The sequence below is a fragment of the Leptinotarsa decemlineata genome, unplaced genomic scaffold, assembly GCF_025532065.1.
Source record: "Leptinotarsa decemlineata unplaced genomic scaffold, Ldec_3_MD MMD2_P_RNA_scaffold_6, whole genome shotgun sequence".
Classification (NCBI taxonomy): domain Eukaryota; kingdom Metazoa; phylum Arthropoda; class Insecta; order Coleoptera; family Chrysomelidae; genus Leptinotarsa; species Leptinotarsa decemlineata.
In genome coordinates this window covers 6,223,889-6,295,977 of record NW_027412533.1, presented here as the reverse complement: position 1 = coordinate 6,295,977, position 72,089 = coordinate 6,223,889, and positions in this window count along the sequence as shown.

Below are 72,089 nucleotides of genomic sequence, written 5' to 3'. Positions count from 1 at the left end.
TTTTTATCCATTTCTGAAGACGGAGTCAGATTTTGGACTCCGAAACGTAAAGATTGTGGAAGGTAACAAAAACCCCAAAAGAAGGTCGATGAAAAACTGATTCTCCTCCACAAAAAATGACTTTCGTTGAACAGTTCATTGTGTTTCTTGAATATTTATTTTCAGCTCTTCTTTTGTTCTTTTGATTTTCAATTTAATTTCATCTTTGTTATTTTCGCATTCTTTTTTATCAAGGTTATCAAACTTTCGAGTAATTTTTCATTAGACAAATCGAATAACATATCCGACATATCCGGCCCTTGACCGTAACAATCAGATATAAGTTTTGGTTTATCTATTCACCAAGCAATGCTGATGAAATAATTTGCTATTACTTATGTGCTATGTGATGTACCTCAGTAATTTTCACTGATTGGATGCTCCTTTTCATAAATTACTACTCACATATATTTCCAATTCAATGAAGTTGATATTGCCAAAGTTATTCAGTTATTCGTTCACGAGACGATCGTTTTGCGTGTTCGCTGTTTAACGTGTTCGACATGGTCAATATAATATATCCTGCTTTAAAGTATCCGTGACATTTTCTTTTTCTTTCTGTCAAAGCTCTTGTGCTAGAAGGTAACGATGAAATAATATATATGCTTCAAAGGCCATTGAATAAAGAAATTTGATACATGAACGTTTTCCTATGCGAACATGCTACCTGCTGAGCTGAACTAGCATAACCTCCAAATAAAACATTTATTGTAATTAATGTAATGTCTAACAAGCTATGCAATATACTCGTGTTTTATTTCGCAAATTAGCTCATAAATCCAAATCCGGAAACATACAACGTTTAATTTCAGCTTATCCTTTGAAATGCGCAGATTCATGTTAACAATTGTTAACATAAATTCTTGTACCCGGCAAAGTCCATACCCACGTATATTATATTCGCATACGCATGGGCGAGATTCTCAATTATTTTGTCATGCAAATGCGTGTCAGATTTTTCAGAGCTGCTCATTTTTATTGAATTCTCTGCTTCATCTAGATAAATACATGATGTATGAGAGTCGTGTACACGAGGTACGCTCCTTGTTTTATGGAAATTTTTAATTTGAATAGAACGTACATGAAAATTTAATTTACAATTCAATTATCCGGTCAGAATGAAAATCAGGTCAACCTGGATGGAACTGAGTTTGAATCTATATAAAGAGGATGTGAAAATTTCACACGAAACGATTTGGAGGGGAAGATGAAAATGTGAAAACAATTATTAAAATTTGAGGTTATGTAATACCCTCTTGAGGAAGTTCTATCGAATATCGTTCTCTTTTTTTACTGCAGCTTTCACTTGTTGAAACCGGAGTGAATTGAGTCTTATGTCGATTCACTGATGACGTCTTTGTAAGGGGATGTGTCATCGCCTTCACTCACTTAGCCCCTGATAATTTCATCAAGAATTGATAAATTCTACTATATTTTCAAACTTTTAAAAAGCCTTCAATATTCTCAACCACTTGTTGCTACCAAATGAAATGAAAACAGGATATTATCATTGTAGAGATAAAATGAAATCTCAAAAATTTCTAATATCGTAAAAACCTTTTTTGAAAATGCATTTAATGAACATGTAATAAACTAATTACTACTTTCCACATCAGAAAACAAATTTTTAGGCATTCCAAAATTTTGAGTTTCAAACTTTTCCTTCTAAATTTGATACTTCATGGTCAAGATTGAAGTCAGTTCCCTCTGAGGACACATGGTTCGTGAATGTGAAATTGGTTTTCACATTCAACAAATTATTCCTTTAATTCAGAAAATTTTACGAAAACTGATACCGTTATCTTTTGGCCAAACACGATGGATACCCATTTGTTTACCAAAATCTCATTAGGATTAAAACATACAAATACGATTGTAATTACGGAACCTTACCGATTTGATACTGAGAATATTAACCAAAGCATCTATAAAAGTAATATGTCATTCACTGAAAAAATTCATAACTGCAGATATGGAGATACAACTATAAATACGGCAACATAATTAATCTTCGAGGAAAATTTTTCTTAAGTGAAGCAATTATGGAGTTTGTAAAAAAACTGAATCTAACGAAGACCTACCGAATAATCACCAAATGCAACGAAGAATCAAGCCAGGAGAAAGCTCATGTAAAACCTGATGTTCAACTGACCTCAAAATATCTTCAAAAAATCAAAATTCCGAAAAACCAAACACTCATAGAAATAGATGACCATCATCTTAAAACTTCAGAAGTTAATTTTTTATACCCTCGATTGTCCCAAATTACATTGGATGTATGACAGAAAACAGTTTTTGTACTTTGAACGAATCGTCATTAGCTTCAAACCATAACATACATGAAAAATTTTCATTAACAACAAATAATAGCCAAAGCAACTTAGAGACTTCCTCAAAATGTTTGACCACCATTGACAGTGTAAATGAAAATAAATTAGTGAGTATGTACCATATTAACATACAAGGTATAGCCAACAACGTTGAAAAAATCAATACTTTTTTTATTAGCTACGACGTTTAATGTTTTTACGAACATTGTCAGAATGAAGAGTGTCTCAAACTGATTAATATTCAGGGTTACAAACTGATTAGCAGTTTTTGCAGGGCCACCAAAATACATGGTGGCTTAGCCATTCACCTAAATAACAGTAATGATTTTTTTTATCGACCTTTTTTTGGGTAATTGTTACCTTCCACAATCTGAAAAAATATAAAAATTATAATGGAGAACTTTATAGAAGGGCAAACTTTTTAGTTTACCCCGATAAGTTACTGCGTAAAAATCAAAGTATTTTTCACAAAGAAAAATCTTCTATTTATCAGTAACTTGTCGTATATAACAATTTTGCCTATCAAAAAAATTATTAAGATATAATATTTATCTTTTACGTTTCGGAGGCCAAAATCTGCCTCCGTCTTCAGAAATGGATAAAAATTCGAATATATACGCAGTTATTCCTTTTTTTGAGAGCTTATTTCTTTACTTCTTCGACAGATGTCAAAGAAGTTTTGAAATATGAAATTATGTCAATGTTGTTGATTGACAACTGAAATATTCGATGTAATACAAGGTACTCTCCGATATCAGTTTGTTGCCATTTCGCCACTATCCAAAGTCTTCTTCAAGATGGGTAGCCAAGTACGGTCTATTTCTAAGGAGCTATTCGAGATACAGTTCTCTCCAGACATGAGAATATACGCTGATTCTTTTAGCTTACGTCTCTTAGAATGAGGCTCATTGGTAATCTTTCTTTTCCTATTCCATTCCACCCGATGTTCACCGTCTGATTTTAAAATGTGTTCTGATAATTTTGATCCTGACAATTGTCTATTTTTTATATAATCTCGATGTTCATTCTCACGCACTTTCAATGGTCTTGAGGTTTCACCAATGTAACTTTTACCACAAGAACAAGGTATTTTATAAATACAATTTTTTGTTTTTTCTTCAGTGTTGTTGGTTTTTGTATGTGTGAGTATAGATCTCAGTGTATTTTTTGTTTTGAAAGTAGTTCTAACATCATATCTATTTCTAATTCGTCTTATTTTTTCAGATAGTCTTGGAATGAAGGTATAACGTTAATTGTAACAGGTGTCGTTGGATGTTGAGTCGGTAATTGTTGAGTTGGATGTTGTTGAATTTGTGAAGCTGTTTGTATGTTCGTTTGGTTTGGTTTTTAATTGACTCTTTATTTTCTATTGGATTTATCGTTAAATTTATGAAGGATTTTATGATTTTTACGCAGTAACTTATCGGGGTAAACTAAAAAGTTTGCCCTTCTACACTTGTATAAAGTTCTCCATTATATTTTTTATATTTTTTCAGATTGTGGAAGGTAACAATTACCCAAAAAAAGGTCGATAAAAAACTGATTTTTTCCTCTACAAAAGATGACTTTCGTCGAATATAGTAATGACTCTCTTATTGACTTGAAAGAACTTAGTATTGAACAAGACTGTGAATTTACCGCAATCTACCTAACTTAGTTGAAAACGGCTGTCGTACTTGTTTATAGATCAAGTTTGGGCGATAATGTATTTTTTACGAATTTTGAAACTGTTCTACACCAGCTCACAAATAAATATGATGAAATAATAATTCTAGGAGACTTCAATATAAACTTCAAAGTTGAAACCGAAATCCTTTTAAACTTTACTTGATTTATCACATGATATAATCATTGATATAATCACAAACATTACTGATGAATTGCTTACCACGGGTGTCAATGAACCCTGTTTATCTGACCATAGAGGCCAGTTTGCCAAAATCAATCTTATGAATAAACCACATGAAAATTATCATGAATACAAAAGAGAAAAGTGTTAAGATACTTGAGAATGGTGTAAAAACTGAAACCTTGGTCGTATCAATATTAATACATTAAATAAGTGGAAATTAGACAAAGTATTTTATCTATATCATTTAATTTAAGATGAATTTTCACAAAATAAATAAGTCATCAATATCACAAAAGAGAAAGGTATCTTCTGAATAATTCAGTGTTCATATAAAAGTATTTGTTTCGAAAGATTTTTTTCTTTTGTGTAATTCAATGTTTATATGAAAGTAGATGTTTCAGGAGGGGCTTTCTTCCAGTTTGTTTCTGAAAGTTATTTTTTTGCATGATCTACACATCCATGAATATAGAGCTACTTATTTTCAAATTGATTACTGCCTTCCTTTCTTTGGAAGATTCCCACATTTGTTTGTATCAAGATGGAGTAGTAGAAACCAAAAACTTTCTTTCCCACAAAAGACATATATCAGCTAACAGTATAACTAGGCTCAAAAATTACTTATGTGATATTAATTGGCAAATATTTTTCAGCGACCAAACTGATCCAAATTTTTTAGCAAATTTCTTAGTCAACAATTATAACACTCTCACATCAAAACTTTTTCCTCTGAAAAAATGTAAACGAAAAGCGAACAAATCACTAGTTCAATGGTTTCCAGATGATCTGAGATTGTTAAGAAATAATATGCACAGCCTCGAACAATTAGCAGACAAAATCAAAACCCCAAATGGTTTCAAAGCGTACAAACAGGTCGAGAAAGAATATGGTAATGAACTGATATACGCTAAAAAAAATGGCGTATGATGAATACATTTCTTCGTCCAATAATAAAATCTTAAGCTTGCTGGAAAATAATAAATTTCGAGAAAAATAAATACGATTTAAAACCAACAATCGAACCATCATCTGATGAGATGAACAACTTTTTCAGTACAATTGCTGATAATATCATTAATTCTCTAATGTTGCAAAAGAGGAGCGTTTAAATTTTAAAAAATATCCCGCTCCGTGTAAGTCATTTTTCTTCCGACCCGTGCACGTTATAGAAGTTTTGGAAGCGATTAATTCACTAAACGACTCCAAATGTTCAGATAGCCATGAACTCAATATTCCAATACTAAAGGAAAACTCGTCTATGATTATTCAACCTCTTACTATACTGATCAGTTTAATCTTATGTACTGGTATCTTTCCAGATAACTTCAAGTTTTCTAAAGTAGTGCCCCTTTTTAAAAAAGGTGATGAAAAAGCCATTGATAACTACAGACCAATAAGTATAATTTCAATATTCAGTAAAGTGTTTTTTTTCTGATTGATTCGGCCGTTACTTGATGAAGATCCATAGTAATTTCAAAAACTACACCTCACGAAACATGTTGTGATATTTTCAAATAAAGTTTGTGGAGATCAAATCGTGAGGTGTAGGTTTTGAAATTTCAGTAAAGTGATTGAAATTATAATTAATTATATATTAAGATTCGGCTCTATGGATACTTTGAGAGTAATAAATTTTTCAGCAACTCACAATATGGTTTCAGAAAGTCGCGCTTAACAATAGATGCAGTGTTCGACGTCATGTCTGGCGTGATTGAGGAACTTGAGCAGGGCAATCACATTGCGTTGATGCTTTGTGACCTGTCGAAAGCGTTCGACTGCGTCTCACATGAAATTCTATTGGAAAAATTAAACTATTATGGAGTTAGAGGTATTCCGCTTCACTTAATAAGAACCTATCCCAACTAGCAATTTCGTATTTTATAATAGTTGCGGAAACGTTTCGGAGAAACAAATTATAAAACTGCATTTCTCCCAGAAATGTTTTCAATATGTTTATAAAACTGCTATAAATAGGAAATTGGCACCGTTTTATGAAACATTATAGTTATCATTAATATTTTGTAAGGCCTTTTACAAACACTACAAAACAGTTTCATAAACATTTTGGCAGTTACTATAAAATTTGTCTAACACTCTTAAAAAGTAGTTTTGTAAAGACTACCCTTACTGCACTTTTGCAACATATTCAAGAGATACTTATAAAATAATCAGAAGACAGTTTTATATGAGTTTTTTAGTAGTTCCAAGTAGGCGTTATGAAATATAATACAGCCGAAAACGATAGCAATAAAATAAAAAAGTGTTAAAAATATTTTCTTGAAGACGCGAAAAGTAATTTTGTATTGGATACTAGGAAAATATAATAGATATGTCACCAACTGAAAACTAACAAATAGAAAGGTTGAAGCCATTTTAAAATTTCACTTTTGCACTCATAAAACTGTTGAAGAAATTGTTTGTGTTTCGAAGATTGATATTTTTACTGCAAATTAAATTTTATTGACAATTATATAGCTTGTTATTAACAAAATTTAAGCGCGCCACTCATTTATAAATATTTTAGGTAAAATTATCAATTATACAAAAATTCACTCTGTGGACGTATTGATTTTCCAGTCGCAAATTCAACTCACTTTATTCTAAATAATATAATTTTATGATATTTATGTACTTTTCAGCTGTAAATATCACTATATATGCGGTATTTCATATTTTCAACTCATCTAATTTCAGTATCCCGGATCGCTATCATTTAAAATGGCGTCGTTCTATAAAATAAATTGGTATCAGTAGCAAGCATTTCAACGTATTTTAGCTACTATGTTACCCCTATGCTTGTATGAATATGACTCACATATAGATTGAATAAATATTATCTGTCGGGATGTTTTGATTAAAAAGTTTCTTTCATCGATTATAAAGGCTAAACGACGGGTTTTAACCATTATAATAACCTAATATAAATTCCTATTTTTCGCAAAAAAAATTGAAGCACTAGGTTAGGTGGGATAGTTTAAAGTCTTTTTTTAGTATCTCCAATATACAGGGCGACTCAAAACTTCCAGAAAGTTTTTTTATGGAACACCAAGTCGTTTCTTCTTCTATTTGAAGCACTTCGAACTGAATCTAAAACTATTATATACCCCCCAATAAATGTTGAAAATGGCCGCCATTGAGTAATTATTTATTTTTATTTATATATTCAGGATACAAACAGAAAAATCCACTACAGTATCCACACAATAGAATTATTATCAAGTTGAAAGTATAACTTATAATACACATATATATGCATATCATAGAGTCTAAAATTAAGGATGAATTAGAATTGAACTGTATTGAACAGTAACAATGAAAACTGATTATTAGTTATTGACAGAATGTATAAATGAATTATAATTTATAAAAATGGGTTTTCAATATTTTTTTGAGCGAAAGCTGCGATGTTTAAAAGTATGGAAGTATTTTGCTAGAGTGTTACCTCATATTACTGGAGTTTCCTCCCAACACCAAACCGTTCTAGATGTACTATCAAGATTTCCTACCGTATTTTTTTAATGGATGGATTTTCTGAAATAACGTAAAAAAACCAAACCAACCCTATCCCTTCTTCTACTAAACAAAAAATTATAAAAAAATATTTGTTACAAACAGAGTATTCGAACCCGCCACAAAAATTAATCATACGTCAATTAGTCAACATCCCAAAACCATAGGCCTTTTAACGAATACCTATGGATACGAACACTGTCACGAATTAATTATAGAAAGCGAGTAGCGAACCTATACAATCGAATTCGAACGCGAACGCATACGCTCAAATCACAAAAATATCGGAAACCAAGATACTCTCAAATGGATAAAATGCCGTGAATCACCTTGTATGGTTTAGCTGCTAAAAATGAACTCCCAACCAACCTTAACAACTCATTCCTACATGAAATATTTTTTTGAAACACAACTAAGCACCCCGTTATTTTGATGGTTTTTTTACACAGAATACTAAGAATACGGCCCTGTTAATATTTGTATGCCTTTCTGCTTCGCTGTGGCTCTGCTGTCGGTACACAACTATTGTGATTGTTTATAAGTTAGTTGGCAACATTTTTGCTAATAAACGACACTTTGATGACTCTTATAATATAAATTACTTATATTCATCATATAAATTACTTATATTCATCATACATTACCTTTTTTATGATAAATATCCGTTGTCTAATGCTAAATACTTACATGGTGAATATTAGACATAACCTATATGAACGCCGATGAAATATTGTTGATATTTAATTTATCGTGCGTTTAGAGGAAATGACGGGTGATTTTTTTTGATGTCAGAATATATCTTTTGATTAGCTTCAATAATTGACCAGATATTTGATAATTCAGGCCTATATTTTCAGTTGATAGTTTTGTCTGTTTGAAGCTGGATTTGACTCATTTTATCTACGTTTAACTCTCATGGCCGAAAATTGATGCTGATGAGCTAATACGAATCCATAAACTAAAACGAAGTCATTTGTTGACCTACCAAATCACTGAAGAACTATTAGAGCGGAAGCTGAAGAATAACGATACAGAATAAGAAGAAATTATCAATTATATGCAACCCAAAAAGCAAGCAGGGTTATTTTCATTCGAACAAGTTGTCACAGAAAGTATTGAAAAGCCACAGTTATGTATCTTATATGGGACACCGTGGTTTATGATACTTTACTGTACCTGAATCTGTCATCATTTAAAGGATTGTAACACGAAACTGCTTCACTCAGAACAAAATATTCAGGTTTTCTAAATAGATAACTAAAAACTGAAACTTGAAAGTGCAAACCCTTTTCATTTTACAGTCTTCCAAATTATGAATAATAAGGTCGAGTTACTAAACCCCATGCCTTGAAAATATTGAATTTACTTATGGGGTACCTATACTCAATAAAAATCAAATATTTAAAAGTTGCTGAAGAACTAATTTCCACCACGATATCGATGGTGTCCCACTTGAATAAATAAACAAAAATATTCTTACTAAACATAACTAAAATTTTGAAGAATATTTCAAAGCTCTGATTAGGAATCGATGTCAGCTGGTTGTTCTTAAATACTGCATTTTATTCTTGGTGGCAGCTAATATATATTAGCAAAAGCAATTTGATTTTATAACAGTTACATTAGTGTTTTTGAATTGTAGTAAACATACCATATTATAAAATAGTTGGGAAATTATTATTGAAGTGACAATATGATAATGAAAATAAAATAGTATCTGAAAGCATTCTAATAAAAGAATTCCATTAAAGCTACAGGAAACAGTTATAAAATAAGCTTGAAATAGTTTTATAACTATCATAAAAATCTCACAAAAAAGTGTTATAAAACTGCTACATAACAATTTACTTTTATAGAAAAATAAGTTTTATAAGTTAGTTGCAAAAACGTTTCTGTGATAAGTTCCTGACTATTTTATAATGGTTTTTTAATTTTATTTCATAAACGTTTCTGTGACAAATTTATGAAACACTTTTATTGCCTATAACTGTATTGTGTTCACCGATCATCTAATATAATCAATTAGCATTTTGGAAGTAATTATAAAATAATAATAAAATAAAACTGTTGCAACACCATGGAATTATAAAACAACTCTGCTGGTTGGGATCTCACTAATCGTCAACAAGCAGTGATGTTCAACGGTACCTCATCCTCTTATTTGTCATTTTTGTGAATAACTTTTGCAAACATATGATGCCGTTTAAAACGGTTCTCTTTGCGGACGACACCACTTTCATTCTGTCGGATAAAAATAATGATATGTTACAGTCTCATCTCGACGAGGTATCTAATAGTGCTAATCAGTGGTTTCTATCTAATAAGTTGAAACTAAATTGTCAGAAAAAACAATACATTCAGATTTCTGCTAAAAATCAAATTATCTCTAATTATGAAACTAATGAAGTAAAATTACTGGGAATTACATTAGATAATAGACTCAACTGGTCTGCACATATTTCTCAACTGAAGAAAAAACACTTGGGTTCTCTATTTGTTCTTCGCCAATTGAAGTACATCACTAGTGCAAATATATTAAAAACTTCATATTTTTAACTGTTTCACTCTCATATTAGTTATGTTGTACAACTTTAGGAAAATTCATGTCATTCCATTCAAATATTTAGGATGCAAAAGAAGGCATTGGGAGTGCTGGCTTATATTGGATACAGGGATCACTGTCAAGAATATTTCAAAAAACTCAAAATTATGCCATTGCCAACTTTATTTCTTTATCACATTTTGATTGAAATCCATAAGAATAAACCATCCTTGGCGAAACAATGTCATATCCACGAACATAACACACGAAACGCTCACCACATTAAAATAAATCGATTTCGTCTTTACTTATCGCAAAAAAATTCCATAGATTACTCTCTGTACAATATTTTGCCCCAAGATTTCAAAGAACAGTCTAAACACATACTAGAGAAAATTAAAAAATGATTTGTTGAGGCATTGTTTCTATTCTGTCGATGACTTCAGGACACATTTTTGTGGTAACATACAAGTCACTACTTCTTCTTGATTTTCGAAGTTTTTACATATGTGATTGTTGTGTAAATTTTAACTTGTAAATTTTGAATGTGAAGCCAAACATGACTTGCTAACAACATGTTGTATTATGTAACGTAGTCAAATAAATAAGAGACTCCTACGTTTGGCCAATATGAAAGTTTTGGCAAGATCTACCCGGAACCAAATAAAAAACCATAGAAATAGTTGAGTAGTTAGAAAGTATTCTGATTCATATTGTTAGTAAAGAAAGAAGAAATGAAGTAGGAGGAAGTGCAGTTAATATGAAGATGCTTGAGAAATGCGTTTTGCGGTTCTGTGAAATGACCCGTGAAAATCCATCAATAAAGTGTTACTTGAATGTCTTATGGGATTTCATGGCTTTTCATCAAGTATCGACCAACTCTATCACATTGATTTGATGTCACTATAACAAACATCAGAAAAACAAATCATTGTGAAAACGTGTGAGTGAGCAATATATTTCTGATAATTCTGTATAACTCAACACAATTAAAGTTTTACGGCTACCAGTCATCGTCTAGAATAATTATTCTAGTTCATCCTCCTCAATACGCAGAAGAAACCTCTACCCTGAATTTAATACATTTGCAGACTCGGCGTTAATGAGATTTCTCAAAGTTGACGCTAATATTCTCACGTATTTGGTTAAGTACTTTGTCAAGAACCAATTCATCAAGCGAAAATGGTTTTAATTTCACTTGGAGTCGCAAACGCAGGGCTCAGATCACAGAGGTGAAACGATTAAGTTTCTACTTAATTATTGTAAATTACTGAGGCATAACTGTCACATCTCAAACGTCATTCATTTGAAGATACTGTTATTTTCCAGAAGTATGTGCTGGAAACACATTCATTGTGATGTGATCTCAAGCATATAAGTATTCGTTAACAACTAACGGGTCTTCCATTAAGCGCTTTCTATCTTTAATTTTTTTGAAAAACAAAGAGTGTGATATATCATCAAAATTTATATTCATTCAAGGGACTCATCATTATTATGTGTGGAATATAACATCGTTCAAATGCCCGTCACAGCTTCTCTGGGTGTAGCGTAATCGAAACGTCTATGACTCTGGCACATAAATCAGGCTGAATTTGACTGATGGAATGAGTTATGTTGGCTTTGAAGGCCATTATGGTGTGTGGCTTATTCACATATACCTGCGACTTAAGAAAACCCTACAAGAAAAAGTCTAACTGGGTCAGATCGAAGGATCTTTTTGGCCACTCGTGCAGAATATCCAATGTGGCATGAGCTGTGTGGCACGTAGAACCGTTCCAAAATAAGTTTGTAATCATCGACTTATAGCGCTCGCCGTTGACAGTAATGGCCTGGCCAACGTAGTTCTCAAAGAAATATGGAGCCAAGACGCTACCAGCCCAAAATCCATACCAAACAGTGACTTTTTCGGGATGCACTCACTCACTCGGAATACAACATTCCGAGTTCTTTTGAGCGACGTGAAATAGGCTGTCTCGGATTCTCCTGCACACTGTCACAGACAGCGGCGATGTACTTACCGGTGTTGTTCGATCGTTTACTCAACCAGTGAACTCAAATTCATCCACCACATTGCGAATAGTTCTCTCTGTAGGACAATTATGGGCACCGTGAAATGGGCGAAGCGCACGGTGAGTTGCTTGAATAGAACACCCATTTTAATGAAACAATTTTATGATTTGCACGTGTTGTTGAATGCTATATCCTGCCATGGTGATTTGGCAAAACAGGCTCAATAAATGATAACCAATTTGAAAGTTGTAGCTTCAACAAGATGGCCGTTATCAATTGTCAAGTTTTGGAGATTCCTGTTGGAGAATCCTATATAATCAACTTGAAATTTCATGGGAAGTTAAGTATTACCACTATATTCTTGAAGAAATAGGTGACTGACAAGGAATGTTCACAATACTTACAATGAATTTCAATTCATCCTATGTAATTTTCAATCTTCATATTGTTTTTTTCTTTCAATTTTTGGATAATTGGTTTTCAATAGCAATGATATTGTTTTCTGGCCATTTTTAAGAATCTTCTACATATATTTTCTGTGAATATTTCAAGAAAACTCGGATATCAGGTATTTCAACGGACTCAAATAAAACTTTCCATCGCAAACACCCAATTCAAGCAGCTGGACACGAAAGGAGGAATGACAGTGGTTTGTGGTTTGTTCTGACCACCAAATCAATTCATAAAACCGCTCAAACTTGCAACAAACAGATTTCCACTCTGTGAATGTCATTGCTGCAGTGTTATATGTTCCAAAGGAGCAGTGTTACAGACTAGATTGCAATTCTGTAGGAATTCAAATTAACGAAATTCTCACAGTCACGTCTATGTTTTTCTTCAAGGGTGTTTCCCCTGAAGCTCCTGGGATTCGACGGTAGAAGCTGGAGCAATGATTGGAGGAAATATAAAAGAAAAAGTGAAGTTGATCCTATCGAAAGGAATGTCATCCTTAAAATTAGTGCATGATATAAATCATTGAAGAATCCAATTAGTCAGTAATATGTCATGTTCAATAGTAAAAATTAAATTTATACACTTACCTCTTTTAGATGCTTCACGTTTTCATAATCTACACAAAAGCCCGTACATAATGTTGTCCAAAAATTCAGTTCAGATTCATATTTTCATTCTCAACCCCTTGCTCACATAATCCTCAACAAATAAAATTAATTTCCACAGAGATAGTTGAAATATACTTGTTACAATTCCAATTCAATTCAGTTCAATTCATTCAAATCAATTCTGAAATACAACTATACATATAAAATAATTCATATTATAATATCATTCTGAATGAGTAAATAACACCTAGACATACAAATGCCTGTATTGTGCTTACTCATTCATTCATGAACAAAATTTGAAGTGTACAATAAATAATAATTTGATATTTAGTGATTAGTACACAATAGTAGGAAATAGTAGAATACATAAAAAACATTGAAAGAGGGGATAAACATAGGAAGAGAGAGACAGAGAGAGAAAACAGCTATATTGATTTCTTCTCCAAAAAATTATTATTATTACTGGATTTTCGATAAGATATTGTTTTACGACAGTTTTGAATTTATTCACATTATTGATACTCGTCAGGTTTAATCAGGACCAAAGAGAAAGCCGAATCTCTGCCTTTGACTTTTTCTGTGAATTGGTATTTGGATATTTGAGTTTTCTGAGAATCTTGTGGGTCTGGGTATATTAGTTCTAATCTGTTGATGTTTGAGAACATCCATAATGAATACTGGTAGCTGTTCAGACATCTTACATTTAATAACTTTGTTTCCTTGTAAAGTTTTTCCGTTGAGAAGCTCCAATATTTTTTCAATATTATTTTCAGTAGCGAGTTTTGTACCGATTGTAAGTGATGCAGCGTATTGTTCAAAATACCACCCCATACTGAAATACAATATAGAATTATTGATTCTGCTAGAGAGTTGTTATATACTGAGAGCATGTCTCGGAGGTTGTAAAATGTATGCAGGAGAAGTTTGTCTCATTATTTTAATGGCATGTGCAACTTGTTCATCCCATCTCAAATGGTGGTCAATAACTACACCCAAATATTTCATGGATGTTTGTTTTCTCAGAAGTGACGCAATTACAGAAAAACCAGTTTGCGCAACTACCTTTATGTAGATACAATTTGATATTGTTTGGCTGAGTAGTCAAATTCATTGAGAAAGTCATAAATTTGGTTTTTTGACATTCAAACTCAGTAAATCATCATTTAACCACATCAGTACTCTCTGCAGTTCTATTTCTGTAGTATGTAAAACATCATGCCATGTTTCCCCTTTTAATATTGTGTGATCATCATAGCAAACAATGTGCCCCTGAAAATGTCTGATCTGTGTGATACTGTTTATGCAAGCAAAGAGCAGAATTGCTCCCAAAACTGTTCCCTGAAACTCACTAACAGATATATTCAACTGCTTTCTGATTTCATAACCGACTCGTACTTTCTGTGTCCAATGTGATAAATAACTTTGCATCAACTGTAAAGCGTTTCGCCGTATGCCATATCCAAAGAGTTTTCTCAGTAGTATGTTATGTGACAGTGTCGAATGCTTTTGCAAGGTCAAAAAAAATCGCTGGGCATTTCGACGACGTTTCCAAGGCTTCCAAATATTGTTCAACAATATCTAGTATGGCATTTTCAGTACATTTGTTATTTATAAATCCAAATTGCTGTTTTGTTATCACGTGATGTTTATTGAAAACGTCCACCAATCTCTTTTTTACTACCGATTTATTTCGCAAAATTATCAATCACCAAAATTGGTCAATAATTACTAATGACATTATGTTTGCCAGTTTTCTACACAGGAGTTAGTCTTGAATATTTCCACTGATGTGGAATAGTTCCGTTTTTAAAGTATAGGTTCATTACATGAACAACTGGGTTCGAAATTTGATTATGGATGATTTTAATAAGTTCAGATGTTGTTTCGTCTGGTCCTGGTGTACAATTCCTATGTTAGTGGGCAATTTGTTGAATATATCAGCTTTTTCATTATTTGTATACAATCACCATTTTCGTTGATGATGGTTGTATTTTCTATATCGTTTTTGTGGGATGTGGTATTCAAAATATCATCAATGATTTTCCTTTTCCACGTCTCTTTGCAATTCCTTTACCATCTTGCATCTTGTTTTTGTAGTATTGATGTTTCATTTTTCTTATCAAGCTATTTAGTTCATTTATATATTATTTACATTTCATTTCGGCTTCAGGAGTGAAGCCGAAATGAAATGTAAATTCAAAAGCCTTCATTTCAGATAGTCCCTAGTTCTTATCGAGTTCATGAGACCTGCAAAAATCCATGGTTTCAATTCTACTATGTATTATAATAATTTCAGTTGCTTGGCATAATATGTATCGTTTCAATTTGACGATGAAGGTATCGTAAGATTTTTGCGTTTCATTATATGACTAGGTATAATTCCAGTGTTCGATTTGTAGTTGTGATTACAACTTATCAAAATTAATTTTCTAGTATTCCTTTATATTTTTTGATGTTCCATTTGTTTCAGTGGGTATGAGAATAGAGTTATGGTCTGTTATACCACTTTGTGTAAGTGATGGCTCAAAGTTTATTTTCTTACGAACGTTATTGTTTTTTAAGATAAAAATATGGTCAATGATTGTGCTTGACTCTCTAGATCAGGGGTCTCCAAACTACGGCCCGCGGGCCAAATCCGGCCCGCCAGTGTCATCAATCCGACCCGCGACAGCCAATGATTTACTGTCATCAATCTGGCCCGCGACAGCCAATGATTACCTAATTGTTGTTACTATTGCTGTGATAAGTTGAAGAAGAAAACAGAATGATAATTACTCGGTTTTATTTACTTGCAAGGTAAAACTTAACGACAGAAATGATGATTAATAACTAACAAATAATTGAAATGAATCACAGTAAAACAAAAACACTAATGAGATTTATGAAATTGTGATGTTCCACCGACAATACTTTGTAGTTGTGGATCAATTTTACTTGTACCAATTATCAAAAGAGATTTAAGATGCTCATCGGTTAATTGAGATCTGTAAACATTCTTTGTGTACTTCATCTTGGAAAACGTTTTCTCACACATGTTAGTAGTAACAAAAACAGAAAACAACCCACGAGCAAATTTATGCAAATTATCAAATTGTTCCAGAGGAAGACTCTTATAAAATTCCAACAAAAATGAATTTTGATATTTGTTCTCAAGCATATCACTGCACCGTAAATCAATAATTTCCATTTAGACTTCCGGAGCCAGGGTTTCAATGTGAGAATCAAAAGGATTTTGAAAAAACTTAATTTCATTCGCAAAGACATCAAAATCTGAAAAACGAGTATCGAAATTTATCTTCAAGCACTCAAAGTTTCGATTGCAAAATTGACGGGAAATTCAGTCTCAGTAGTGTGGCTGAATATTTCACATGTTTCAGAATGTGTGAAACGTACGTAATTGCGATTGAAATAGTATTATTTTCTGCCGTAAAGATTTGATATTGGTGTATAAATCAGGGAGAAGCTGATTTTCTCCTTGCAATCTCAAATTCAGTTCGTTCATATGATTTGTCAAATCGGCATAGAAGGCTAACTTCCACATCCATTCACTATTTTCTAAATCGGCAAAAGGGCGCTGCTTCTCATTTGAAAATATTTCGATCTCTGCTCGAAGTTCAAAAAAGCGCTTAAGGACTTTTCCGCAACTAAGCCTGCGTACGACAGTATGATATGGTAAATCATTTTCTCCAATCTTTTGAATAAACTCGCGGAATTGTCGGTGATTCAACCCAGTGGATTTGATGAAATTAACAACTGCTATGACTGGTTTTAGAACTTCAGACATATCCAAACATTTTCCGCACAAGGACTGTTGATGAATGATACAATGTAAGACTAATGGTTTTGAACCATCATCATTTTCTACAGCCTTAGACACAAGTGCAACCACTCCTTTATTTCTACCATACATATTTTTGCCTCCATCAGTTGTTATAGATTTCAAATTTCTCCATGGAAGGTTCTTTTTATTGATGGCATTTTCAACTCCCTTAAAAATATCTGCCCCAGTTGTCGTGCCGTGAATACTATCAATATCAAGGAGTTCTTCATACACTTCATAGCTTTTATCTACTCCGCGAATAAAAATCAACACCTGAGCAGTATCTGACACATCCGTTGACTCATCCAATGCTAGAGAAAACCACTCATGATGTCCACTTTTGTCAGACAGTTGAGAAGATATTTTTTCTGCGATATCTTGCACCCTCCGAGCCACGGTGTTTGTTTTCAAACTGACACTTTTAAATAAATTTACCTTTTCGGGGCATATTTCTTCGGCTACTGCAATCAAGCATTCTTTTATCATTTCTCCATCGTTGAATTGTTTGCTACGTTTTCCGATTTCAAGAGCCACACGAAAGCTGGCGCGAGTTGCAGACTCTTGTTCAGTATTCGCTTTGGTAAACAAAGATTGCTGCAATTTGAGTCCGCGTTTCGAAGCTTCAAATTTTTCCTTCCGCAAACTTCCTGTATACTTGAAGTAACTTTGAAGATGTTTCGATTCATAATGTCGTTAAATGTTATAGTCTTTGAGAACAGCTATGGTTTCATTACAAATTAAACATAGCGCCTTATTACTGGACTCAATCACAAAATACTGAAAGTTCCATTTTTCTTGGAACGTTCTGCATTCAATGTCGATTTTTCGCTTCTTTTCCATACTAACAAATCACACATAAAAACAATAAGTCAAATCAAAATACTTTTATTGACGGGTGGTACTTTATTTCACAATAGACAGTTTCGCTTCCTTCGCCTTTCCTACGCGGACCAACTCGCACGCCGATAGTCATCTTCATCTTAATCAGGTTGGAATCTTTTCCCTTACCCTTTCAACTGTCTCTCGTCAGGAGGACGAGTGGTTCATAACTTAGAGTGTTTTGGTGACGGCATAAAGGTCAATGACATCTATGCCGCTCTGGCCTTGTGTACCCCTTCCTGACTGGAGTATTGATGAACAAACTGTTCATTTTAACAGACGTCGTGGGGCCTTCACTCAACCGAGCGACGGGGCCTTCTGAATCGAGTGGGGTCGTCTATAGTGTAATCTACAGCTTCCCTAACTAATGGGTTATCATGGGTTTCCGCTGACTCGAAAACTCTCTGATTCCTCAACTGAATGGACTGCTGTATAGTTAACAGCTTCAAATCTCTGCGGATGGCTTCATTCCGCACGAACCATGGAGCATTCACCAGCATCCTGAGAAGTTTGTTTTGCAATCTCTCCAGAATGGAGAGGTTTGTCGGAGCGGTTTGTCCCCAAGCGCCTGAAGCATACATAATGACAGGCTTGAACATCGTGTTATATAGTAAAATCTTATTCCTAAGATTGAGCTTGGACTTTCGATTGATCAGAAGATAGAGTTTGGCTAACCTCATTTGTACTCTGTCCTTGATGTAGTCAACGTGATTTACCCAGGTGAGTCGGCGGTCTACCCAAAGACCTAGGTATTTGACTCGCGTTTGCCATTCGATCTCCCTGCCTGAAATCGTGACTCTTGTATCTGGAGGAACGTTGCGCCTCTCCAAATCTATCGCCTGAGTTTTTCCTGGGTTCACCCGAATCTTCCATTCCAGTTACCAGCGTTCGAAGTCGTCCAATGCGCGTTGCATGTAGACGACCGCCAACCCCCGTCCCATGGAAGAAGCGAGGAGAGCCGTATCATCGGCGTATAGGGAAACCTTCACGTGATTGAACCTCGGAAGGTCGCTCACCTATAGTCTGTACAATAGTGGAGACAGCACAGCTCCTTGAGGCACTCCAGCTTGGATTTACAGCTTGGATTTTCCTGACGGGTGACAGGGTTCCTTCAACTCGGACCTGAAATGATCTGCTCTTCAGGAAGGACCTAATCCACCGGATCAGGCCCCGAGGCAGGTCGAAATCGAGCATTTTGTGTAATAAGCCTTCGTGCCATACTCGGTCGAAGGCTTTTGAAATGTCCAGGAGGACGAGATGGACTGTCTCCCTGTTATTTAGCTCTGAGATGGAGTTTTCGACCAGTCTCAAGGCCTGCAGCTCGGTGGAGTGTACCCTCCTGAAACCGAATTGTTCATCAGGCAGAACATTTCGGTCTTCAACTTCTTCAGTTAGCCTTTGCAGTACAACACGTTCAGCCAGCTTAGCCGTTGAGCAAAGCAGACTAATTGGACGATGATTCTGGGGAAACAGCGGGTTCTGGCCCTGTTTCGGAATCATGACATGCACGGCATGCTTCCATCTTCGGGGGAAGTATCTGAGGGCGATTGAGCTGTTTATGATGTCCAATAAATATCTGATAAAGTTCTCCGGGAGCTGCTTCAACAACCTATTGTTGATTGAATCAATTCCCGGAGCCTTCTTAGGTTTGGAGGCTCTGATGTACCCCCTCAGTTCTTCCTCCGAAGCTGGACGGATTACATCGTCATCATTTTCCCTGAGGATACGCTGAACTCGTTGTTCCAGCCGGATATCACGGTCAATATCATCATCCGGATCAACGTTAAGTTGGAACTGATTTTCCATTGTATCTGCAAAGGCCAACGCCTTCTCGGCGGGGGAGTAGCAGATGACGCGCTGTCCATGAAGAGGGGAGGGAGCGGTTTTCCTCTTCTCGAGCCTGCGGGTGACTCGCTATAGCTCATCATCCCCAGGTTCGAGAGATTCCAAGCACTCACTCCACCTCTCGTTTCTATAGTCAATGATGGCCTGTTTAACTTGGTTGGCCATCCTGCTAGCAGCAGCCTTGTCCCCAGGATAGAGGGTCCGCTGATAAACTCGTCTGAGTCGATTCGTCTCCCGGTTAAGATTCTTTATCCTGGGAGGAAACTCATTATAGATTCGCAGAGGACACTCTGTCCTGGTTGTGGCTGCGCGGAATGCGTTGTTCACACAGTTCAAAATCTGCCACTGCCGCGTCGAGACCGTTGCGAGTTTGAAGTGCCTCGCGGTCTGTAGGTGTCTCCACTAGATGAGCCTTGAAGGCTTCCCAATCCGTGGATGATCTCATGCGATAGTCCTGGGGAGGGAGATCATCACCCAGCATCAGGATGACTGGATTATGATCTGAGTCTAATTCCGACAAAGTGTACACTTCGCAGGACATGGAGACGTTCCTGAGTAGTACGATATCAAGCACGTCAGGTCTGTTATCCCCACGGTAGAACGTAGGCTCACCTGGACCCATCACTTGATACTAATGCCTGTCAGCATGCGCATGGAGCGCTCGGCCGTTCGCATTGGTGATTCTGCTCTACAGATTGTGCAGCAATTGTGGGGGTATCTGTCGACAACAGCAGTTCATCCAGTGATTCTGGGAGTAGACGATTCCGCGGAGGGTTGTAAACTGAGATTAGTCTATGACGACCTCTTCTCAGTTGGAGTTCAACGCCCACGGCTTCCGTGCCGTGTAACTGATCCGAGTCAATGCCGAATTGTACGTGAGGAAGATTACGTTTGACAAAAATGCCAACTCCTCCTCCAGCACGTCCAACTCGTTCTCTATGATAGAAACGGTAGTTTGGGATACCAAAAGGCTCATTGTGCAGGTGGGTTTTCTGCACAAGTGCGACATCGATGTTCTGCGCTATTAGGAAGTTTTCAAAATCAAGTTTTTTGTTCGAGATGTTATTGGCAATCCAAAATACAACCTTAAGAGAGCTAGGCAATGTTAGTTGTCTAGCCAATAACAGGTTTCAGTTATCACGCTGCTGTTCACCGTAAACATTTTCTCAAGTACGGGGAACTGGATGAAAAGTTTCTTCATCTGGTCCAGAGCGGAGCAGATGTCATTAACCTTCGACGAGCTAGGACTATTTGATGCTGTAGTCGGCTTAGCGGAGGTGTTGCCGCTCTTTGCCGCTCCTGCATAACTCATCCCCGGCGCGTGCCAGATGCTCCGGCAGGACGCCTCCCAGGTGTGGATGCCTTTTGGGGGGCATTTGCGGCCACCTTGGTCCTCCTGCCAACCTTGGGGAACTCAGGACAACCTCAGTAGTTCGCAGTATGCACCCCCTTGCAGTTATTGCACTTAGGAGGTTCTGCCCTAGGTTTTTTGCATTCACCTGAAAGGTGTCTGCCGGCGCACTTGACACAGATGGGGATGGCCGAGCAGTTCCTCTGGCTATGTCCAAACCGCTGACATCGATGACACTGTCCGACCAGTGTCCTCTGGTGTTGGGGCTCGACCTTAATTTTTACATTAAGAAGTTCCCGTTCATCGTAAATATTCTTCTGATTTTGGCTCACTTGAACCAAAACCAAAGGAAGCGGACGGTTTCCACGCATTATTCTAGAGACTGATGTTGGTTGACTAACTCCCAGTTGCGCCGCTAGCCTTTTTATATGCAATTATTACTGCCATCTCGAGGTGATCGGAATACACTAGCTAGAACCAAAACTTTCTCGAACCAACGCGGTAATTCCAAATATTTAATTACGCCTAATGCCACCTAGCGGGTAGCTGAAAAAGATACTACATAGTACCACTACTCGCCAATAGGTGTCGTTAAGTGTCACAATACACAATAATAATTGAAATGCAAAAAAAGCATAAGTTTGCTTAGGTCACGCACTTTGCGACTATCCTAGTCTAGAAATATAGTTAAGGGCAGAAATTGGCCCTTGGAACAAACTGAAAAAATCATTATGGCCCGAAGGCTTCAAAGTTTGGAGCCCCTGCTCTAGATAGTCTAGATTCTCTTGTTGGTACGTTTATACATGAAGTAACTAAAAAAATATACAGATTCTTTCAATTTTATTAATTTTTAGTGATCTTTTATAGTTCCAATCATTGTTTCACTGCATTGAATTACGTGATCACTTGTTAATCCTGTTGTCCATTTTCCCTTTTTATATTAACCACATCTCACATCTTGAGGTCTTGAAGTTTCACGTGTATAATATATCATGTTCCACTGAAACATTTATAAATACACTTCACATATTCAATTTTTCAGCCGTTTTCACATGTTTTGTTCAAGTCTGAAGATATCTCAATGAATTTGTACTTTTTAAAGTTTGTTTGTTTGATTAATTTTCGAAAAGTAAACCGTTAAACGAAAGCTAAGTAAATAAATTTAATTTTTAATAAGTCTACCTTGATTACTACGCACTAAGATTCCGGAATGAACTTTTTGGTTTACCCTTCATCACACTTCAGTAGACTCTTTATTGATTTAGTTTCGTTAATTTTTCAAATTATGGTAGGTTAAAACCCAGAATAGCATAGCGAAATATTGAGTACTGCACAAAAAATATATTTCGAAAAATAGTATACATTGTTATTAGAGAGTGTGTTTGATTACAGCGTGCATCACCGCCCCGACTTTGTATGGATGATGTCATATTCGTAGTAATTGATAAAAACATTACAACACACTACAATTAGTGGAACAGTATGAAAATCAGCCGGCTAGATAGATAGAAAAGTCCCCAGTATTGAACAACTTGAATATTTACCTTGATAATTCACAATAACCATTTTTATCCTCGAAAAATAATGGCTTATTTACGAAGCGATTTTAAGTAATACAGCTTCAATACTGAACCAATTGAGTACCTTAAATACATAGTGCATTTATTATAGATCAATATGGCCCTTTACATCAGACAAATAGGTTCAAATAATGGTTTTCCGGCTTATCTAATTAATAGAATCTATAACAAACACAGAACTGAATTTCTTAATCGTAGTTTAATCTCTAGAAACAACTCCAATAAATAATGTTCTATTCCCTATTCAGGTGAAGTTTCACAAGATATTTCAAATATTCTCAGACGGTACCGTAATGACTCAGAATATTATAACACTAAAAGTTCGTTCTCCAATTACATTCTTAACTACAACCATAGTTTTGGAATCGATTCTGATTCAGATATTTTACACTTTTGTTAAAAAGACACTTTACCTAATTTAATTGAAATTTTTGAAACCAACTCTGCTATTGATAAACCTAATGTTATATCTCTTAATGAACAAATTCAGTTTGATTGCCGAAAGTTTTCCAGTTCTCTTAATTACCATGAACCCTAATGTTTTCCTTTCATTAGTATGGTTGTACACTTGTTTGGTGGTCAGTTCCAGTTGTTTCACACCTTTTCTTCATTGAGCAACAGAAGTCTCGTCTAGTGGTGCTGATCAAAACAATTGTTCTTCCAACCTTATTGACTCACATTTCAATCCATAGGATTAGTTTCACAAATGTTTGTAACAAGATGGCATGTATAGATAGTATGGGATCTGTTTTTTCAGAACACGAGTCGATATGTATGTGGTGGTCCTTCTCCTGTTGTGTTCTGTTTTTGCAAATCTTTTGTCATTGTTCCATGTCATCTGGATTTAATGTCTTCATTTATTTTTGACAGTTGATATCTTTCATTATAATTCATTTTCATGTTAATGAGTGGGCTCTAAGCCTCTAGGCCTCAATCTTCTATAGATATGATGTTATAAACTTCCGTCGTTATCAACACTTCAAAAATAATATTTTTTCATTATTATCAACATGCCTTTGTGCGCATTTGTTCATTGGTAATATGTGAGCATTTACTTACTCCATTATGAAATATTTTCTCCTCCATGTGAGTATTTCATACTTCATTGTATTTAACTATTGTCCTTCTTCGATTGACGACTTGTTTATTTTATGGAAATTCATGTTCACTGAGGATACACTACAAAAACACACTTTTGTCTATTTTCCACTATATTTCTTTATTGTTAATAATTGTTAATAAACAATAAAGAAATTAATTAATAATTGTTAATAAACAATAAAGAAATATAGTGGAAAATAGACAAAAGTGTGTTTTTGTAGTGTATCCTCAGTGATAAACTATTGTTATGTTTGTTCTTCTTTTCTTGTAGAATTTTAAATAATTAGCTGATGATGAACCTATATAGGTTAGAAACATGTACTGATTGTCTTCGCCCGAACACGATTGTGGATACTAACAATCGAAACGTCGTGACATAACTTGGTTTGAAATCTGTTAATTTTTATTTTTATTTTTAATTTTTTGTCAATAATAATTTTTAATTTTCAGCTTTTATTAATATTTCAATTTTTATTTTTCGGTTGTGGTTTGGTTTTATGTTATTTCTTTGTAATTTCAGTTTTTTTGTTCAAATTAAATTGTTATTTTCGGTTAATCTTCTTAATATTTTTTCAATTTCAAATCAATTTATATCATACTAGTACATGTTGCTGTATCGCTGCTGTTCCAATGTTTTGACAGAATCAGAATCAACGAACTTAGGCGTGCGTAGCGTTATAGAACAGTGCTTTCAAAAAATTATTCTACAGCGCCATCTAGTGGCGAGTTACAGAAATATTGATAGCCTAGAAACCTTCTCTATGAAAAATTACTTTTGCATGTCAAGTTGTCACGATCGGTTGAGCGATGTAGAAGTTTATCACTTACCAACCAACCAACAAACATCCATTTTTATATATTAGATTAGGCAATGGAAGTCCGAACAGATGAAATGTACTGATTGATTGTTTTACCGTTGTAACTTCTGAGTGTGACAATAAATTGTTATTCACTTTTCATGATAAATCATAATATCGAAAACATCATGCTGACAAGTCATGATGATATTTCTAATAACGTCTTCATCATTATCGTTATTGAGTACATCTTCACTTCACACTGATTCCCATATGATCGAAAATATTTAATTTCGTTTCCCAGATAATTTTCCCCCCGTCTTCCAGATTCGATTAGACACATGAGTTAACGAGAATCTAGAAATCGCTTCGGCGAACGAAGTGGAGCAGAAAAATAAAGAAAGGTCGAATTTAAAGCTTTCTCCTAATTTAATGTGGCCAGGAGGAATCCTCTTTTCCCAATCTCCTTCTCGGCCATCATTGGTCGGACATGGAGGGTGAGTCCATTTGGATCAGTAGTGTAAACATTGATGGAGTGATGGTATATATCGAATGAAGAGTGTTATCGAGATGAAGTTCAAGTGAGGCGAGGAATTTCATTTCATATGTCGGGGTTTCGGGATAAATCTGGAGATAATTGTGCGGATCAGTAGAGTCGTAACAGAGACGTTCCAAATTTTGGCTTCGAAGGGGCCTCAATTCGGTATTTCAAATGAAATGAGAAAGCAACAACTATTGAATTCCATTTAGTGAATCATGTTTTCAGGAAGTTTCACTCAATTTCCTCCAAATAGAACCCAATATGGAAAACATCCCACTATAAAACTCATGCAGAGAATCCTCGTGAGCACATACATTTTCAGTTCTGAAGTTGATTGAATGATATATTCAGTTTATCGAGCATATTTCAACCTTATGAAAGTAATACATAGTTCAAGCTCGTATCAGCATTATTACTCATTATTGATTGAGGATTCAAGACTAATTCGTTCGAAATTCACAAATTTCCTCAATTTACCCATCAACACATCATTTGTGTGAATGAATGAATGATTGAATGAATGATCCATTTACTATAATGGTAACCGTTACAGTGATACAAATATCACAATAGCAAATAAAAGTAGATTTGAAACTAAAATTTGACTAACAAACATCAGGACATTTCATTTTTTTTTTGGCGGTCGATATCGAAGCTTGGCTTTGCAACTAACCACCTTAGGAAACTTCGCTTCCAATGACATTTATGGATTGAGATTTCTGTTGATTCCATAGATGGCATCTTCATGAGAACAGATGTCACTGACTCCACTTCCAAACTTGTCCTGCAGGAACAGTTGTATAATTCTGCCTAGTACCACTGATGAAAACTTGGTGGGATCAAAACAGTGCTATCTGATGTAGGATCACGAGCGCTCGGACTCTACTTCCATCTAGTTACCTTTCAGTGGAAGACGGAGGACGAATCTCATTCAGTGGTCGATATGGAAGCTTGAATTTCCAACTGAATGTCTTGAAGAATCTTGTTCATCTTTCACACATTCATGGTCTTTTATTAATCCCATAGATATCGTCTCCGTAATGGTAGATTCTATCACCTTTAATAGATATTTGTGTCAACAGTAATTCCACAGATAATGGTTTTCAAATTCATTTCCATGAATAATAATAACATCTGTGAACCAAATATTTATGAGTGGTATACTTTTCTTTTTCTCTCCAACAAGATTTTGAAAATCAGTTCTAAACAATTCACTAGTGAATAATTCACTCACTTACCTTAAGACAGCAGGATCTTCTTGTATATACTTGACGAGTAAGTAATTCTACAATATTAAAGAAATTTAAAGTTCAATCTAAAATTAAAATAAATATCATTGAATATTACTTACTTGCAGGTATCGCACTGATGATGGCATAATAGCCGAAACCGCTTCGCAAATTACAAATAATTTTTTTTGACGAAATACGATTCTTTTCCTGATTTATCAGTCACGTGTATGCAGTTTTAACAAATCTCACCTTGTATAAGTGGGTACCCATTGACTGACTGACACCCTGATATTAACGTACATCCGAAGCTACTGAACTTAGAATTTCGAAATATGCAGGTAGGTCCTTTGTACAGCGTAAATAAGCATCAAGAAAGGAAATCAGAAATTTCCCCTCCCCAAGGCATAAAACTAGGGGTTAAAAAATTGTGTTGAATTTCGTCAGTTTAAAAGTTGGAAACTTGAAGTTTTGGGTTAATAGAAAAATCTTCTAATATATAAAAATGGATGTTTGTTGATTGGTTGGTTGGTTGGTTGGTTGGTTGGTATGTGATAAACTTCTACATCGCTCAACCGATCGTGATGAAACTTGACATGTATAAGTTATTTTTCATAGAGAAAGTTTTCAGGCTATCAGTTTTTCTGTAACTCGCCACTAGATGGCGCTGTGGAACACTTTTTTGGAAGCACTGTTCTATAACGCTGCGCACGCCTAAGTTCGTTAATTCTGATTCTGTCAAAACATTGGAACAGCAGCGATACAGCACCATAGTACTAATTAGTACTACAACTACCAAGTTCTACGCGGGCGAAGCCGCGGGCAACAACTAGTATTGTATAGATCATGACATGACCCACGAAAACGCGGGTAAAACAGCGTGGAACAGCTAGAATTGTATAAGTGGGTACCTACTGACTGACTGACACCCTCATATTAACGTACCGGCGAAGCTACTGAACCTAGAATCTTGAAATATGCAGGTAGGTTGTTTGTACAGCGTAAATAAGCATCAAAAAAGAAAATCAGAAATGTCCTTTCTCAAAAGGGAAAACTAGGGGTTGAAAAATTGTGTTGAATTTCGTCTGTTTTAAAGTTGGAAACCTGAAGTTTTGTTTTAATAGAAAAATATTGTATAGATCATGACCTAAAATAACACATAGGGTAGGTTTCCATGGTAACGCGGGTAAAACAGCAGGGAACGGCTAGTATTGTATAAGTGGGCACCTATTGACTGACTGACACCCTCATATCAACGTATACCCGAAGCTACTGAACCTAGAATCTTGAAATGTGCAGGTATGTCCTTTGTACAGCGTAAATAAGCATTAAGAAAGGAAATCAGGAATTTTCGGGAAGTTGCATCTTTTGATGCAACCAACTGATATTCAGCCGTTTCAGTAAATGTTCACACTTATTCATTATATCATTCTGGTAATAAAGACCTATTATTATTATTATTATACTTACAGTACAAAAGACAGTTTATCTTTATCGAATACTTGTAACGACAATTTTTATAAGAATTCGACAGATATTCTAAAATGTGCATTGTAAAAAAATATCAAATTCAATTGAATTCATGTATCTGTATTCTGTATATAGCGTCTACTACATAAGAGGTAGACATATGCTATCGCGGACTTTTATTTAGACTTATTTATGATAAACAATTTTGCCGTACATTATCTTCCTGTAACTCCAATGGTATAGGGAGCGCACGCTCAGAGAATTTTTTCTGACTTACTTACTTAGTACTTATCATTATGTTATGACCAAAATCACACAAAACCTTTGTCAATTGTAGTCTTTATGTTTTCCGGATGTATAAGCTGTATTTGTGTAAAGTTTCATCTAAATCCGTTCAGTCGTTTAGTCGTGAAAGAGCCACAAACATAGATACATACATACATTTATCCATCCTCACAAAGTTTCACATTTATAATATTAGTATAGATATAGATGAATATAGAAGTATAGATTAGTATAGATGTATGCATATGTGATTAATGACTTGTTTATTTTGTGATAATTCATGATCACTTAAATGAAATGAATAAAAACAGTTTTGTCTAATCACTACTAGTTTGTTTTGGTATGTTATTTATAATCGGTATCGAAATATTTATTGGAAAACGCTAAATATCATAAGTATATCACATATCCGATGGTGGTTTTCGAGTTGATGAAAATGGGTATTCTTTTAGATAATGAAAAGCCTGAATTTCTACTGATATATTCGAAGTTCAATAAAGAGAATATTTCATTTCCATATCATTACGAATAGATAAGTAAATATTAGTATTAGTTACCTGAAATTACTTTATTTCAAGGCTATGGCTTATGGAAAAAAATCATACAGAAATGCAATAAAACCTCATTTTGATTTCTTATGAAGAAGATTATATACTATGTGATTATGATCATCATCTGAGAGATGTTCATTCTGTGATGTTGAATGTATCTGTTGTGCTTCGAATATTCAGTAATACATATTATGAGCTGATACAAATACGTTGTTTTTTATTTTCACAATTTGAACGAGTATTCGATGATGAGTGTTATTATAGTGACAATTGATACCACTTTCATTGAAGTCCATAATGAAAACCAACATTTCATATTCCGTCCCGTTTCTTGTATAGTGTGAAGACAATAGAGTATTCAATAATGTTTGGATATTCACATGCTTTGATTATTTACAAGTGATAATGACCTATATCATATTCAATTTACAGAAAATTAGGTAGAAAATGGATTGAAAGGTAGATAATAATAAAGCCGCTGGACCTGATGGAATACCAGCTTTATTTTTGAAAGCAAGCTTTAAATCTTTAACTAACTAAACGCGGATGTGATACCAATTCTCAAAAATTGAAAGAGTAACATAAAAAGAAATTATAAATCTATCAGTAAAACATCTGAAATGCCAAAATTGGTTTACAAATATATGCATCTTCTATCATGAAATGAAATCTATCATCATATCAGAACAGCATGGTTTCTTTGCAGGGCGATCATTGGAATCGAATTTAATAGAATATAGTGAATATCTATACAGTAGCATGGACCCCATTCACACCAACTTCAGCAAAGCGTTCGATAAGGTTAGCCACAATCTTCTTCTCGAGAGGTTTGCTGATATTGGGGTAGATGGCTCACTTCTGAGATGAGTAGAGTCTTATATAAAATATAGGTCCTAATGTATAACAGTTCAAGGATTTCGTTCGGAAGAGTACATAACCTCATCAGGTGTTCCACATGGATCACATTTCGGACCTGTATTTTTCATCACATATGTAAATGACATTAGGTCATGTTTTAAACATGCCAGATGATATGAAACTTCAGCTTACCATTCGAAATTCAAATGATTGTTACAGGATTCAATACGGCCTTGATAGACTTACTGAATATTGTAACTCGTCTAACTTATACTTGAATTTTAAAAAATGCCATTGCTCCACATTTACAAGAAACATCAACTTGGCACAATTTGATTAGTCCATCGAAAATAATCAAATAACTAGAGTGAGTAAGATTTCAGACCTAGGCATTGTATTCGATTCCAAAATGATTTTCGAAGTACATGTCGGATCAATCGCAAACTCCGCCTCACGGATGTTGGGCTATGTAATGAGAAGCTAGCGTAGAGATACGCAACATATGGAAACCCATCATCGAGCGAAAAATGGTCAACTCCCGCCAAACGGTCATCTCCCACTGAACCAGTGAAGCGAAAAAATGGAAAGCGGGGATATGTGGAAGTACTAGAACGACCCATAAATAGTCATCTCTCGGAGGAATCGGTCCAGTCATCACCCGAAGACGATTGTAGGTACTAACAATCGAAACGTCATGAGCTAACGTGGCTTGAAATCTCTTAACTTTTTATTTTTATTTTCATTTTCATTTCTTTATTTTTTGTTCAATCGTTCTATTTTTACTTGTATTTTATTTCATTTCAGGTTATTTTTGCTTAATATAATTGTTATTTTCAGCTATTCATTTTTTTTAATTCTTCTTTTTTTTTAGTTGTTTCAGGGATTTCAAATCATTTCATATATTAGACAATTGAACTACGAACTAGTGAAATTCATATATTTTTTTGTTTCAATAAAAGGGTTGAAAATATTATTCAACTTTGAGTCAAAGTTAAATTATCACTTTGATGTCAGGAGTTTTACAACTTATCAACTTGTTATTATGTATTATGTATTATTTTATAGTTTTATACCTACTACTACTGTGAGGATATACGAATGTTGTATTAATGTAGATACTCTTGTGGACTTGGTATCTGTTTGTATCTTTCATGACCATTGAATGAATAAATAAATAAATGATTGTTTACCGTTATCCAAAAAACAAGAATTTTTCACATCTGTCAGATATAAAGGTCTGTAGCGCAGCTGATTCACAGTTGGTTTGATTTCAGGTTCTGTATCATGTAAATATATGTAGCAAGATGTGGGTAGTAATATATTCAAATACATTTTTTCTTTCTCATGCAGAATTCTTATAATTTCATGACGCCGTTCACCATACTTGAAATTTTCATCATATTATCTTGTTCGTACTTTACAGAACCTAACTATTCAGGTTATTTTACGTTCACACGAAGTCGAAATTGGAGTATTATTGAAATATCATTATGATTTTTATCGACCTTTTTTGGGTATTTGTTACCTTCCACAATCTGAAAAATATAAAAATTATAATGGAGAACTTTATACAAGTGGCAAACTTTTTAGTTTACCCCGATAAGTTACTGCGTAAAATAAAAGTATTTTTCACAAAGAAAAATCTTCTATTTATCAGTAACTTGTTGTATTCAACAATTTTGCCTATCAATAAAATTGTTGAGAAATAATGCAATACTTATCTTAACGTTTCGGAGGCCAAAATCTGCCTTCGTCTTCAGAAATGGACAAAAAATTCTAATATATTAGCAGTTATTCCTTTTTGATAATTTATTTATTTACTTCTTCGACAGATGTCAAAGGAGTTTTGAAATATGACATTATATCAATGTTGTTGATTGACAACTGAAACATTCGATGTAATACAAGGTGCTCTCCGATATCATTCTGTTGCCATTTAGCCACTATCCAAATTTTTCTTCAAGATGGGTAGCCAAGTACGGTCTATTTCTAAGCAGCTATTCGAAATACAATTCTCTCCAGATATAAGAATATACGCTGATTCTTTTGGCTTACGTCTCTTAGAGTGAGGATCATTGAAAATCATTCTTGTCCTATTCCATTCCACTCGATGTTCACCATTTGATTTTAAAATGTGTTCTGACAATTTAGATCCTGTAAATCGTCTATTTTTTATGTAATCTCGATGTTCATTCTCATTCACTTCCAATGTTCTCGAAGTTTCACCAATGTAACTTTCACCACAAGAACAAGGTTTTTCATAAATACATGTCAACTTGTATAAAGTTCTCCATTATAATTTTTATATTTTCAGATTGTGGAAGGTAACAAATACCCAAAAAAGGTCGATAGAAAACTGATTTTCCTCCACAAAAAAATTACTTTCGTTGAATATTATTATGATATTGCCCAAAATATACAAAAAAATGTTTAGCAGATAACATGAAACTGTTTCGACTTTGCGGTCTCACCACTCACGTCTTCTTAGGTTTTTTGGATAATTGGTTGTCATACCATTTACGGATCTTTTATTCGAATTCGAGTTGATAGTGACGGGTAAGGAAATAACAGTAGAAGTTTTCACTTTCAGACACTTCAGCCGATCCTGTTCGTGAATGCAAATTCAGGAAATGATAATGAACTCGGTGTAATCCACCATGCACGTTTCATGTACGAACAGAAAAGGCATAGCGGTTTATTTCGTTACAAGTTAATATACAAGACAATTTGAATGCTCGCAAGCATGTCGACATTACCCCTACTTCTCGTATAATAGCTTCTGTTCATCCCTAACTCAAAATCCCCTGGATTCCTGGAAAGTAATTTGTTTGAATATATTCGTTCATTGAAATTATACGTTTTCACGTGGGTCGACTCTACTTTCCTAGGAATTCTATATAACCATACTTAGGTATTAGTGAGCATGTGGCTACAGGAAGTGTGATAAAAAAAGTGTATCAGTAGAAGAAATAGATGAATTGATTCATGAAGAGTCAGTCAGTCAAAAACTTTCTGTGGAAATATCTATAGGATGCAGACAAGAAAGTGCATGTGATATTTTGAACTCATGACATTTTTGTCACGTTTTTATGAATTCAAATAATGAATACGACTGAGATCCATAAAATGCATCAGCTCTACATGTAGATATCACTTTTTCAAAAATGCCAGTTTTTTCAAATTTCCTATCAAATTTTTGGTAGGGCATACTTTTTCAGAGGTATCAAAAGTTCTGCCGAAAATTCTGCACTAAGTTCTGATCTAATACTAGTATGAACTGCTCCTACTCAACCAGGGGGTTCAGTTCGAAAAATCCATACTTAGGCATTACAAACCACCGAGGACAACCAACAGAACAATATTCTTCAAGGAGCACCTATTAAAAACTGCTGAGAAGCTGAAAACAAATGAAAACATCATTCAACAACTCTGTGGCCCTACGTGGGGGACCTCAGCTCCCATTTTTTGCTTCACTACTATGAGTCTTGTTTTCTCAGCTGCTAAAGTATGTGCCCCTATTTCACTAAATAGACCACACATGAAATAGCTAGACACTCAGCGGAATATGAGATTGATTGCTGGTTCATTCGAACTCACTCCAACGTAATGGCTCCCATTATTGAGCTATACTGAAACCTCTCCTGCAGAGAGCCGACATTTGAATTTAGAAAGATCATGTACAACGGAGATATTGCGATCCACTTGAAGACACCAACAACATCCGACTTCACAATCGGCAAAAACTGTCAATGCGCATGTCAGGTGCGCATACTCCCTATATAAATGGGGCGAGCAACCATCCCTCCCAAACTGGTCAGCTTTGGTAAAGCTGCATCCAAAGGTGCAAACAGTACAACAAAGCCCACCTCTCCTCGACCTGAACCCTCACCTCAGACTCAGGGGGTTTCAGACATCTGTGCCGCACTGGACCAGATGAAAAAGCTGTTTTTCAAATTCCTCGTACTACAGAAAATGTTTACGGTGAATACTGACGTGATAACCGGAACTGCCAATGTCTAGACAACCAACGTTGCCTAGATCTCTGAGATAGTTTTTTCAAATGCTAATGGCATTCGTTCAAAGAAACTTGACTTCGAAAACATTTTTATTGAAAACAACATCGATGTGGCTCTAGTCCAAGAGACACATCTGAGGAACGAATCTATTGTCATTCCAAACTACATATTCTTTCACAGAGAACGTGTTGGGCGTGCTGGAGGGGGAGTTGGCATTTTTGTCAAACGATCCCTTCAGTGTGTCCAATACGGCATTGACAGTGCTCGATTACACGGTACTGAGGCCGTGGGGGTCGAAATTCGACTGAGCAGGGGTTGTCACAGAATAATCTCGGTTAACAACAATCCGAACATTCGTTCACTCCCAGAATCTCTGGATGAACTGCTGATGGGAAGCAACATTCTGACAATTACTGCTGGCGACTTCAATGCCAAGCACAGACCATGGAGCAGAGCCACAAATCAGAACGGCCAGGCGCTCCATGCGCATGTTGACAGGCATGAATATCTTGTGCTGGGACCAGATGAGCCTACGTAATATCGCGGGCAGACTAGGCCTGATGTACTAGACATCGCGCTCCTCAGAAACGTCTCTCTGACTAGCGAAATTTACGTTCTGTCGGAACTGGATTTCGATCATAATCCAGTAATCCTGGTAGGTACTGGGCGATGATCTTCCTTCCCCTGATTATCGCATGAGATCTAAGATAGACTGGGATGTCTTCACAGCCTAGCTCGGAGAGATGCATGGCCCTCCTGAGGTACTCGACTCCCCCGACGAACTCGACGCGGCAGTTGAACGTTTCGAGCTTTCTGTGAATGATGCGTTTCGAGCGGCTACCTCCAGGGAAGAGTGTCCGCTGAAGAGCTATAATGAGTTTCCCCCTCGTATCAAAGCCTTGATACGAGAGAGAAGTCGCTTGAGAAGGCTCTATCAACGAACCCTTTTCCCAGGGGACAAAATGGCAGCAAATAGGATGGCCAACCAAGTCAAACAGGCCACCATTGATCACCGAAACGAAAGGTGGAAAGAGCTCTGGGAATGAGTTTTCTAAAATAACAGAAATCATAAGGATGAAATTGAATATTTCCGGCCATAACGTGAGCTGCTGTGGCAAAACTCTTCAGAATTGGATAAAAAAACTAGGGTTTAGATTTGAAGTAACAATAGAAAAACGTCAAGCAGTTATGGAAAGCAGAAGAATAGTAGAATGGCGTAAAAATATTTGGAACAAATAACTAAATATAGACAAGAACAACGACAAATTTTTCATTTGGACGACACTCCACACTCACGACACAGTTACGAAAGGGTGGACAGATGGTTCGAGAATGTGTACGCCTAACATGCAAACAAAGGATCGCGACTAACCATTGTGCATTGCGGATGAGTTACGAATTCTTTGAAATTATGTAAAACAACTTCAGAACTGCAATGTTGACTATCATAAGAACATGAAAAATAATATTTTCGAGGAATGGTTTGAAACACATTGATCCCAAATTTGGGTGCGAATAGTATGATGGTTCTTGACAAAGCTTCCTATCATTCGCGACAGCTCATCAAAGTACCGAATGAAAATTCGAGTAAAAATGAAATACAAAGTTTTTAATGAAAAACAATGTGTATTTTGAAGATTACTGTACCAAAAACTACATGAAGTTTTACAGACAAAAACATTTGAAAATATGAATACCCTAGAGAGTATTGCTGAAAAGTTTGTACACACCGTACTGAGACTTGCCCCTTTTTTGTGTTTTCAATCCTATCAAGTTGATCTGAGCAAAATTGAAACAAAGCATCAGCCGTAAAAATAATTTTCCAAAATGTGTTGAGAAGGTAATAGAGCTAATTGAAGAATATCTGATATTATCGAAAGATATTGGCAGAAAAGGATTAAAAAAGTTATTTTAGCTGAAAAACACTATATGGAGATGGGACACTTTCATATCAATGGTATAAAATAATTGTATTATTGATTTGAATGAAGACCGTGCATATGTGATGTTTTTTCATTTTTGGTAACCAGTTGTTGTCTATCTTCACAATTGGCTGCACCGCGCTGATGAGGCCAATAGCCAGAAACATGTGTCCGCGGCTTGCCCACATTTTTTGAGTATTCTGTCCAGGAATTTATCCATTTTGATTTATATCATACAGACTCGATGACATCTATATCTCTGTATTCATACCCGGAAGTCACCCAGTCCTCCTGAAACAGCTACTTTCATATAAACATTGAATTACACGAAAGAAAAAAATTCTTTCGAAACAAATACTCCTAAATACTTCTTTCGGTTTGTGTCTGAAAGTTACTTCTTTGCATGATCTACACATCCATGTATAGAGTTACTTATTTTCAAATTGATTAATCCTTCCTTTCTTTGGAAGATTCTCTCATCCATTTTTTTGTATCAGATGGAGTAGTAGAAAGCCAAAAACTTTCTTTCCCAAATAATTAATCACTCCTAAAAATATAACCCTTTCAAATCATATGAAAGAGATTGAGAAAATTGATAGAAAAAATACAAAAATAGTGCCATGGATGACTGAAGGTCTATTGAAATCTGTGGATACAAAAAATGACTCATATAAATCGTCATCTTGAAACAACGTTATATCAATTACAAAAACAAACCCACAAAGTTGATAGAAAAATGCAAGCCTAATTACTATTGCGACAAAATAAACAAAGAATCAGACTCTAAACAACTTTGGAAAATAGTCAACGAAATTAGTCCTACCAGAAAAAAGCGGGAAAAATTTACTCTATCATCGATTTTAGTGGAAACTTGTTAACTAACAGCTATAACCAACGAATTCAATGCATCTTACATAACAACTGGTTTGACATTAGCAAATAAAATAAGGCACGATCCACACTATGTTGCCCAAAGAACGTCTACTTAGAACTCGTTCTTCCTAACACCGCCGAATGCATCTGAAATGAATGAGCTCATTAATGAGCTCAAACCAAACAAGTCTCCTGGGATATATGGCATACGAGCTGAAACCTCAAAATGTGTTTTTGAATATATCATTGAACCACTCACCTATATAATCAATGAATACATGAGAGTTGGCATTTGACCACAAGTTTTCGAAGAAAGTGTAGTGGTGCCCCTCTATAAAAAAGGAGACAAAAATAATGTGTCAAACTACCGACCAATAACTTCAATAACTCACTTTCGAGAAGATTTTCGAAAAACGCCTCAGTTCATACATTGCGAAATATAATCTACTTTCCGAAAAACAGTTAGGATTCAGAAAACAAAAATCAACTAAAGATGCTATATTGAAATTAATTCAAAAGGTATCTGAGTCCATGGAGGAAAGTGAACCATGTCTATTTGTTTTCGTGGACCTTTCCAAGGCCTTCGATACGGTGAGTCATCAATTACTGCTTGAAACCCTACAAGATATTGGAGTCAGAAGTAATACTTTGAAATTATTCAAATCCTATCTCCAATATACACACCAATTCGTAAAAATAGACGACAACTGCAGCAATTTTGGGACCACTTCTCTCCAATATTTACGTGAACGGAATGTTTTGCTGAAGTCTGGGGGAGATATACTAGGTTTCGCTGATGATACAGCCATTTTTGCCATTTTTTTGGTAATTCGTGGGATGAACTTGGGGACATAGTTGCATAGGACTTTTATATTACTGAAGATGTATTACTGGAAATGGCTAAATCATAAATTGTTCACAATCAATGTTGATAAGACACGCTTCCTACCATTTTGCTGCAATAGGACAACTTCCCCTAAATTCGATAAAATTCAAGTTAATATTCCAACAGAACAGTTCTTTATCAAATCAGCAACATCTTCAAAATATTTGGGAGTACACATAGAAACGCATCTCAAGTGGAACATCTCAATCTCTATGCCAAATGCTAAGATTCATTCTCCACAAGTTTAAAGTCCTGGCATCCTCACTACCACTAAAATAAGTAAAAATACTGTATTATGCCCTAATTGAGAGCCATCTTCGATACAGCTTATTAGTATGGGGTGGTGCCCTAAAAACTAATTTATATCCTATAGAGGTCCTACTGAGACGGTTTTTCAAAATTATCTTAAAAAAGAACCCACTTTTCCATCTGATGCTCTCTATGCGGAATCTCATGTATTTGATGTCTACCAACTCTTTTTCCTGAAAATAAATATGTATTACCACCAATAACAAAGATTTGAATTACCCACACATGAATATGATACACGTCAACGAACTCAACATATCACACCACGAATGCAAAAATTAATATCCCAACGCTCATATAAACACCTTGCTCCAAAAGTATACAATGAACACATGAACAATGAACAATTTCCACATGAAATCAAATATATATATATATATATATATATATATATATATATATATATATATATATATATATATATATATATATATATATATAAATGTAAGTCACAAAAAGGATTTGAAGCTTTATAACTTCGATTTAATTATCTGCGAGCGCTTTCGACAACTGGTCGTGCATCATCTAGGCTCTACTCAGTTTGAGTAGATGATGATAGCATATATATATATATATATATATATATATATATATATATATATATATATATATATATATGAAAATTCATGGACACAACACTCCCAAATAGTGGGCAAACCGCGGAGTCAATAACAGGAGCCAACCGCACATTTGTGGTTCCAGTCAGAAGACTGGAAATAACAACAAATATGACTCCGTACGTATGTGTTGCTTCCTATTTTCGGCAAACAAGTGTTGCCCATCTTTGCACTTGGCTGCACCGCGCTGATGAGGCCAATAGCCAGAAACACGTGTCCGCGGTTTGCCCACTATTTTGGAGTGTTGTGTCCATGAATTTTCATTTTTGATTTATATCATACACACTCAATAACATCTATATCTTTATATATATATATATATATATATATATATATATATATATATATATATATATATATATATATATATATATATATATATATATATACCTCCCGAAGTGAAGCAGTAACTCGTCTTGATAATGCCATCTGAGATGATGGCGAAACGTCGACTATCGAATAGTACACAACGGATGAACACCCGGAAAAAAAACACATCATATATATATATATATATATATATATATATATATATATATATATATATATATATATATATATATATATATATATATATATCATATAGTTATCGTGATTCTTATATAATCAGTCAGCTCCCTAACTATATTATTAAAGGAGAGCTGTTGGAAGGTAGGTTGCACTATATCGTTTACTTGAACTATACTATATGAATGTTATAGGTAGCAAGTGAAATATTCGTATCCGCTGGAAGCTCACCTGAAAATTGAAAGCGTTTTTCAAGTGAAAATTAGTCAGTGAGACTTTTGAAGATGGATTGATAGTTTATTCCATCAAAATTATGAACTTCATCGTATTTCAGGTTGTGTTTTAATAGCATCGACACTACCGACTGTTTATTCTCGTTTCATTCCCGATTGTCATTTTCTGATACTGTCAGTGCTCTTAATATCTCCAAACTTTCATAATGGATTTCCATAACCATTTTTCTCCTCCGGAAAAGTATTTGGAAAGAAACAAATGGCTGCTCCACCGCCAAAAGCATTACGTCTAGCCAATCTCTGAGGCAATCAATTCTGGCTCTTTCTCCGCAAACACACAAGTGACCTTGCAACTCCAATTTATATGTAAATCGAGTCCCATTAAAGAAAATAAAGCAATTGTCCGGGGTTGTGCTGTCATGAATTTGCCGCGTTATCGTTGACCAATTTGATATCACCGTGATATATTTATTTCGAAGGCAATTCTCTCCTGTGTTTACGGAATAACGCATAAAACGAATTGAATTCATGACCCAGTTGCAGCAAGAAGTGTGTTAAGGTCAATATCAAATAGACGTTATGTCAGTATGAGTGATCATAAATCTCTGCATTATCTACCATTATAATAGCCAAGAAATGCGTCACTACGTACCATAAGTCCGCATAAGATCTTGACTTTCTAATTCTCTCCAAATCATATATTATACTTAGAGTAACGAAAGATTACACATGCGACATTAATTGTCATCGCATTCGAAAAAAGTGGACAAAGCAGTTCCAGTCTGGTTCACTTGAACTTCTAGAGGCATCACGGATTAGGCACTTTTCTTGGTAATTTGGATTTAACAGGAATATTGTTTCCAGGCCTAAATCCTGGTAGAAAGCCCAGAATTCACTGTAGTAACGTATTTCAATATGACCATATTTTCACTCCCGATTAAGTTGGAGTCTTCAGGAGATGAAGAAAACTATTTCCTAAGTCTAAAACTGAGCTCTTTTCTACACTCAATTCTACACTTCCACTTTCCGATTTATATCACTGGTTTCGGGAAGAAATCAACGAGAAATTCTCTCGTGAAAATTCTAGCAAATTTCAACAAAGCGATTCATAAAACGTAATACAATGGGATGTTTGCAACGGCACCATAGTTTCCATGCAATTTCAAAACTTTTCAGAGGATCCAAAAATCTAGGTACCGATGTCAGAAATTTTCGACAGTTTACATTAATTTCAAAGCCGTTCTTTGAAGCGTGTCCAACGACATTAGATATTCGTCGTCACAGAAATCGTATATGTGATACGTGTTCATTCAAAACATATTTGAATGGATTGCTTAGTCTGGCCGTTTTTTTTGTATTGACTGTTGCAATTCTAGGTATTGGAAAAAGTTTTGCTTTGAATTCTTCCGATGTCAAAGGTTACAGTTTAACCTTTAACAGATTTTTTCATTTTTGAAACGGAATTTATAATTATTTCTGTCATTCAACACGAAATGAATTGTTCACGACTATCCATTCAAGTATTAATATGACTTTATATGCAGAAATTTACCTGAAACTACAAAATTGAAGGTTTTATATTTCATATTCTCGCCAAGTACGGCATGTTTTCTTCTATGTAGTAACTGTGAGTCCATAGTATTTCAATGTATCGATTTTTATTTTCTTTGAAGGCAATTTCTTCCCAAGATAATAAAATGGCTGAATTATAGATTGCTGTCAATTAATTTCGGAAAAATCATTAACTTACCTTTCAGCAGCAATAAAACTTATTCACCGCACTTCTATAAGATTTCTATCGGTAATAACTTCACCATTATGTCAGCAGATAAAACTAAGTATCTTGATATAATGATTGATAAGCACTTCAAATGGAACTCACATATAGATCATCTAGTAACAATACTACGATGTATTCTATATAGATTCAGGAGAATAGCAAACATATTTTAAACCAGACAGCTCAAAATTCTTCACCAAAGTTTGATACTATCACATAAAATATGGAATAGTCGGATGGGGAGGAGTTTCTAATACTTATTCGAAGCCAAAAACGATTCCTAAGAATGATACTTTTCAAAAACAACAGATACGCGAGTGATGCTATCTATGAAAAGTCTGAGATTTGTTATATCAGACAAACATTCTTTTACCACATCGCTACAACTCAGTTTTTCAATAAAACCAATAATCCTTCTCATACCTGTACTACGAGACAAAAAAATTATTATTTAGTAACTTTCGCTTCGAAATCAATGGGCCAAAAATGCTATCATTATTTAGCACCAAAAAGTATTTAATCTCCTTTCCGAAACATCAGCATTCATATTAAAAAAAGATATAAAACTATTTATAAAACAATCGCCTCGTCATTATACGTATACCTACGGTCAATAATTGAAAATTGAAAGTAATTTAAGATATTAATAATATCATCCTAGGTGCTTTGAGTATCTGAATATCGGTATATTCGAGTATTTTGAAATCCCAAAAGTTCATATTTTTCATCTCGATATTCATTATTCAACATTTCACATGTTCACTTTTATACATGAACACATATTTGAAATTCTTTTACATTAGTAATACTCAGAAAGTTCAGAACCGATTATATTATCTATATGCAGTATCTATAATTCGTGATTACATTACCTGCGTTTACTTCAATGTGTATAAGCGTACATATTCTATGCGAGTGTGTGTAGATATATTGTATGGTAGTCTGCATTAATAATTATACTTATTTTGCTTCCATAATAATTGTATACTTGATTTCATTGTTAGTAATTCTAGTATAGTACTCTCGAATAATTTGTTTGTATATACTCATGGTGTACACGCCCACATACAAGCAGTATCTACTGCATCCGTGGTATATTCTTGTTTAATCACAATAATGCTGCATTTGTTAAATTATACTCTGTAATTATTTTTCTTGTGTGAATAAATATTACTATTATTATGGTTATCACTATTAATTTTTGTGGAGGAGACAATGTTTGTTACTGTTTTCAGGTATGTCATACAATCTAAAAAATAAACAAAATGAAATCAATAGAGAATCTGCTGGAATATAATGGAGAGCAAACTGAAAGTTTCACCTTGAAAAGTTCCTGCGTGCTTGAGACCTGGGAAACCCCTCTTGAAGAACGTCTCAATTGAAAAAATCCATTGTTTCTTTGATACACATTCAGCTTTGTTTATTTTTCAGATTATGGAAAAATTAACACCCAAAAAACAGTAAAAAACACCAATATTGTGACAACTTTTCGCGAACTTCTTTATTTTCCCGTTCAATCTTCATTTTTCCTCGGATATTTCCAAACTATTTTCGATTAATATCTGTCATTATTTTTATCTCTTACAATACTCTTCATATTGTCGTCTCCATTTATTCTTCATTTATTTCTACACAATCTGTTTCTATTATATATGAACAACAACCCTCAGCAGTCGATACTTCTGCGTACTTTCTGTAGTACGCAAGTTGCTATTCCATGAATACTCCAACAATTTCCAGATAGTGCATCATAAAATTGAAACCACTTTGCCTCAAATACAACCTTCCTGTCCGTCCTGCAGCGGCTAATCATTATCCAAGTATCTGAACTCCCCGGAATGGCAAATTAGCCAACTGCCACGTCTTCGCGTTGCCTACAGGGCAGTCCTTCCCTGCTGCTGCTTCCAAATGTACAAAACTTTCCGGTAATGTTTGAAGTCTGAACAAACTATCGTACATTACCTATACGCCCTGCAACATATGGCGGCACGATTAAAGGGTAAATGTTACAGCTTGCTCTTGAAACTTCAGCCAATAACTATATTATGTTAAGTGGAGCAAATTTGGTTCATATAACGGGGCAACTTCTAAAGTTGTATATCAAAAGTTTCCGTAAACTTAGAGAGCTGAATTCTAAAGGAAAGTTTCTACGATCTTATCCGGATCGAAAGGTCTTTTGTTTCTCTGGATATTAATTTTATGTCTTTTGATTCAAGTTTTCCCGGCTATTGTGTAAAATAATTAGAATTTAGAAGGGAATATCGGTGTTGGAAATGCACATTTCATTCATGCCGTAGATTTCCAGTTGGTTTCGAATTCATTATCAAGTTCCGTTGATTTCAATGAAAAACAAAACCTTTGAAATGGTGTTTGATTTTACAATGGCGACAATAAGTAGATTCTTGAATAAGTGTTTGTGTGAAAGTCCAAAAGAAAACTGAATCCAGAAGTTCTTCCAATACAACGATTTGTTTAAAAAAGTTGAAATAAAAAATTCTCTAAAATATTCTCAGACCCTAGAAGAGTTCCAAATATGTGTAGGATATGAGGAAATACTTAATTTGGTAGTACAAGTAGTAGTAAAAATTTCTAATCGAATAATTTTTCATCATGGCATTCATCCTCATATTCAAAAACCTAGGATGAGAGTTTAGAAGTGTGTTTTATTCCGAGTGAGATATTAATATATAGGACGCATGCAGTAAAGTGTGAGTGAATAGTTCATAGTTTCTTCTCAAATCACAACATAATATCAAAGTCGCTTTCCGCTGTACACTTGGATCTTTAAAATTTTGATGATGATTTTTAAGTATATAGAGTGATAGATGGAGGTATATAATAATAATAATAATAATAATGAGTTTATTCACCATAATGATAACAACAAAAATATTATAAAATAGGGGTGAACAAACGAAGGCATCACAAAAGAAACATTTTCGAAAAAATGTTTCTTGTTCGTGATATCGCCTAGTATAACATGAATAAATGAATGAATAAATATACAATACATAGATAAATACACGAGTATCGTAAAAACATGAATAAATACAGAATACATGAATAAATACACAATACATAAATAAATACACAATACATAAATAAATCCACAATATATAGATAAATAAACGAATAAAATGAATAAATAACTTGACAAAATATATATATACACATCTATACATATACACATACATATATATATATATATATATATATATATATATATATATATATATATATATATATATATATACATATACACATATATACGCATATACATACATCCACATACACATATATACACACACACATATGACAATGAACAATATAATATAATATATAATCAACCGGGAGTCGATTATGATGATTTTGATACAAAAAGTAGGAGGCATGATTTAGGTAAACTCAGACCGACTGTGAGCATTATTTATCTAACAATTCGCTTATCACATTTCTCGGGTTGCTATTTATGAAGCATTTCAGTCGTTTTTTGAACATATTAGTGCTCTTCAGAGATTTAATCTCTTCCGGAATGTGATTATAGCATTTTGGTGCAAGGTAAGAAAACGATCTTTGTGTTGTTGTTTTAGTCATAGAAGGAAGTTTGTAATAGTTTTTAATTCGTGTGTTATAGTTATGAACAGGGAGTTGGTTGGAGTGTTTTGAAGTATGATATTTGATACTTGTGATGAAGAAGTATAACTGCCTCAGGTCTAAGATCTGTGATTCAGAATAAAGTTTGTCAGAAGGATATCTGAGGTTTTTAGAGTATATTTAAAAATTATTAACAAGAAATGAAAATTAAAAATATAAAATTAATTCTCTACAAATACATCTGTGAAACCAAGAGGCCAATGAAAGTTCGCATTGCCACGCACAAAAAACACACACAGCGAGGAGAAACCAGCAAATCCGGAATAGCATATCATGTTTGGACTCATCAACATAACATCAAATAGAGTAGAGTTAATTGAAAAACAGTCTACCAAAAAAGATATCAAGCAGATTCTCACATGAGTTTTTCGCTTTTAATCATTTCATTGTTTCAGATACAATTTGAGATAAACCCTATCTTGATTTGCCACTTCTTACTTCCAGTGTGCGCAAATAGTCCAAGAAAGGACGAAAAGAGTAATAAATATTGATGAAAGTATTCTAATCAAAGTGATCACATTCATTCGGTTCAAAATTAATGTTACAAAATCAAATTAATCATATAGAAGAAAGAATAAATCTACCTCATGGTCCCGAAAATAGCTAACCTTGATCAAAATGGTGTACTTGTTACTGCCACAATAAACCCTTGCGAGTTGCGGTGGAGGGTCGAATTGACCCACTCACTTTGGACCCAACCTACTGTCACAAAAAGAAACCCAACATTTGGTAAATACACTAAAAAATGTAGGTATATCACTTTCAAAAATGGAATATTTCAGAAGTTGAAGAACAATATTTTGAATGCTGTTCTGAAACTGTTTAGTGAAAATCTCACATTGAAGTGTTTCTTGGATACCTTATGGAATTTCATCAAGTATCGGCCTATTCAACAAGACAAAACATACGAATATTTGGTTTTCCCTATGCTGGACAATTCACTGACAATATATATATATATATATATATATATATATATATATATATATATATATATATATATATATATATAATTCTTTTAGTTACATATATTTTGAAGCATATTCACTCAATACAAACATATCTGAATCGACATCAGCACTATGGAATTCTGAGTTATTGTATACGTTCTAAATGGGAAGTTACCATAATGGTTCGTAGAGAACTGAGGTGTGAATAATATCAGTCTTTTTACAGTATAAAGGCTGCATACAGCTCAGTAAGACTCGAGAAGTTATGAATCTACTGAATATTTCAATATATGATGATTGAAATAAGCAGAAATACAATGATTACTTCATATAAAAATGTGTAGAAAATGCAAATAAGTGATTGTCAGACACGAACTGGAAGAAGATACCTCTCGAAATAGCTACTTTCCTATAAACATTGAATAACAAAAAAATACAATAAAACTAATGCTTTTTTATGAAGACTGAATTTTACAAAAAAAAAAACACTTACTCTATTCAGTTTGTATTGTAATATCCCTCATGGAATTGAATCAGATACCATTCACAGGATAACAAATGAAAAAGTTAAAATTTAATTTACATGAAACATTGTCATCCTCTCTGGTGGACATCCGATGTTCCGGACTAAGACACTTACCTCATCGTCTTTTCAGCACCATATCTGGATAACACTATAAAATAAGGTACTCAATTCATTCAAAAAATTAAGACTTTGCCACAGATGAGTTTATCTACTCATGTCATCGATGACGGTACGTAATGATATTCGTTCGCTCATTTGATTAAATCTCAGTCATGGGAATCTTGTTTGAGTTGAAAGGGATATATTTTAGGAGATCTAGTTTTGAGAAAATAAGGTTTGAAAAAATTTAGGAATCTTCCAAAGAAAGGAAGAAAGCAATCAATTTTGAAAAAATAACTCTATACACAGAAGTGTAGATCATGCAAAAAAGTAACTTACAGGGACAAACTCGAAGAAAAACCCTATCGAAAAAGCTGCTCTCGTATAAACAGTTGATTAAACGAAAGAGAAATATCTTCGAAACAAATACATTTATATGAACACTGAATTATAAAAAATCACTTTTTCCTATACAGTTTGTATTCCAAACTTTCATTATGGAATTGAATCAGATATCATTCACAGAATTCCTACACAATGAATTGAATGATGTCATTCATTTACACGACTCTCAATGAGCTCACTGTATTCATTTTTCTTTTGATTCGTTCGATCTGATAAGTGACGAGATGCTGAAGATTCAACTGAAATGGAAGTACGTTTCACAGAAAAGGTATAATCATCTCCTTTTTGTGGACATCTGATTCAGTTTCGTCAAATGATAGGGATAATAAACTTGAGAAAATTTTTTTTATTTATAATTAATGAAATAATAGACTCAAAGTAAAATTGATAAGCTGAGATTATTGATGAATATACGTCGTATTCAAAATTATATGAGTGATATAGTCTTTCATTATAGTTTATGGGATACGCAAATGTAGAAATTAAAAAAAAAAATCATGAATTTTTTTATAGACAAATGGTATGAATGGAATGAATAACTGGGTGAGAGTTTCAATTTTGTGCTGAGTTTGATACTGCTAATACCATTCTTTTTCATACTTGAAACTGCGTTACTTGGGTTTGCCAACGATTCTAATTATTTAATGAGCAAATATATTTTTGAGCGAACTCAACGAATTGTTTCGAATGAAATGGAAGCTTATCTAAAGAAAGTTAATTTTGGTTGACTTTGATAGTTGATTATTAGATGAAATTTTCGTGAAATAGTTGATAATGCTGATTTCTATCACTACGCTGATAAAACTCAGTTTCATGTCTGTGAAATATTCTGAACTCGATTTGACCCAGGTTCATATTAACGAGCTTCACACTGCTCACAATTTACGTTCAAAAATGAATATGAATATGAAAATAGGAGAAGATGAACTGACAGTCATCGATGAAAGCGAGAATTTCAGATTTACCGATCATATAGATTTTTTCATGGCAGGTTTCATTCAACGTATTTAGACAACTATTTTCGAATAGAACATACTCTTTGAGATACTCAAACTTGGCTTGTGTGAAGTTTCAATGTTATCCAAGTTGTCTCATTGTGATGGATTATATGAATCTGAAAACGGAACAAAATCAGCTTCAGAGAGAATACGGAATTTTCTTCTGCGAAAATGTTAAAATGGAATCCAAACGGTCTATCTGGCTGAAGCTGCGCGATTTGCAAAATGTTCATTTGATATATTTGATCAGCGAAATTTCACAACAAAAACACCAAACTATCTGTTCAAAAAATTGAGAAACTACTCGTTACATTTTCTCATTCCTCCGCAATTTTCACAATGCCGACTGTCTACTGATTCTAAATCGTATACCTCAAGTAATGTTACAAAGATGCTGAAACACTCTTTGTGAAATAAGCTGATTTTCTTCAATTTACAAAAGAAACATCAGTCGGTAAAGAATCACCGATTCACAGTATGTTTATGTTATTTCATACATTGAGTAGAACTGGCCGATACTTGATGAAAATCCATATTGAAAAACTAATCAATAGAGTTTATTGTATGATTTTCACTATAAGGGTTCTACAAAAACCGCGACACGTGTTTCGCTATACAATAACTTCTTCAAGCATAAATACCCACAAGCATAAAATTATGCTTAGAGAAGCTATTCGAAACACGTGTCGCGGTTTTTTGTAAAACCCTTATAGTGAAAATCATACAATAAACTGTATTGATTGTTTTTTTTTTGTATTTCATACAGTTGAGTCGAAATACGGCAATTCCTGACACTTTTTGAATGTGAATGCATATGAATAATCACCTCAGTTATTTTTTGTTATCTAAGAAATAGAATCTTCTGTGTTTATATCACTTGTATTTGTTACTATCGTTACTGCAGTTCAGTCTTGTAACGACGTTTTCAAATGAATACAATAAATTCCTTTTAAAACTATAAATGTCTTTATATTATTCATTCATACGTTTGTCGATTATTATAACATTTTTTTTTTCCTGGTGGGTTCATGCATGGTCAGTTTAAGTTTTGCAAAATTTCCCGTGCCAATGGTCTCAAGTAATTTGTTTTTACCAATGGTTGGATACTTCCTCTGCATCGAGAATATGCAAATAATACATTCTCTGCAGCTTGAGATCTATCAATAGTGATGTTTCGTGATGGATATTATCAGAAATTTTCTTCACTGGTCCGAACTTCAAAAGATTTTCATTCAGTGAATGAATATTTTCACAGAATATGTTTTATGAAAGATCTCTTTCTTTCATTCAATGTGTTTTATGTCATGAAATGGGTGTTTGCTCCATATGCTATAGCATTTTTCCTTGTTTTGACTTTTTTTGTGTTGTGTAGATATGGAAACATGTATACTTGAAATATAAATAAAATGACCTGTTGTGAACTATCACAGACTTTAAAGGTATTCAAATTTGTACAAAAAATGTCACAGTGTCCAAGTTATATTTTCTTTATGTTTTACTCCAGAATGTATGTAAATACATTCTGTCATAATTTGAATAAATTCAATTATTTGTAGGACTATGAAAAAAATCTCATGACTCAGTTCTAGGTGATTCCCAACCCAATTGATTAAAGAAGAAAGTAATACAAATCATGAAATTGTGAAACAACAAAAATTAATTGGCGCTCTGGGGCGAATTCATCAATTGCAGTGGCGTATTTGCTTTTTCAGCTGCAGGAAAACCCGGAAAAATTTGCAGCACCACATCACCTGAAGATTTTGATCTGCCAATGTCCTCTCTTTCATACAACAAAATGTAGGATGTCTCCAGAGGCTCCAATAAATTCAAGACATCGCCAGAACACTTAGTGGCACGACTATCGTCGAATTTAAACCAGTCCGTTGACCAGTCTTTGACCAATGCGTAATAATAACCAGATTCAACGTCATAACCATAATTTATGCATGATTTCAAATAATGTTATTCAGAATCATAACACTTCAAAATCTTGAAAGTGTACCTTGTATACACAAGGTACACCAGGTACCTGTGATATAGCTGAAGTGGATGTGTGGTCGTTAGGCGTCATATTATATAAATTGGTGTCGAACACTTTTCCTTTGTCAGTTCGACATTCCGAAATCTTGGGGGGCAAGTTGTTCGTGGCGAGTACCTAATCCTTTCCTGTATAGAACCAGACTGTGTGAGGATCCTGAAAAAGTTTTTGGTTCTGGACCCTACTAAATGGGTAGGCTCAGACGCCATCACTTAAGATAAATGAATGAACCAGGGATGTAAAAGTGACTCAGTTGAATCCTATATGGAACCCCAACAGGATCTGATTGATCCGTTGCTGTTGGAAAGCAACATCACATACTGGAAACCTGAAGGAATTTGAAGTGACGAATGCAACGGACCAACAACAAGTTGTTTTTGAATCTTCCGTACAGAGTCAATATCGAAACTGAATAAGATATTATCAAATATCGGCTTATTCTTTTACATATTTCTTTGAGAAAATTATAGTGTTCGCTCAATAGCATTCAGGGGTATATTAATGAGGAGGATATTACTCACTGACACAATGTACAATTGTTTTTTCCTAAAATATGTAGCGTGAAGAAAGACTTCGCCATACCTTTAGCTTTGAAAAGAGTTGCACGTTAGAAAGTCAGATATTAATAATCTTCATCGCGTGCTTCCATAGCAGAAGCTATAAGGATTGTGCTCCAACTTCAAGTAACCGTTTTTTGAAGGTGCAATGTCCATCCGGTATGCAAACAGAAAAATTATGTCAATGATGCTACTACTTTGGGAAAAGAGATCTCTAATCGATGCTGAACTTGTTGGTCATCATTATATTTTTTATTATCCATCTTTTATTATGTCATTTCAAAAAGTACCCAGTAATTCCTATGTTTCTCATTAGTGAAATGAATCAAATGAACAAATCATGTGTTACCGGTCTGAGATTTTTCATTTTGTATAGTTACTATCATCAATAATGAAACAATGAAACTTAAAATTCTGTAAGTTATTTTTCAGCTGTTCTTCCACCATACCTTCAGCTGTGAAATGAATTGCCCGGTAACAGGTAACATCAATAATCTTTTTTACATAAAATTTGAAATTTGAGAATAATTTTAAAAAAAATTGGATGAGGATCATGCAGAAAGAAATAACAATATCTATCTGAGAGTAGCATGTTGCTTTTTTCATTTTGAAGGAACCCTAACAGAATGCTTTTGTCGGGTCCGGCAAATTGTAACCTCACTGTTTTCTATATAACCGATTTGTTAAACCATCAATGGCATGCTATGCAGACATTCCCTCCCTATATCCAAATTATTTATCAGATATAATTTTATTTTTTTCAAGAAATGAAGTCATGCTGAATTTATTTATTTCTTCAACAATTTTAGCCTAGATGAAAAAGAACGTTATTGGTCTGTGGTTTTCTTCAAGTTTTTTAGTGCCTTTTTTAAATAATGATCTGATAAGACCAATTTTTCAACTAGCTGGGAAAATACCCGTTTTGAATATTTCATTTATCAAGTATTCAAATGGTTTTTTATATACTTCGCGATAAGCTTTACTACATTAGATATTATTTCCTCGAGTCCTGGAGCCTTGCTCATTTCTAATTCATTTATGCGTTTCATTATTTCATATTCATTAGTAGGGTTGAGATAAAAAGAATCCTCCACAAAAGTTTGTTTTACGTGAAAGTTTTCTGGTTTTGTAATTTTATTGAACATTTTTACACCTGTCTGTGAAAAGTATTCATTAAATTTATTAAATATTTCCTGTTTGTCACAAAAAACCTCATCATTATGGATTATTTCTTTGATTTTGGTTTTTCGGCGTTGTTTATAAGTGAATTTATTCATGACCGCCCAAATTGTTCTGCTATCTTCAATGTTTTTTATTTGGATCGCAAAATACTCTTTTTCCACTCTTTTTATTAGACCTCGAAGTTATTGTCGATATGTTTTATATTTATGTTCGATTTTGGATGTTACTGAGAATTTATTCTTTCTTAATTGCTATTGCTAAACTTTTGCTATCCTTGGGTTTCATTTTTTATATTTGTTCTCAATAAACGTCATTTCAGTGGTAACAAGTTTGACTGCATTACTATGTTGATTCAATCAAGTTATCAAAGAATAAACGTATATAGAAATACATGTACATGTAAGTACACATATAGACATGAAAGTTTCATTTTGAGATTTCTCGCGGTAATAATGAACTTTTCCATTAGATCTTCTTCCTCGTGACACATGTTCACATGTATCAATCGTTCACTTTTTTAATTATAGACAGGCATTTGAACAATATTTTTATATCGTGCATCTTTAATGTCCCCCCTCTTTTATTTTTTGAACGGGTCAACTCACAGAATCGAAATTTGGTATAATGAAATTAATGCATGTGTAATTCATTTTGAAGTGAAATTGACACATGAAACTTTCAAAATGGCGACTGGGCGCCATCTGGGAAATAAAAATTGAATGGAACGGGGGTGTTGTGACATATTTTTTTGAACTTGCTGACAAATACTTCACAACCCTAGAATATGAAGTTAATATTTTCGCCCACTACAAAATGGCAGAAAATTTAATAATTTCCTGAAGACAAATACATTGATATCGATATTTCTAGAAATATTTTTTTTATCTGCCATATAGCAATTTCAACAACCCGATAAGGTTTGTCAAGTTATTTTCCATTTATAAAAACGACAAAAAATGTCAGTACGACAATGAACATCTCTAAAACAGTCAATTCTTGTCCAATGGAATAAAAAATTGAAGCGATTTTTATTTACGGTGCGACGCATAACTTTCACGAGACCGAGGGATTTTCAATGAACGTTTTTCGAATCGTCCTATCTGTAGAAAATATTGGAGGAAACTTGAATCCAAATTCACAACTACCGGTAGTGTACATAACAAAAAGCCCCCAGGTCATCCGTCCATCATCCGTCCATTCCGGAAGAAAAGCAAGTGCAAATAATTGGTGAGATGTTAGTAAATTCTGAACAGTCTACTTATTCCGTCGCGAATGTTTGCGAGGAGTCTCCTTCTAATGTTGAGATACTTTTGAAGAGGAATAGGTATCACCCATACAAAATTAAAATGGTTCACCAATTAACTGAAGATGACCCTGATCGAAGAACAGAATTCTGCGAAATCATGACGGAAACCATTGCAAGGCATCCTACTCATCTCCACAATATTTGTTTTAGTGACAATTGTAATTTTTTTAACGGCAATGTTCACAGACAAAATTGCCGTTATTGGAGTGACACCAACCCTCGCATACCCAATATCCAGAAAAAATTAACGTTTGGACAGGAATATTGGGAAACCGTATTGTACGAACTCTATTTATTGATCAAAATTTAACATGGGAACTGTATTTGAATATGCTGGAAACGAAACTACTGTTGACCCTCTCATCACTGAAATCATCGAAGCGAATCCTAATGAATTTGATATGGATATTCGTACAAGATGGAGCAACACCACATTACTCCAGACAAGTAGGACACCATTTGGATACTACTTTTCCCGGTCGTTGGATTGTCAGTCGAGGTCCTATAGAATAATAACAATATATTTATTGATTTCTTCAGGACATCCTAATATACATACATTATTTTAAAAATATATGAATAAATGACATAAATAACAATAATGATATGATAGAAGTAAAAAACTAATGAAAACCATTTTTAAATGTTTCCAGAATGGTTTCAACATGAGGATATACGTAATAAATATATTACCAAACAAAAAGAAAATCAAGTATGATATTTTATATAGTAAATGAGTTTTTTTTTAATTGAAAAACATTTATTGAATCTTTCAACGAAAGTGTGAGTTTGTTATACTCATTCAAACCTTTATAAAATAAAGACTTCATCGTACTAGTCAAATTAGTCCGAGGAAGGTTTAGTTTTAGGGAGCTACTCGCTCTTGTTAAGTGGTTATGGATTTGAGATTTATATATACAGAATTCTTCAAAATACGTTGGAAGCAAGTTATGTGTTAGTTGGAAAATGAATATCATTGCTAACTGGTACAGTCTCTTGGAAACAGACATCCACTACAATGTACTTAACATATTTGATATACTAGAATACCTATTCACTTGTAAAATAATCCTCAGTCCACGATTCTGTAACTTTTGTAAAGCCGATACCTGAGAATGACCAGCCCGCTCGCCAAATTTGACACTTTTTCACATTTTTCATGAAGCTATTTGAACCTGCTTCAATATTGGATATTGAATAATAAATATTTGTAGAAATATTGACGTTACTGTGTTCGAAAATGTTCGGCGTGAAATATCAGGTACGCTGTTCATATGTCTAGAAGTTCGAAACAACCATTTTAAGCATCTTCTGAACGGACCTCAAACTTATTACCTCACATTATATAGTTAAATGTCAATGTATTCAGGCAATTATTGAAAGTTCCGCCATTTTGTAGTAGTTGAAGATATTGACATTTTATATTCTCGGGTTGTGAAGCATTTGTCAGGAGTTTCAAAACGATGTGTCACAAGACCCCCCTTTCCATTTAATATTCTAGGGTTGTGAAGCATTTGTCAGTAGCTTCAAAAAGATGTATTACAAGACCCCCCTTTCCATTTACTTTTCTTTCCACATGGCGCCCTGTCGCCATCTTGAAAGTTTCATCTGTCAATTTTACTTAAAAATAAAGTAATAATGCATTGATTTCATTATCCCAAATTAAAATTTTTTGAGTTGACCTGTTCAAAAAATAAAGGGGGGGGGGTTCATTAAAAAATGCAATGTATAGTACATTTCTCAATTTTTCGAAAAGATAGTTTGCTATTTCAGTTTGTGAAACCTTGTTGGTTACAGAAAAAAAAGTGAATATTTTGCAAATCGCGCAGCTTCAGCCAGATAGACCGTTTGGATTCCAATCTGATGAGTTCGGAGAAAGAAATTCTGTATTCTCTCTGAAAACGATTTTGGTCCGTTTCTGGGTTCATATAATCCGTCACAATCAGACAACTTGAATGGCATTGAAACTCCACATCTGTTAGCTAAGTGTGAGTATTTCGAAGAGTATGATGATTACCAGCTCATCTTCTCCTATTTTCTTTCATTTGTGTTTTATCCGGCTTTTTTCTTAGACATATGGAGCTAAGTTTGATCAGCGTAGTGAAACATAATAGCATTATCAATTATTTCACGAAAAATTGAAAATCAACCAAACTTCCAGTGAATTAGCTTCAATTTCATTCGAAACAACTCGTTGAGTGCGCTCAAGAAGATATTTGCTTATTAAATAATTAGAATCGTTTTGCAAATCCAAGTAGCGTAGTTTGAAGCATGGAAAAAATTATACCAGTAGAAATTTACAACCTAGAACGCAGTTCAAATCATGTCGACTCGAACAATTATTTTGCTTCAAATGCCTATTCAATTTGAATTATTTCAATAATTTATAATATCTGAATCATAAAAATCGGAAGACAGGAAAAAATTATATTTATATCGTAGTGAAATTTCTGTATTTATAGTTATGAGATCTTTCAGAATAGAATTCAGTTCACAAACCTTAAGGTACATTGACTGATGAAACAAATGACAAGTTCAAGGTTCATTTACTTCGAAACCTAGAAACCCACGCATCTGAAGAAGATTCAGTACAAAATTATCCAGCTCAAGTAAATTGTGAAGCATCAAGTGTAGTTTGAAAACAAAAAGTTTGACAACAAAGAAACAACAGTAAATTCATATGCAATGCAATTTATTGACATATTGGATTCCAAAACTGTTGAATGACTGGCTCATTGATCATATCAATAGTGACATTTTGGGTGACGATTTGAAAAAGACAAAAATTGAGATTGGGATCTGGACAGTCATAAAGTTCATTCTCGATTATTCCACTGTGAGGTTTTCCATTCTAGTTTATTATCACTCTGTGTTGGAGACTGACATAACTTAACTTAAAATTTGAAACTGCAATCTTGCTTTATCACTTTGTAAGCCAGATTCAAACAAGTGTTAGGTGGAATATTGCGATTCATACAACGGAAAAAATATTGAACAAAGTGCCTCCGAAAAATATAAACGAGGTGTCATTCGATTCAGAATAGCATGTACATGATTATTGAAAAAAAATGGAGTGTCGTTTGAAAAAAATTACCAAAAATATAGTAATAACTGGAAAAAATCATCGGCCAAAAATTTGCCCTGATTTTTCAGTTAATCTGGCATTAGTTAATAATTTCCACCTGAACAGAAACATTCACCAAACTAGTTACTTGACTTGCAAAATTACTTTCCAAATTAAAGTAAAAAACATTTCTTAGGGGATATTGATGATAATTCACAGGACATGATTACATAGCACACTTGTATGATTGTTCTAACCGGCGTGAAGCAACGGCCTCACCAGACATGAGTTCAAATTCCGTCCATGAGCAGAAACAAATATTCGTTTTTTTTTTCAGCAATTTCCGTGCCTTGGATGTGGTAGCCGTTTCTTAGACTAGACACTAGACCTCCCAAATCGAACCCTTATTCTCCGTTACCCGTTACAACCATGATAGACATAAAATCTACCAATGATAGTTGATAAGGCAGACATTTCAATTACCCTAATACTCTGGAATTACCATAGTTATCCAAGTAAACGTGGGTACGATCTAAAGAACCATAACTGATTTAATGAGTCATTCGCGATTTTCACCTTAATATGACACACATCAGAATAACTTTGAGTGGATTGTTACGTGATGTACTACAAATTGTGTTTCCAGCAACGTATTTGAAAGAAATGCTGTCCCCATTTGGAAATATTTCACCGATTTCCTAGAACAATTGATTTGAAATCATAATAAATGTTTCCAGCAACGTATTTGAAAAAAATGTTGTCCCCATTTGGAAATATTTCACCGATTTCCTAGAAAGTATGATGTCGTTTTAAGACTGACAGATAAAACATTATATATTATAGCTTGAAAAATTGAAACAAATGGACTTGAAATAGAAAGCCAAACTAAAAGTTGGAAAATAAATGATAGTTCAATAGACTAATGAAAACACGTGTATTGAAATTGTGTTCAACATCAAAAATAAGTCCTATGGCTTGATGTAATAAGCGACTTTTAATAACACTGAAATCAGAATAAATCTATTAACAAAAAAAATATTTTGATGTAAACAAGCGTGGGGAGCTAAATACCATTGTGATAAATAATTGGTTAGGAGCTGTTTTCCAGATTGAAGCAATAATATAAATATTATATAAATAATCCCACAATTTTTACAATTTTTTTGTATAAAGTTTATAAAGTTTCATTGTGATTTCAGACTTTTTAGAAGTCATTAGTTACATCAAGCCATAGGACCTATTATCCATGTTAAAGACAATCCTAAATTAGTTTCGGATTATTTCTCATTTTTTAGTTTGTATTGCTATTAAAACACGTTTTGTTAGTTTTTTAACCGATTACTTATTTTATTTCTATTTCAAAAACAATTTATTTGAAATCATAATGAAAGTTTTCAGCAACGTACCTATTTGAAAGAAATGTTGACTCCATTCAAACATATTTTACCGGTTTCCTAGAAAGTAGATATTGAGTCACCTGATGAAAATTTTTGGGAAGAATATCTTTTCTATGTTAACATCGCTATAAAATAAATGCTGATGTGTTTCGACATGTCAAATAGATGTAGATACTCCTAAATTTTCATCATCTGTTGAATGACGTGAAATTTCGAATTAGTACTTTATTTATGTAGCAACTCTCTCAATATATCTAAGAATTGTTGTAAAACAATTTTGCGTATTTATACGATTTAATTTACATGAAATTCTTCTGAATATTTTCAATTATCTAAATTTCATGAGTCCCCCGTGCTGAAAAGAATAAGCAAATAGTACATTCTCTTGTGCTTGAGATCTAATAATATTAGTGTTCCATGATAAATATTATCAAAAGTTTCACTGGTTATAATTTTTGACAGATGAATCATTTTTCTATACACTGTCTAGCATTTTGAATACGTTTTCAGAGTTACATGTTGAAAAATCGGTAATTCCGTTAGCCAGTTGTCGCGCCATTGCGAACGGCAAACCTCAAAATTCAAAACTTGTGTAAGCTGAACATTAATAAGCGCTCACCTTCTAACGTGCGATTCCTAGCACATATGTTCCAGTTTCACTATACTTTCTTTTCTTTTCTTGATTTTTGTATCGAAAGAAGGAGAATACATGATTTCGCTCTTTTCACGCATAGGTGCGAGTACAGTTTTCTCGAAAATACTGAACCAGTTGAACTGAAACCGCGGTTGAAATGATTTATGAGTTCTATCGTTATCAATTCATTCTGATTCGTCAACACAATTCTCCACTTTCAATCAGACGTTAGGACCTTTGGATTTTTTTCAGAAACCTTTCGCCGATGAATCAGAACATTTCTATTATTTATTCGTAAGAAAGGACCCAGAAAGTAAAGACATATTTGCCAAAGAAAATGGAAGAATGAATTCGTGTTTTTGACAGATGTGTACAAGTTATTGTGAGGGTTGGAGCTGAGTTTTACTGTTTCGCTCCCGGTCAAAGCATTTGAGAAATATTGGGAAACATTTCAGCCTCGCATAAGACGCATTCGGAATTTTTAAAGGAACATTTATTTGTTGCGATTGTGTATGGTCTGGCTTTCTAAAATACCTTTTCTGTTGGAATTAATGGAAGAATGCGTGTATTCTGCTTCATCTATGTTTTGATTCATAAGTGAATATTTTGATTTTTCTATACTCTTTCCGAAACGAACACAAACACAAGAGATAATCAGTGGAAAATAACTTCAGACTCGAAAGTGAATAGTATGATTGAGAATAGAGTAACAAATCATAGGGCAGAAATGTTCACAAGAGTTACAAAAACCATGTTATATATCGAGCTATTGTGTAAGCAAAATAATGAAAGTTAATCCGTAAAGGAAAGAAATTATTGTGAACTTGTAAACACGTTTCGTTAATAACTAAACTGAAGCAAATCAGTTCGACATGTAAAACAGAACCTTTTTTCAAAGTTATCTTTCTGATGGAACTCAGACGGTCAAAATAAACGAAAACATGTCACATTCTTTTCAGATATCCAGTGGTGTCCCCCGGGTATTTATATCAGGTTCATTACTATTTTCCCTCCATACATTTCATTTTGAAGTTACAGTACGTCATTGTGAGATACATTTCGTACTAATTATATTCAGTTGCATTATTTCATCAATCTCAAGATGTTGATATTGTAATGGAGAACATCATTGAAGATATTTCTGATCTCATCAGTGAATCTTGTACTCTCTGAATATTAAAGCAAATACATCATCTGTGTCAGTTTTCGGTTCTGAAAATCACAGGAGTATTTTGAATAGATCTGAGAAATGCTAGAAAACTCAAGGAGATTATGGAAGATGAATCGCAATTAAGAGTTCACATCTGTCAGATCGAACGACTGTATGATTCATGTATCTAAAATAATATTTCACTGTAGGTAGTTTTTGAATAAAAATTGTGAGCCGTCACTGGACGCCTGGCAGATGTGAAACATCGAAATTATTTTGTTCAAGTAATATGCATAAAAAACCAATTTACGACAGAAACTAATACAACTTAATGTAAAAATCAAATATTACGATTTTTTTCCAGGAAATGATGATTGTTTATTCAATAAACATTTAATTTGATCAAATATAAAAAATGAAAAATTCGAATATTCATTTTAAATTTGTGACAACTCAATTCCTTCAATCAGTGACTTCTGAAATAGTTATATTCGATTTTGCCTGTGGAGGTATTACTGTGGCAATTGATCGATGATAAGTGAAATATGTTACAAAAATATTGGACATACTATCATCAAGATATCTAAAAAATACAGCATCTACTGTTGTTCCATATCTGGTAGTAGGTTCTCTTGGATTGTTGTTGATTTGCAATTGAAATTCTTCTTACAGAAACGTAATCAATGGCATTGATCCATGTTTTGCAAAATTCACCTTCAAATCCCCAGCTGAAATCAATGGTAGTTGTTCTTTATTGGTTTTAAAAATTATTGAACTTCTGTGACCGTACAGAAATAATCTCTCATGTAAGAATCTTAGCCAGTTATTGCAATATATTACTGAAGATATTAAATTATAAATATCAATAAAAATGTTTTGATATAAATTCCACCATCATTCAAAAATTAATTCATGAATTAATTCTTTGATTATACTTCATGAAAATTGTGTAAATTTCAATCTATCAAGAGATTTTACTGATCCATGAGATAGACCAAATATACGCAGGGTTGATTCACAGATAGATGCACACTTTAATTATAGAATATAAATAAATTACTGATGACTTGATAGTAAATAGTAGTGTGATTTTGCTTTCTTTGCAGGAGGCTGATCAGATATTTTATTTTTGAATATTTTCATACCACATAACACTGGTTATGTGGACTGTAGTGAAAAACACACTATAGGTTTCCGAGCTTAGTGTGGCGAGAGAGAGATAGTGTAACGCCAAACCAGTGGGAAGAGAATCTATTGATAGAAAAAAGCACTAGTTACACTTTAAATAACACCTTCCACATAAACTAAATCACATACAACGAGTAAACATGAGCGGCTTCTATATCCGAGCACAGAGAAACACATATTCCATTGATTCGTCCCAAAAATAGAAACATTTTGATGTCGCAATCATGATTCGACGTCTTAGCTTCCCATGACGTAAGGCGACTCGACGAAATATTCTTCATCGGGTGATTGATTCTTAAACGGCCTTCCTGACAAAGGCAACTCTTTCGACACCTTTTTTACTTTATGAAGAATCTGTAAAGCAAAATCGATGTTTTGAATTGCGAAGGAAAATTATATTCATCAAATCAGAAAAAGACCTCAGCTTTTCCCTGCCTTTCAATCTTTCGATTGCTATTCCTTTACCTGAGACTTCTCTTCCAAGGTATTCTAGGGATGATTGAAGAAAACGGCATTTCTCAATAATGAAAAAAAAATCTGCCGTAGAAAGTGCCTCTAGTACACGCCGAAGGTTATCAAACCCTTCTTCCGGAGTCGCACTAGGGATCAAAATGTCGTTGAGATAAACTAGGGCAATTGAATCCTTCAGATTACCGAGGGCAAAGTTAACCGTTCTCTGAAATACAGCCGGTGCATTGGCAAGCCCGAACGGCATCCACAGATAATCAAAATAGCCGTCCGCGTGGCGTGACGAATGCATTCTTATGAATGAATCCCTCCTCGATCGGTATCTGATGGAAACCGGAAGCCATGTCCAAAGATGCGAAGTATCGTCCCTTTCCCAGTCTGTCCAATTGGTCCCCGATGAGTAGCAAAGGAAAGCGATCTTTAATTGTGAAGCTGTTAAGTTCGCGAAAATCTTCGCACATTTGAAAGCACAGGACTGGCAAACGGTAATTCACTTGATCTTATAATGATATTCCTGATCAAATTTTCTGATACTGTTCGAACTGCCTCCCTATCATTGATATCCAGGGGATGGGGAGTACGGTTGACAATAATGTTTTCTCAAAACGTATTTTCACGCTTATATTATTGACAGTTCCTGCTTTATTCCCGGATATGATCACACCGACTTATAAATCACTGCAGACTCGGCAGGAACATCGACTTCAGATTACTCAGAAATGAATCCTTTAGAAATTCTATGAATGCCTGGTAACTTGCGACGTGAGATACGAGATCCTGTATACGCTGTTTTTATCTTCAAAAATAGTATGTCCAATTAGAATACCGTGATCAAGATAATCATCGGCAATGAAAACATAACTCACTGGAAAATCAATCCCAGAAATGAAACAAATGAATAACTTTACTTTAAAACAAATGTAAATGTATCGGAGGGTATTTACAGAATATGTCATTGGCATCGCTTTAGGCTTTGCCAAACAAAGATTGAACACCTGTGTGGCAGTAAGATTCATGAACTCCTGGCAGAATCTTCCACGATTGGCTCACTCCAAGGCGTTTATTCACCCTTCGAAGCTTGATACTAAACAGTTGTTGGAATACAATAGGGATGAACTACGATGTCTAACAGGCCTTCTTATAGGTCACTGTCATTTGACTCATCATATAAAGAGATTCGGACTGTCGGAACACAGTGTGTGTCACCTGTGTTTGGGAAACAGCCAAGCATATACTTTGTGCCTGTCCCACTGGGGACAGAATCAAGTTTTGAGAGTTCGGCGGAGCCGTACTCCTACCATCTGACCTGAATGACCACTCGCCATACAAACTAATCGGCTTCGTTGAAAAGCTGGGTTTATTTCACGTTTCACACGTTCTACAAGAAAAACTGACAATAGTGAAGAAGTGAAAATTGACCAAAATTATATATTCGAACAAATGAAGACACTTATAGAGGAAGTTGTCAATGAACAAACCATTTCCCTGCTTGAAGAAATGGCTAAAATGAAACAAGAAATAGTTGATCTGAGGAAATCAAATATGAATCTAGTTCGAATGTTATCGAACAGAGACACAATGACTAGTTTTTTTGACAAATGTGTGAACATTTTGAGAATGTACATGACAATCTCAGCGAACTGAATGAATCATCAGACGCGGTTGTAGAAATTAACAACCAAAAAGATGATCATGATAGAAAAACAGATCCGTCGAAGAATTCAAAAAACGGTGAATGGTCCCAGGTCAAAAACAACAAATCAACAGGCCAGAGGCGTAGACAACATCACACTGGAAGGAATTCAGCGGTAGTGGGAACCAACAGAACAGATGAAGGCTCAGACTTCAGTGCGGGAAGTCGACTTTGGTTGTATGTTGGGAAATGTAAACCAAGCTCTACAGCAGAAGGAATAAAATCTTATTTGGAGAATAAATCACATGGATATGTATTTGACGTAGTGAAACTGGACACCAAAGGTAGGCTACTCTCATATCGAGTTGAAGCGGATAATGATTTACTTGACGCTATTTATGAACCGTCATATTGGCCAGCAGGCGTGCTCGTCAAGAGAATTACATTTCGAAAATATACCCAGAATACCGAAACTTATAAACAGCGACCCTTTTGAGGCAGTACAAAGTTATGGTCTCAATCTCAAAGTTATACATGTGAACTGTCAATCAATTATCAACAAAACAAATCAAATTGAAATTCTCTTATATGAAGAACGTCCACATATTTTTGTGTATCGGAATCATGGTGTTCGAATATCAATATACATACTATACAGTTCACAGGATATACAACAGCGACATATTTCAATAGACAAAATCATATTCACGGTGGCGTTATCATGTTTGTATCAGAAAATATCCGTCATAAAAATGTTAATTTTATCAACGATTTGTCAAGTGAAATGCATTTTGAATGCTGCGCTTTGAGCATTAGGACTAATAATAAAAAAATCTACATAGTCACAATGTACAGACCACCATCAGGGTCAATAGAAGCTTTTATTGATAAACTCTCAAGTGCATTGAACTTTTGTGTGAAACAGTTCGAAACGGTCATAATTTGTGGTGATTTCAATGTCGACTTAAAGATAGCTATGACAAATTATTATTGTTAGATGTCATGGAAAGCTATAATTTAAATTCAAAAAATAATGAACCTACTAGAATTTTCAGAGATGTCAGTGGTAGAATAAGTAAAAGCAAAATTGATTATTTTATCACGAACATCGAAACTCAATCATACAACGAAAAGGTAATAAATATGAACCTGGGAGACCATTTTGAATCTATATTCACATTTTCTCCCACAGAAAGCCCTGAGAAAACGCAACAAGACTTGAAATCAGTACAATTCAGAGACACTTGCGATGACGATTTGCAAAATTTAAAATATATCATGTCCAAAGAAAATTTCAATTCGGTTCTACTAGGCTTTGATGTGAATTCTACATATGACAAATTTATGGATGACATTACGTATATAATAGACAGTACTTGCCCAGTGATAACGGAAAAACTTGTAAATACTAACAAAAACCGTTGGATAAATAACGAAATTAGCAATATGGGAAATGAATTAAAAAAAATTTACTGGCTTTGTCGACAATTAGAAGATACCAATATGTGGGGACAATATAGGTATAACAAAAAAGAGTACAGACATAAAATTAATTTGGCAAAAAAAATTATTATCAACGTAAATTAAATAATCAAGATTACAGAACTCCACAGAAAACTATCTGGAGTATTGTTAGGGAAAAAACTGGTAAAGTCTCAAAATGTAATAAAATTATGTTGCAAAATGGCGATGATATTATATCAGATAACAAACAAATTGCAAATGGTTTTGGAGAGTTCTTCTCAAAAGCAGCAAAAAAAGTAGTTCTCTCTCATTTTGGTGAAGTTAGTTTTGGTAATTACACTACAATGTATGTAGATAAGACTTTTTATTTCACACCTGTATCTCCAGAAAATGTCATTGATGTCATAAGGTCTCTTAAAAATACAAGCAGCATAGGAAGTGACTCTATATCTACTAAATTGATAAAAACAATCGGTGTACATATAGCCAAACCTCTGTCGCATATAATCAATTTGTCAGTAACTCAAGGCGAATTCCCAGACTCCCTCAGAATAGGAAGATGTATCCCTATTTATGAAAAAGATGATCCCACCAACATTCAGAATTATCGACCGATCACAGTTCCCTCTGTTATGAGCAAAATCATTGAGAGATGTGTTTACAATCAAATGTTAACTTTTCTTATAAAATTTGAAATCGTCTCAAAAAATCAGCACGGTTTTTTTCCAGGCAGATCGACAGAGAGTGCATCAAGTATGTTTTTTAAATATATTCATGATTCTCTTGATGATAGGAAGTATGTTGGAGCACTTTTTTTCGATTTAAGCAAAGCATTTGATACCATCAATCTTACAATCATTAAAAGCAAGTTATATTCATTGGGTTTTAGGGCCACTATTTTGAAGTGGTTACTGTCATACTTACAGTACAGAAGATTGTATGTAGAAATAGAAAAAGAGAAATCTCTTATATATAACACAGATCTTGGAGTTCCTCAGGGATCCATTCTGGGTCCGCTAATGTTTTTTTTATTTATTAATGATTTATCACTACATCTAAGTGTGCAACATACCATCCTATATGCAGATGACACAACCATTGCTGCTGACGCAAGGAATCCTGAGGAACTGCAAATCAAACTCAATACCATATCCATGAAGTTCAGTAGTGAGTTTTATGTGAGGGAAGTTACAAGAATTGATACTTCACATGTGATACTCAATAATGAATTGATAAAAATATCAGAGTCTACAAAATTTTTGGGGTCTTATTTGAATGCAAATATGAGCTGGGGAAACAATATTAACTCTATATCAAAAAAATTAGTAGTGGGTATTATGCAATTCTACAGCTTAAAACTACACTGGATAATATGCAACTCCTAAACGTATATTACGCCATAATTTATTCTCATATATCTTATAATATAATATTATGGGACAACACATCACATGCTCATAGAATTTTCATATCCCAAAAGAGAATTATTTGGCTGATATTTGGTTTAGATCCAAGAGACTCGTGCAGAACATGCTTCAATCAGAACTCAATCCTGACTCTGCCTAGCATATACATCTATAAATGCATTCTATACCTCAGAGACCATCAGTAAATGTTTGAAAAAAATTCCAATTTTCATAGCTATCCCACAAGACAAGGAAACTCTATCAGGCTTCCCAAACATCACACAGCTCTATATGAGAACAGTCCATTTTATATGAGCATAAAACTTTTTAATACTCTTCCCACATACGTAAAAGAGGTAAACAGTCAAATTACTTTCAAGTCCACTCTCAAAAAATACCTCTTGGAGAACGCCTTTTATAGTACTACAGAGTTTCTTCAACACGGGCAAAACTGAAATCATTTGTTTTAATAATGTTTATAATATGTTTTACTTATATACACTCTAAATGAAATGTTCAATCATCTGTTTCAGCGACTGTTTTAGTGATGTTAGTAATGTGTTTCATATGTATATACATTTTTATATTTATTCCTTAGAATACTTTATCTCTGAATGAGATATTCTTGTGACTGTGACGTTTCCAATATCATGTAAATGATCCAGATGGAATAAAAGAATTATTATTATTATTATTATTATTTGGTCGTATGTGAATAGGTGTGAGTCACAATAAACCCTGGCGGGTTGCGGTGGAGGGTCGAATAGACCCACTCACTTTCGACCATTTACTTAACGTGATGCACGAAGTTTCAAAACCTTCGTATCTCCTTAATAAACGTATGTTTGAAAACCTCAATAGAGTGAAAGCAAGGAGAATCAATATGCTAGTTATTCCCAAACACTCATGTGCATTGTACCAACTTCCTTTTTTTTATTCACCACCCCAACTTTATAAGACTCTTTCCAAGAAGTTTTGGAACTTCTCCTCATATAATTTCAGAAAGAAATTGGAAATCTAACTTCAGTCACTATAGATTTGCTTTTAAGACGGACCTGCATATGATAATTATGTACGCTAAGATTACAAATGAGGTTAAAAATATCTTTGAGCTATTAAAACATCGATTTAATTTTTATACTTCTATACTTTATAATCACACTAGTATAAATTGTTCTAAAAAAGTCGATTAAGTATTTTCAGATATTTTTGATTCTATATACACATATTCTCAAATATTACTTGTATTGATTTTTTTTTGGCAATGTTAAATTAAAAAGCAGCCTAGGCTGATACTTTACCTTGTCGTCGACCCTTGATTATTGTTCTGAATTTGTGTATTTCATTTTCATTATGAATAATGATATTATTAGTATCATTATTATTTTATACATCCTCGATATATCATGAATATCCCATCATTTAGCAAAAGAGCGATGGAAGTATTGAAATCTGTAGCTATTTCTTCATCATGAGGTGATATTCTAGTTGTACATTTCAGTTTCCAATATATTTTATCGATTCCCACGCATATTTCCGCCTGTCAAGCAAACATACTTTATGAGATCAATACCGAATGGTCTTTGCACTTATCCAACGGCGTTTGACATTGGTTTTAGCGATTTTGTCGACAACGACACGTTTCAAAACTCGTGATTCTAGGAGCGGAACGGCGTATAACTACGGTCTTTTGTTCTAGAAGGATGGCAGTTCATGAAATGTCATTCACAAGAGCAACACCCACGAGAAGCGTATCTTTGTAACACGGTTTGGATATGTTTCTAGGGTTGACGAGTATAAACAAATACCTTCCGGATATTATTTCCTTCCATTGTTTTTTTTGGTTGTTATATATATTTGACAGTTCATCATTGTTAACCCATTCATCAATTCATTTTCTTTTCAGATCACAATAATTTGTTTGTTTTTCTAATTCGCGTTTTACATTTTTCTGGATTTTTTACTCATTGCTCATTCTTTGTTTCCTCATTCTCTTCCATTTTAACTAATTCATAGGAATAATTCATTCCGGTTATTTTCAGTTATTTGAACAATTTTTGTATTCCACCATTTCAATTTTATTTGTTCTCCTACTAGATCTCAAATATGTTAACACCTTTGATCTTTGAAAAAAGTTTTAATGGCTCGCTTAGTCTGACCAATATATTTTTGTAAAAGATCTCATAGCTCATTTCATATATCCTCGATTATTCACATTTCAAAATAATGTCTTTGAGGTTACCTAACATTTGTTAAAGGCTACTTTCACGTTTAACTCTGAGTATGAAACTCAAAGATAAAATAACAATAATTTGTGAAAAATTAATCATTATAATTTAAACTGGATATGAATTGAGTATTGGGGCGGTTTCAAAATGGAGTGTTTTTGTTTTATTTTTCATGAAGAATCCTGTGAAAACTACCTAGTTTATAAAAATCAAATGCTGTGTGGAAGGTGAAATGAATATTTAGGGTAAAAATAAAATGCGACTTCAAGAATCAATTAATGAAGTAAATATAGGCCGGCGAAGTGCAAGGAAATAAAGATAACTAACACAAAAAAGCACATGAGTATTTTTTGACTTAGGACATTCGTGGACATTCGCCGGCCGCAACCGGCCCCTGGGCCGTATCTTTGACGCAATGTGTCACATAGAGAAGAATCTTTTTTTTTGAGCTTTCACACTTCACTCGATTCCTCTACGGAAATTCAAAAATGCGTACACTACATTTATAAGTAATTTTATAAGAAATGAGAACTTTTCTAGTAAACAACTTAATCATAAACAATAACGCCATCTCTTAGCAATAAGCGGAAATACTCTATTATTTTTGTTGAGAATAATAGAATCTTCCACTTGCTTCGAGTCTAGACTAGAACCTTCCTTATCGATATTAAAGTAGTGCGTCGGCGCGACATGAGTCTGTTGAGTCGAGTAATCGAAGCGATACGGTAGGAGAAGGATTGTGGTTGTATTGTGAAGTAGTTATTGTGAAGTCTAGTGATTGTAAAAGTATTGTGTATTTGTTTGTGTCGTGCGCGCGCGTTATCCATAATTGTTGTGTCCAGTTCCATAATAGTTACGATTTTGGCATAATATCACAAAAACGTAAAGTTGATAGTGAGTGCAGAGTTTTTCAGTCCAAATGTTAAATTGCATATTTTTCCATAGAATGTGAAGGTAAACCACTGTGTTGGATTTGCCATCAAACAGTTGCTGTTCGTAAGGAGTTTAACTTGAAGAGACACTATGATACGGATCATAAATCAAAATTCTATTGTTACACTGAAAAAATAAGAATCGGCACATTGTCATATTCAAAATCTAAACTTCAATGTCAACAATCGATGTTTACTAACGCTAATACTTAGAATGAAGATATCCTGGATCAAGTTTTACATTTTTTGCATCAAAAGTCGGGACAAAAAATCTGTTTAAAATCTGTTTTTCCGTTAACCAGTTGTCGCACTTCTACGAACGACAACCTTCAGAAGTCGAAACTTGTGCGAGCTAAAAATTAACGAGGTCTTACCTTTCAACGTGTGATTCCTAACACGGGAAAAAATCAAAGTTGCCGATGTTTCATTTCCATTTAAAAACTCAATGATTCAAAATAATTCGCTGTCAAGAATTACTGTTGCTTCAACAATAAATGGTTTATCTCAAAATTTGGTTCTTCAACTGAAGAAGAAAACTAAGGAATTCAAAAACTTTCCACTGACTGTTGACGAGAGCACTGATACTGTTGATACAGCTCAACTTATTGTTTTTATATGAGGTATTAACAGTAACTTTTAAATAACTGAAAAAAATCTGATCACGGAATTCAGCAATCGTTTTGAAGGCTTCTCCCCATTTGAAATCATTTGACACAGTAAACCAAAAGAATGGATCAGTATTCTCAACTTCTGCAAAATCTCATAACGGAATTCAACAATCATTATGAAGACTCCCACGAAATGAATGAAACGGAAACCAATTTTCAACAATCCATTTGAATTTGAAGCTTCACAGGCACCAGTTCATTTGCAAATGGAGTTCATAGATCTTCAATAGGACAGTATTTTGAAAGAAAAGTTTGATGTTAACGCTCGTACATTTTATACACAATATTTTAAGTGTTTGAATAACTACCCTGAATTAAGAAAGCATGCAGCACGCATTCTGTACATGTTTGGTAGTACCTATCTATGTGAGCAGATATTTTCCGTCATGAAAATAAATTCTTACAAAGATCGCACAAGACTTACGAATAAACATCTCCAATCAATTCTTAAAATAATCACAACGAATATGATACCTGACATTAATGAGCTTGTCAAAAATAAAAAAATGTCAGGTTTTTGGATCCTCGAGCTCAAAATAAATACCCTTTCATACAACTTTGGTATGATTTTCAACAACGGTATATTACATACTGAATAATCGAATGAATAAAATTTAATAACAACTTAGTACAATTTTTATTCGAATCTGGCCAGCCGACACATTCTCAATTAAATATATGGCCCTCTGAAAAATTGAGTTTGACACCTCTGCCTCAGAACAAACTTTGAACGATCAATTCCTTCTTCAGGATATGTTTTTGAAGTACTTCATATCTGTTGAAGATTTCTCGTTCGTTTCCTTGAAGAATCTCTTGAGCAATTAGTGAAAAGGCAAAAAATAAGAATGAAAATAGTGAAAAAATTAATCAATAAACAAATAGAGAGGAATCACAAAAATACAATAATTCAATGTGGAAGATCGAAAGAAATCAAACAATCGCCTTCGGGTGATTACTGACATACTCCAGATATCAGAGCACACTAAGCCGTTTTCTCTCTCACTCTCTCATTTTCTGCTTCAATGCACTGCAGCCCGTTTCCCCGCTCGATTAAAGGTTTTTATAGAATACATTAGTCTGGACAAATGCGTCGTTGTTACATATACACGACATTTTTCATAGTACTTTAAAACCTGTGTCCCTACCTGCGGAAGATTCCAGCTCCAGACTGTATGGTTCGAAGAACAATAAAATGTTAAACAGGCAATATCGATCACATCTTTCATATTTATTCCGTTTACTGTAATTGTTTATACTCTGGCTGAAAATTAAGAAGATAAAAAACCTTTTTTTTATGAACAATCGATACAAATTAATTCTGTTACAAATGTATTATGTACTTTAATTAGATTATTATTATTATTTATGAACATTAATATGAAAAGTGCTATTAAAACAACTGCTGATATTGATACATTGCGATGTTGAAGAGCCTTATATTTGAACTAACTGAGTTGTCATGGGCATTAACATTTAATTTTTGAAGTGAAGAGGACGATGCTGTAACGCTGAATTATTGGTATTATTCTTTCAGCAATAGCCTTCTCATAAGAAAAGTCCACTGTTGTGGACTTCCATCCTCCGTGCTTCTTAATATCCGATATATTTGCTGCTGATTCTGCTAGCAAAGAAGCAGAAGACCTTCTGAAACAGTGACTTGTATATTCCCTTAGTTCCGGGAGGTTCAGAAACTCAGCAATGGTAGAGGGCATTTTCCCAAATTAAATATATTTATACCAACTGGGTTGGCACTGTATTTATAATTTAAGTGTTTCAGGAAAAAACGTTGATCATTGATAACAAAAGGGCATAATGCAACGTATTTATTATATTAGTCAATGTTTCTTCAATGATTCATCCATTAATTTAATGTATTCTATTAATAAATGGCACAGCTTTTCACGCCGGCAGGCTCCATAAATTTCGAAAATACTAGCAAATATTTTTCATCTGGTGCCTCCTTCATAAACCTCTGGACTTGTTCAAACGTAAGAGTTTTTGATTTTTTGGGCCTATAACCTTCATTTCCCCGCTTTAAGAAATATCTTACTTTAAAATATTTCGTGAAATTGCTCAACTCGCTATGCTTGTTTCGCAATATTTTTCACTCGCAAAATAAAACCTAACTTTCAGCACTCATGTCATAGATAGCTATTTCAACAAAATCAATAAAAAATGTATAGCAGTGGGGTAGGTCGAAATCATATCACAAATTGAGTTTGATAAATACCAACAGCGATTGCAGTTTATTTTCGAATATTTTTCAATCTTGTCACAAATTGATCCTTAGCAGTTGAATTGTCACAAGTTGTTGAAATGGGTAATAAATATATTCAAATAGTCTGAAACATGTTATTGTAAACTGAAATAGTTAGAACAAACTTATGAATTCCTATTTGTAGAGGATGGCAAATATCATCTGAACTACGTAATGTTGGTTTTACAATTTCAATTATCAATTACTGGAGGCTGTAAATGAAGTGAAGGCTGATTTGGCAATTTATGCCAAAGATTATCACATCACGATATAAAAAGACAACATTTCACTGAACTATTGATGCCACCTCTTCTGTTTATTCTATTTAGTCTATTTAGAAATAACCAGTTTGAAACAATAATAATTATCAAAGTCTACCTATATAATTGGGTATTGTTCTTGATTTGGAATTGTTCATTTGATACACTCGATAACGTTTCAATACCTACTTATTTCTAAACATTTCCGCACCCACACAGACGTGAGCAATGAAGATATTCAAATGATTGATTATTGATTGAGATGTTCAGAACTATAGAAAAATGAAAGGTGATTGATGAAAGCAATCGGACAAAAGTATTCAGGTCATTGAGGTACACGGCAAGGTATAGATTTTCCATTATCATAGTTTAATGATGATGTTTCGAAGTCCACAAAGTCTAGATGTGAAATGTAGCGTGGTGAATATTGCAAATTCACAGCAGCTGCGTCAAGTTGCATATTAATTTAACCTTTTTCATATTGAAACCATAACAAGTGTTATGACATCCGCTGTTCATAGATTCGGAATGTAATTGTACGGAAATCACTTTCCTAGGGATCGACGAAATTGTAGTACCAAACGATCTAGCTACCACTACATATTCTATTCGATCACATTCTACTGACCCGGATTTTGTTCAATTACAATTTAATTCGAAAGGGGTATATTTTTATATACTCTATTGTGTAGCAATTCTGTGAATGATATCTGATTCAATTCCATGACGAATATTTGGAGTATAAACTGAACAAGAAAAGTGTTCTTTGTATAATTCGATGTTCCTATAGAAGTAGTTGTTTCGAAAGCATTTTTTTCTTTATCTCAA